The sequence below is a fragment of the Balaenoptera acutorostrata genome, chromosome X, assembly GCF_949987535.1.
Source record: "Balaenoptera acutorostrata chromosome X, mBalAcu1.1, whole genome shotgun sequence".
NCBI classification, from domain to species: domain Eukaryota; kingdom Metazoa; phylum Chordata; class Mammalia; order Artiodactyla; family Balaenopteridae; genus Balaenoptera; species Balaenoptera acutorostrata.
Window position 1 is genome coordinate 49,826,408 of NC_080085.1, and position 72,089 is coordinate 49,898,496.

Sequence of the window (72,089 nt, forward strand, 5' to 3'; positions counted from 1 at the left end):
GAAACAGAAAGTCCACTCTCGGAGGGTGCACACAATGTCTCATGTGTACAAGGACCCAAGGAAAAAAGCAGTGCCCTCATAAGAGTCTGGGCCAGGCCTACATGCTAGTATTGGAGGGTCTTCTGCAGAGACGGGGGGAGCTGTGGCTTCATTGTGGGGACAAAGACACTGGCAGTGGCAGGTCTGGAAATTACTCATTGACATGAGCCCTCCTGGAGGCTGGCATCCACTTACAAAGACCTAGAACCACACAACAGCCTGCAGACTCCAGTACTGGGATGCCTCAGGCCAAACAACCAACAGGGCAGGAACACAGCACAACCCATCAGTGGACAGGCTGCTTAAAGACTTCCTGAACACACAGCCCTCTTGTCATGTCTCTGGGAATGGCCCTGCCCACCAGAGGGACTAGAAGCAGCTCCACCCACCAGTGGGCAGGAACCAGTCCCTCATACCAGGAAGCCTGCAAAAGCTGCTTAGACAGTCTCATCCACCAGGGGACAGACAGCACAAAGAAGAAAATTACAGCCCTGCAGCTTGCACTATGGAAAATGCAATCACAGAAAGTAAGACAAAATGAGATGACAGGAATATGTCCCAGATGAAGGAACAAGATAAAAACCCAGAAGAACAGCTAAGTGAAGTGGAAAAAGGCAACCTTCCCAAAATGGAATTCAGAGTAATGATAATAAAGATGATCCTTGATATCAGAAAAAGTATGGAAGCACAGATTGAGAAGATACAAGAAATGTTTAACAAAGACCTAGAAAATCAAAAGTACAAACAAAGCGAGGTGAACAATATAATAACTGAAATGAAAAATACACTAGAAGGAATCAATGGCAGAATAACAGAGGCAGAAGAACGTATTAGTGACCTGGAAGACAGAATGGTGGAAATCATTGCTTTGGAACAGAATAAAGAAAAAAGATTGAAAAGAAATGAGGACAGTCTAAGAGACCTCTGGGACAACATTAAATGCATGAACATTTTCATTATAGGGGTCCCAGAGGGAGACGAGAGAGAGAAAATACCTGAGAAAATATTTGAAGATATAATACCTGAAAACTTCCTTAACATGGGAAAGGAAACAGTTACTCAAGACCAGGAAGTACAGAGTCCCAGACAGGATAAATCCAAGGTGGAACATGCTGAGATGCATAGTAATCAAACTGACAAAAATTAAAGACGAAGAAAAAATATTAAAAGCAACAAGGGAAAGGCGACAAAAAACGTACAATGAAACTCCCATAAAGTAATCAGCTGATTTTTCAGCAGAAATTCTGCAGGCAAGAAGGGAGTGGCATGATATATTTAAAGTGATGAAAGGGAAGAATCTACAGCCAAGAATACTCTACCCAGCAAGGGTATCCATTCAGATTTGATGGAGAAATCAAAAGATTTACAGACAAGCAAAAGCTAAGAGAACTCACCACCCCCAGACCAGCTTTGCAACAAATGCTAAAGGAACTTCTCTAGGCTGAAAAGAAAAGGCCACAACTAGAAATGAAGATTACAAATGGGAAAGTTCTCAGGTAAAGGCAAAGATAAAGTAAATGTAGGAAATCATTCACACACAAATATGATATCAAAACCAGCAACTGTGAGAAGAGGAGAGCACAAGTGCAGGATATTGGAAAGGCATTTGAAATTAAAAGACCAGCAACTGAAAACAATCTTGTTTATACATAAACTACTATATCAAAACCTCATGGTAAATGTCAACCAAAAATCTACAATAGATACACACACACACACACACACACACACACACACACACACACACACACACAAAACGATTCCAAAGACAACACTAAGGTCAGCCATCAAATAAGAAGAGAACAAAAGAGGAATGGAAGAAAAAAGACCTACCAAAACAAATCCAAAACAATTAACAAAATGTCATTAAGAAAATGCATATAGATAATTACCTTAAATATAAACGGATTAAATGCTCCAGCCAAAAGACATAGACTGGTTGAATGGATACAGGAACAAGACCCATATATATGCTGTCTACAAGAGACTGACTTCAGACCTATGGACACACAGAGACTGAAATTGAGGGAATGGAAAAAGGTATTCTATGCAAATGGAAACCAAAAAAGTGGGAGTAGCAATACTCATATCAGACAAAATAGACTTTAAAATAAAGGCTGTTACAATAGGCGAAGAAGGATGCTACATAATGATCAAGGTATCAATCCAAGAAGAAGATATAACAATTGTAAATATATATGCACCCAACATAGGAGCACCTCAATGTATAAGGCAAAGGCTAAGAGCCATAAAAGGAGAAATTGACAGTAACAGAATAACAGTGGGGGACTTCAACACTCCACTTTTATCAATGGACAGACCATCCAGACAGAAAATCAATAAGGAAACACAGGCCTTAAATGACAAATTAGACCAGATGGACTTAATTGATATCTATAGAGCATTCCATCCAAAAGCAGCAGAATACACATTCTTTTCAAGTGCATATGGAACATTCTCCAGGATTAATCACATGCTGAGCCACAAAGTGAGTGTTGGTCAATTTCAGAAAATTGAAATCATATCAAGTATCATTTCTGACCAAAACACTGTGAGATTAGAAATCAACAACAAGGAAAAAAACTTAAAAACAGAAGCATGTGGAGGCTAAACAATATACTACGAAACAACCAATGGATCACTGAAGAAATCAAAGAGGAAATCAAAAATACTTACTGAGAACTAAAAACGAAAGCACAAAGATCCAAAACTTATGGCACATAGCAAAAGCAGTTCTAAGATGGAAGATGATAGCAATACAATCTTACCCTAGCAAACAAAAAAATCTCAAATAAACAACCTACCCTTATATACAAAGCAACCATAAAGAAGAACAAACAAAACCCAAAGTTAGTAGAACAAATCATACACATGAGAGCAAAGTAAATGAAATAGAGATGAAAAAAACAATATAAAAGATCGATGAAACTAAAAGCTGTTTTTTTGAAAAGATAAACAAAATTGATAAACCTTAGCCAGACACATCAAGAAAAAAAGGGAAAGGGCTCAAATCAATAAAATTAGAAATGAAAAGGAGAAGTTACAATGGACAGCACAGAAATACAAAGGATCATAAGAGATTACTGCAATCAACTATATGCCAACAAAATGGACAACCTAGAAGAAATGGACAAATTCTTAGAAAGGTACAACCTTCCAAGGCTGAACCAGGAAGAAAGAGATAATAGGGACAAACCAATCACAAGTACTAAAATTGAAACTGGGACTAAAAATCACCCAAGAAGCAAAAGTCTAGGATCAGATGGCTTGACAGGAGAATTCTATCAAATATTTAAAGAACAGTTAACACCCATCCTTCTGAAACTATTCCAAAAAATTTTAGAGGAAGGAACACTCCCCATTTCATTCTATGAGGCCACCATCATCCTGATACCAAAACCAGACAAAGATATCAAAAAAAAAAAAGAAAACTCCAGTCCAATATAACTGATGAACCTACCCGCAAAAATCCTCAACAAAATATTAACAATCCGAATCCAACAATACATTAAAAGGATCATACACCATGATCAAGTAGGATTTATCCCAGAGATGCAAGCATTTTTCAATATCCACAATTCAATCAGTGTGATACAGCACATCAACAAATTGAATAATAAAAACCATATGATCATCTCAATAGATGCAGAAAAAGCTTTCGACAAAATTCAACACCCATTTATGATAAAAACTCTCCAGAAAGTGTGTATGGAGAGAACAAACCTCAACATAATAAAGGACATATATGACAAACCCACAGCCAACATCGTTCTCAATGGTGAAAAACTGAAACCTTTTCCACTAAGATCAGGAAGAAGAGCAGGATGTCCACTCTTGACAATTTTATTCCACATAGTTTTGGAAGTCCTAGTCGTGGCAATCAGAGAAGAAAAAGAAATAAAAGGAATCCAAATTGGAAAAGAAGAAGTAAAACTGTCACTGTTTGCAGATGACTTTATACTATACATAGAAAATTCTATAAATGTTACCTGAAAACTACTGAGCTCATCAATGATTTTGGTAAAGTTGCAGGATACAAAATTAATACACAGAAACCTGTTGCATTCCTATACTATAAGAAGGAAAGATCAGAAAGAGAAATTAAACAATCCCATTTACCTTTGCATGGAAATGAATACATTACCTACAAATTATCCTACCTAAGAAGGCAAAACTCTTGTACACCAAAAACTATAAGACATTGATGAAAGAAATCGAAAATGCCACAAGGAGATGGAAAGATATACCATGTTCTTGGATTGGAAGACTCAATATTGTGAAAATGACTATACCCAAGGCAATCTACAGATTCAATGTAATCCCTATCAAATTACAAATAGCATTTTCCACAGAACTAGAACAAAAAACCTTAAAATTTGTATGGAGACACCAACGCCCCCGAATATCCAAAGCATACATGAGAAAGAAAAACGGATCTGGAGGAATCAGTCTCCCTGAATTCAGACTATACTACAAAGCTACAGTCATCAAAAGAGTATGGTACTGGCACAAAAACAGTAATATAGGTCAATGGAACAGGATAGAAAGCCCAGAAATAAACCCACACACCAATGGTCAAGTAATCTATGACAAAGGAGCTAAGACTATACAATTGAGAAAAGACAGCTTCTTCAATAAATGGTACTTGGAAAACTGGACTGCTAGAGGAAAAAAAATGAAATTAGAACATTCTTTAGTACTGCACACAAAAATAAACTCAAAATGGATTAATGACCTAAATGTATGAACTGTTACTATAAAACATTAAGAGGAAAACATAGGCAGAACACCCTTTGACATAAATCACAGCAAGTTCTTTTTCAGTCTACCTCCTAGAGTACTGGAAACAAAAACAAAAATAAACAAATGCTATCTATTTAAACTCAAAAGCTTTTGCACAGTGAAGGTAACCATAAACAAAACAAAAAGACAACCCACAGAATGGGAGAAAATATTTGCAAACAATGCGACTGACAGGGTATTAATCTCCAAAATTTACAAACAGCTCATGTGGCTTAATATTCAAAAAACAAATAACTCAATCAAAAAATAGGCAGAAAAGCTAAAGGGACATTTCTCCAAAGAAGACATACAGATGGCCAGGAGGCACATGAAAAGATGCTCAAAGTTGCTAATTATTAGATAAATGCAAATGAAAACTACAATGAAATATCACCTCACATCAGTCAGGATGGCCATCATCAGAAACTCTACAAACAATAAATGCTGGAGAGGGTGTGGAGAAAAGGGAACCCTCCTACACTGCTGTGGGATTGTAAATTGGTACAGTCACTATGGAGAACAATATGGAAGTTCCTTAAGAAACTAAAAATAGAGCTACCATATGATCCAGCATTCCCACTCCTGGGCATATCTCTGGAGAAATACATGGTTCAGAAGGATTCATGCACCCCCAATGTTCATTGCAGCACTGTTACAATAGCCAAAACATGGAAGCAACCTAAATGTCCATCAACATATGAATGGGTAAAGGAGATGTGGTACATATATACAGTGGAATACTATTTCAGCCATTAAAAAGAATGAAATAATGCCATTTGCAGCAACATGGATGGACCTCAAGATTATCATACCAAGTGAAATGTCAGACAGAGAAAGACAAATACTGTATGATATCAGTTATATGAGGAATCTAAAAAAATGACAGAAACAAACTTATTTACAAAACAGAAAGAGACCCACAGATTTAGAGAATAAACTTATGGTTACCAGGTCGGAAGGTTGGAGAGGAGGGATAGATTGGGGGTTTGGGATTGAGATGTACACGCTGCTATATTTAAAATTGATAACCAACAATACCCTCTGTATAGCACAGGGAAGTCTGCTCAATATTGTTTTATAACCTAAATGTGAAAAGAATTGAAAAAGAACAGATACTTGTATATGTATAATTGTATCACTTTGCTGTGCACCTGAAGCTAACACAACATTGTTAATCAAGTATACTCCAATATAAAATAAAAATTAAAAAAAGAAACAGAAATCCAAACATAACAACAAGATAGTCATCAAATCACAAGAGAAGAGAACAAAAGAAGAAGAAAGGAATAAAATACTCCTGAGGAAATCAAGCTGGAAACTATAAGAAAATGGTAATGAGAACTTACATATCAGTAATTACTTTCAATGAAATGGACTAAATGCTCCAATCCAAAAAGATAGAGTCACTGAATGTATACAAAAACAAGACCAGTATATACACTGCCTACAAGAGTATCACTTTAGATCCAAAGACACACACTGACTGACATTGAGGGGATGGAAAATGGTATTCCATAAAACTGAAATCAAAAGAAAGCTGGGGCAGCAATACTTATATAAGACAAAATAGACTTTAAGACAAAGACTGTTACAAGAGACAAAGAAGGACATTACATAAGGATCAAGGGATCAATCCAAGAAGAAGATATAACAATTGTAAATACATATGCTCTCAATATAGGAGCACCTAAATATATAAAGCAAATATTAACAGATATAAAGGGACAAATTGACCTTAACACAAAAATAATAGGGGACTTTAACACCTCACTTACCTCAATGGATAGATCATCCAGATAGAAAATCAATAAGGAAACATTGGCCTTAAATGACACATTAGGCCAGATGGATATAATAGATATATATTGAACATTCTGTGCAGAAGCAGCAGGATACACATTCTTTACAATTGCACATGGAATGTTTTCCAAGTTAGATCACATGCTAGGCCACAAAACAAGCATTGATAAATTTAAGAAATCACACCAAGCATCTTTTCCGACCACAACGCTATGAGATTAGAAATCAAATATAAGAAGGAAACTGAAAAAAACACAAACACATGGAGGCTAAGCAATATGCTACTACAAAAAGCAATGAATCACTGAAGATGACCAAGTTCACACAGCTTATAGGTCACCCTATTATCTCAATAAAAAATGAGCTTCTCCAAGACATATAATGATCCTTTCAAAAATAAAGGATAAAGGCAGATTTCTAAAAGCAGTTGGGGAAAAAAGATGGTAACTGACAAAGAAATTCCCATTAGGCTATTAATAAATTTCTCAGCAGAAACTCTGAAGTCAGGACAGAGTAGAATGACATATTCAAAGTTTGAAAAGAAAAACTTTGCCATCCAAAAAAACTCTATTTGGAAAAGTTTTCCTTCATATATGGAGGAGAAAGATAGACTTCCACAGACAAACAAAAGTTTGTTGTCCATTACCAGTAAACCTGCCTTGTAAGAAAGGCTGAAAGTAATTCTTCAAGCTGAAATGAAAAGGTGGTGATCAGCACAATGAAAACAGGTGAAAGTATAAAACAAGGTTAGAAAACTCTAAATCTGTAATAGGATGATGTGCTAACTATAGTATAAAGGTCAAAGGAAAAGTGTATTCAAATTATTATAGTTACTATAATAGGGGAAACTGTTGGGGTTTGGGTTGTATGAGCAATCTCTGTAACCATCTGCTCAGTTTTTCTGCAAGTCTACAACTGTTCTAAAAAATAAAGTTTATTAATTTAAAGAAAAAATTAATTATAGGTATTAACACAAATACACAATATAAAAAGAGTTGAAAATGACATCAAAAATATAAAATGGGGGGAATAATAGGGTGAAATATTTTAAATTGAGATACAGTTGATGTACAATATTACCTGTTACAGGTGTACAACATAATGATCCACAATTTTTAAAGGTTTTACTCCATTTATAGAAATTATAAAATATTAGCTATATTCCCTATGTTGCACAATATATCCTTGTAGCCTATTTATTTTATACATAATAGTTTGTACTTCTTAATCTGCTAGCCCTATCTTGCCCCTCTTCCTTCCCTCTCTCAACTGGTAACCACGGGCTTGTTCTCTATATCTGTGACTCTGTTTTCATTTTTGTTATTTTCACTAGTTTGTTATATTTTTTAGATTCCACATATAAATGATATCATATAATAATTGTTTTTCTCTGTCTAACTTATTTCACTTAGCGTAATACCCTCAAAATCGATCACTGTTGTTGCAAATAGCAAAGTTTCATTCTTTTTCATTCTGGGTGTATGTGTGTGTGTGTGTATATATATATATATATATATATATATATATATATATATATATCCATATCTTGGCTCTTGTAAGTAATGCTGCTATGAAAATTGTGATGCATGTATCTTTTTGAATTAGTGTTTTATTTTGTTTTCAGATATATACTAAAATGGTGAAACTTTTAATAGTAATTGACATTAAGTTACTATCAGCTTAAAATGGACTGTTTTATCTATGAGATATCTTATGCAAGTCTTATGGCAATGACAATAAAAACCTAGAACATTTTCACAATAGATAAAGAAAGGGAAAGCAGAGCCTACTACCACAGAAAATCACCAATTTACAAAGAAAAATGAAACAATAGAAATAGAAAAAAATTAATAATATAGCATTAGTATCACATTTCAATAATAACTCTAAATGTAAATGGCTTGAATTCATCAATTAAAAGTCTTTATGGTTTATAAAACAAGACTCAACTACATGCTGCCCATCATTGACTTCATCCAACTTTAAAGACATAAATAGGCTTAAACGGAGGGATGTAAGAAGACATTCCCCAGGAGAGACCTTAAACATGGCAGAGGAGTAAGAAGTGGAGATCACCTTCCTCCCCACAAATACATCAAAAATACATCTACATGTGGAACAACTCCTACAGAACACCTACTGAAAGCTGGCAGAAGATTGCAGACTTCCCAAAAGGCAAGAAAATCCCCACGTACCTGGGTAGGGCAAAAGAAAAAAGAAAAAACAGAGACAAAAGAATAGGGATGGGACCCATAACTCTGGGAGGGAGCTGTGAAGGAGGAAAAGTTTCCACGTACCAGGGAGCCCCCTCACTGGAGTGGACAGGGAGTGGACAAGGGGGAAGCTTCAGAACCACAAAGGAGAACACAGCAACAGGGGTGCAGAGGGCAAAGCAGAGAGATTCTTGCACAAAGGATTGGTGCTGATCAGCACTCACCAGCCTGAGAGGCTTGTCTGCTCACCCACTGAGGCGGGTGGGGGCTGGGAGGTGAGGCTTAGGCTTTGGAGGTCAGATACCAGGGAGAGGACTGGGATTGGCTGCCTGAACAAAGCCTGAAAGGAGCTAGTATTCCACAGCTAGCTGGGAGGGAGTCCGGGAAAAAGTCTGGACCTGCCAGAGAGGAAAGATACCTTTGTTTCAGGGTGCATGAGGAGAGAGATTACTTCCCAGTGTGCCCACAGAAGGCAGACCACTGTCTGAGCGAGCTCCAGAGATGGGCGAGAGCCAAGGCTATTAACTTGGACCCCAGAGACAGGCATGAAATGCTAAGGCTGCTGCCGCTGCCACCAAAAATCCTATGTGCAAGTGCAGGTCACTACCTACACCACCCTGGGAGCTGTGCAACACGCCACTTCCAGGGTCCTGAGATCCAGGGGCAATTTCCCTGGAAGAACACATGGTGTGCCTTAGGCTGTTCCAACATCATGCCAGCCTCTGCCACCTCAGGCTTGCACCGCATTCCAATTATGACTACTGTACCTCTCCCTATCCCTGGCCTGAGTGAGCAAGAGAGACTTAATCAGCCACTGTTTAACCCCCTCCTGTCTGGGTGGGGAAGAGACTCCTGAGGGCAGCCTACATGCAGAAGCGGGACCAAAACCAAAGCTGAACACCAGGAGCTGTGTGAAAAAATAAGAGAAAGGAAAATTTCTTTGTGCAGCCTCAGGAGCACCAGATTAAATCCACACAATCATCTTGATAAACTCTGCATCTGAAGAATACCAGAATGGACAATGAATATTCCCAAAATTGAGGCAGTGGACTTTGGGAGCATCTGTAGACTTGGGGTTTGCCTTCTGTGTCTAATTTGTTTCTGGTTTTATGATTATCTTAGTATAGTATTTAGTGCTTATTATCACTGGTATATTTGTTTATTGGTTTGGTTGCTCTCTTCTTTTAAAAAAAATATATACACACATTTATCTTTTTTCTCTTTTTGTGAGTGTGTACATGTACGCTCTTTGTGTGATTTTGTATAGGTTTATTTTACCATTTGTCATACAGTTCTGTCTGTCCGTTATTTTGTTCTTGTTTTTGTTTCTCTCTTTCTTTTCTTCTGAGTGTTGTAGCAGACAAGGTCTTGGTGTTCCAGCCAGGTGTTGGGCCTAAGCCCCCAAGGTGGGAGGGCCAACTCCAGGATATTAGACCACCAGAACCATCCCAGTCCCATGTAATATCCATCAGCAAGAGCTCTCCCAGAGATCTATGTCTCAACACTAAACCCAGATCCACCCAACAGCCGGCAATTACCAGTGCTGCATGCCCCATGCCAAGCAACTAGCAAAACAGGAACATAACTCCACACATTAGCAGAGAGGGAGCCTAAAGTCATACTAAATTCACAGACACTCGAAAACTAACCACCGGATGTAGCCCTGCCCACCAGAAGGACAAGATACAGCCACACCCACCAGAACACAAGCACCAGTCCCCTGCACCAGGAAGCCTACAGAAGCCACTGAACCAACCACACCCACTGGGGGCAGACACCAAAAATAAGAGGAACTGTGAACCTGCAGCCTGCAAAAGGGAGAACCCAAACACAGTAAGTTAAGCAAAATGAGAAAAGAGAGAAATATGCAGCCCATGAAGGAGCAAGGTAAAAACCCACCAGACCAAACAAAGAAAGAGGAAATCGGCAATCTACCAAAAAAGAATTCAGAGTAATGATAGTAAAGATGCTCTAAAATCTCAGAAATAGAATGGAGAAAATACAAGAAACGTATAAAAAGGACCTAGAATAACTAAAAAGCAAACAAACAATGATGAACAACACAATAAATGAAATTAAAAAAAACTCTAGAAGGCATCAATAGCAGAATAACTGGGGCAGAAGAACGGATGAGTGACCTGGAAGATACAGTATTGGAAATAACTATCACAGAGCTGAATAAAGAAAAAAGAATGAAAAGAATTGTGGTCAGTCTCAGAGACTTCTGGGACAACATTAAATGCACCATCATTCAAATTATAGGGGTCCCAGAAGAAGAAGACAAAATGAAACAGAGAAAATATTTGAAGAGATTATAGTTGAAAATTTCCCTAACATGGGAAAGGATATAGTCAATCAAGTCCAGGAAGCAAAGAGAGTCCCACGCAGGATAAATACAAGGAGAAACATGCCAAGACACATATTAATCAAACTATCAAAAATTAAAATCAAAGAAAAAATATTAAAGCACCAAGGGAAGCACAACAAATAACACACAAGGGAAACCCCATAAAGTTAACAACTGATCTTTCAGCAGAAACTCTGCAAGCCAGAAGGGAGTAGCAGGACATATTTAAACTGATGAAAGGGAAAAGAATACAACAAAGATTATTCTATCCAAGAAGGATCTCATTCAGATTTGATGGAGAAATTAAAATGTTTACAGAGAAGCAAAAGTTAAGAGAATTCAGCACCACCAAACCAGTTTTACAAGAAATGCTAAAGGGAATTCTCTAGGCAGGAAACACAACAGAAGGAAAAGACCTACAGTAACAAACCCAAAACAATTTAAAAAATGGTAATAGGAACATAAATATTGATAACTACCTTAAATGTAAATGGATTAAATGTTCCACCCAAAAGATACAGACTGATTGAATGGATACATAAACAAGACACATATATATGCTATCTACAAGACACCCACTTCAAACTAAGGGACACATGAGGACTGAAAGTGAGGGGATGTAAAAATATATTCTATGCAAATGGAAATCAAAGGAAAGCTGGAGCAGCTATTCTCATATCAGACACAATAGACTTTAGAACAAAGACTATTACAAAAGACAAAGAAGGACACTACATAATGATCAAGGGATCTGACCACAAAGAACATATAACAATTGTAAATCTTTATGCACCCAACATAGGAGCGCTGCAATACATAAGGCAAACACTAACAGCCACAAAAGGGGAAATCAAAAGTAACACAATCATAGTAGGGGACTTTAACACCCCACTTTCAACAATGGACAGACCAACCGAAATGAAAATAAATAAGGAAACACAAGCTTTAAATGACACATTAAACAAGATGGACTTAATTGATATTTATAGGATATTCCATGCAAAATAACAGAATACACTTCCTTCTCAAATGCTCATGGAACATACCCAATGATAGATTATATTTTGGGTCACAAATCAACCTTTGGTAAATTTAAGAAAATTGAAATCATATAAAGTATCTTTCCGACCACAACGCTATGAGACAAGATATCAGTTAAAGGAAAAAAATCTGTAAAAAATACAGACACATGGAGGCTAAACAATACTCTACTAAGTAACCAAGACATCATTGAAGAAATCAAAGAGGAAATCAAAAAATACCTAGAGAAAAATGACAATGAAAACACGATGATCCAAAACCTATGCAATGCAGCAAAAGCAGTTCTAAGAGGGAAGTTTATAGCAATACAATCCTAACTCAAGGAACAAGAAAAATCTGAAATAAACAACCTAATGTTACACCAATAGCAATTAGAAGAAGAAGAACAAAAAAACCCCCAAAATTAGCATAAGGAAAGAAATCATAAAGATCAGATCAGAAATAAATGTAAAAGAAATGAAGGAAAGGATAGGAAAGATCAATAAAACTAAAAGCTGGTTTTTTGAGAAGATAAAAAAATCATAAAACATTAGACAGACTCATAAAGAAAAAAGGGAGAAGACGCAAATCCGCAGAATTAACAATGAAAAAGGAGAAATAACAACTTACACTACGGAAATACAAAGGATCATGAGTGGTTACTACAAGCAACTATATCCCAGTAAAATGGACAACCTTGAAGAAATGGACAGATTCTTAGAAATGCACAACCTTACGAGACTGACCAGGAAGAAATAGAAAATATGAACAGACCAATCACAAGCACTGAAATTGAAACTGTGATTAAAAATCTTCCAACAAACGAAAACCCAGGACCAGATGGCTTCACCGGCGAATTCTGTCAAACATTTAGAGAAGAGCTAACACCTATCCTTCTCAAACTCTTCCAAAATATAGCAGAGGGAGGAACACTCCAAAACTCATTCTACGAGGCCACCATCACCCTGATACCAAAACCAGACAGAGATGTCACAAAGAAAGAAAACTACAGGCCAATATCACTAATGAACATAGATGCAAAAATCTTCAACAAAATACTAGCAAACAGAATCCAACAGCACATTAAAAGGATCATACACCATGATCAAGTGTGGTCTATCCCAGGAATGCAAGGATCCTTCAATATACGTAAATCAATCAATGTGATACACCATATTAACAAATTGAAGGAGAAAAACCATATGATCATCTCAATCGATGCAGAGAAAGCTTTCGACAAAATTCAACACCCATTTATGATAAAAACCCTGCAGAAAGTAGTCATAGAGGGAACTTTCCTGAACATACTAAAGGCCATAAATGACAAACTCACAGCCAACATCGTCCTCAATGGTGAAAAACTGAAACCGTTTCCACTAAGATCAGGAACAAGATAAGGTTGCACACTCTCACCACTATTACTCAACATAGTTTTGGAAGTTTCAGCCACAGAAATCAGAGAAGAAAAAGAAATAAAAGGAATCCAAATCGGGAAAGAAGTAAAGCTGTCACTGTTTGCAGATGACATGATACTATACATAGAGAAGCCTAAAGATGCTACCAGAAAACTACTAGAGCTAATCAATGAATTTGGTAAAGTAGCAGGATACAAAATTAATGGACAGAAATCTCTGGCATTCCTGTACACTAATGGTGAAAAATCTGAAAGTGAAATTAAGAAAACACTCCCATTTACCATTGCAACAAAAATAATAAAATACCTAGGAATAAACCTACCTAAGGAGACCAAAGACAACTATGCAGATAACTATAAGACACTGATGAAATAAATTAATAATGATACAAACAGATGGAAAGATATACCATGTTTTTTTAGGACTGGAAGAATCAACATTCTGAAAATGACTATACTACCCAAAGCAATCTACAAATTGAATGCAATCTCTATGAAACTACCAATTGCATTTTTCACAGAACTAGAAAAAAACATTTCACAATTTGTATGGAAACACAAAAGATCCCGAATAGACAAAGCAATCTTGAGAAAGAAAAACAGAGCTAGGAGGAATCAGGTTCCTGGACTTCAGACTGTACTACCAAGCTACAGTAATCAACACAGTATGGTACTGGCACAGAAATAAAAATATAGAACAATGGAACAGGATAGAAAGCCCAGATATAAACCCAAGCACATTTGGTCATCTTATCTTTGATAAAGGAGCCAAGAATTTACAATGCAGAAAAGACAGCCTCTTCAATAAATGGTGGTGGGAAAACTGGACAGCTATATGTGAAAGAATGAAATTAGAACACTTCCTAACACCATACAGAAAAATAAACTCAAAATTGATTAAAGACTTAATGTAAGTCCAGACCCTATCAAACTTTTAGAGGAAAACATAGGAAGAACACTCTATGACATAAATCACAGCAAGATCCTTTTTGATCCACCTCCTATAGAAATGGAAATAAAAACAAAAATTACCAAATGGGACCTAATGAAACTTAAAAGCTTTTGCACAGGAAAAGAAACCATAAGCAAGAGGAAAAGACAACTCTCAGAATGGGAGAAAATATTTGCAAACAAAGCAACTGATAAAGGATTAATCTCCAAAATATACAAGTAGCTCATGCAGCTCAATATCAACAAAACCCAAACAACCCAATCTAATAATGGGCAGAAGACCTAAATAGACATTTCTGTAAAGAAGATATACAGATTGCCAACAAACACATGTAAGGGTGCTCAACATCACTAATTAGAGAAATGCAAATCAAAACTCCAATTAGGTATCACCTCACAGCAGGCAGAATGGCCATCATCAAAAAGCCTACAAACAATAAATGCTCGAGAGGGTGTGGAGAAAATGGATCCCTCTTGCACTGTTGGTGGGAATGTAAATTGATACAGCCACTATAGAGAACAGTATGGAGGTTCCTTAAAAAGCTAAAAATAAAACTACCATACGACCCAGTAATCCCACTAGTGGGCATATTCCCCGAAAAACCCATAATTCAAAAAGAGTCATGTACCACAATGTTCATTGCAGCTCTATTTCCAATAGCCAGGACATTGAAGCAACGTAAGTGCCCACTGACAGATCAATGGATAAAGAAGATGTGGAACATATATACAATGGAATATTACTCCACCATAAAAATAAATGAAATTGAGTTATTTGTAGTGAGGTGGCTGGACTTAGAGTCTGTCATACAGAGTGAAGTAAGTCAGAAAGGGAAAAACAAATACCGTATGCTAACACATATATATGGAATCTAAAAAAAAAAATGGTTCTGAATAACCTAGGGGCAGGACAGGAATAAAGATTTTGACGTAGAGAATGGACTTGAGGACACCGGAAGGGGGAAGTGTAAGCTGGGACGAAGTGTGAGAGTGGCATGTACTCATATATACTGCCAAATGTAAAATAGATAGCTAGTTAGAAGCAGCCGCATAGCACAGAGAGATCAGCTCGGTGCTTTGTGACCACCTAGAGAGGTGGGATAGGGCGGGTGGGAGGGAGGCACAAGAGAGAGGGTATATGGGGATATATGTATATATATAGCTGATTCACTTTCTTATACAGCAGAAACTAACACAACATTGTAAAACAATTATCCTCCAATAAAGATGTTAAAAAAAAGAAGAAACAAATATTGTACGTTAACAAAATCATACGGAATCTTAAAAAAAAATGGTTCTGATGAAGCTTGGTGCAGGATAGGAATAAAGATGCAGAGGTAGAAAATGACTGGAGGACACAGGGAGGGGGAAGGGAAAGCTGGGACGAAGTGAAAGAGTAGAATTGACATATCTACACTACCAAATGTAAAATAGAAAGCTAGTGGGAATCAGCTTCAAAGCACAGGGAGATCAGCCGGTGCTTTGTGACCACCTCGAGGGGTGGGATAGGGAGGGTGGGAGGGAGGCGCAAGAGAGAAGGTATATGGGGATATATGTATACATATAGCTGATTCACTTTGTTATACAACAGAAACTAACACAACATTGTTTTGCAATTATAGTCCAATAAAGATGTTAAAAAAAGTTATTACCATGTAAATGGAAACCAAAAGAAAGCAGAAATAGCTATACTTATATCAGACAAAATAGTGTTTAAGCCAAAAATGGTAACAAGAAACAAAGCATGTTATTATATAATGAAAAAGGGTTCATTTATTAAGAAGATATAAAAATCATCAATATATATACACACAACTTTAGAGCACTTGAATATATTAAGCAGATACTAATTTAATGTGAAGGGAGAAATAGACATCAACATAATAATAGTAAGGGACTTCAATACCCTACTTTCATCAATGGCTAGATGATCCAGATTGAAAACCAACAAGGAAACAATTTACTTGAATCATACATTAGACCAAATGGACCTGAAAGACATTTATAGAACATTCTATCCAAGAATACACATTCTCTAGTGCACATGGAACATTTTCCAGGATAGGCTATTTGATTGGATACAAAACAAGTCTTAGCAAATTTAATAAGATGAAGTCATACCAACTATCTTTTCTGACCACAATGATGTGAAACTAGAAACCAACACGAGAAAAGCTGGAAAATATACGAATATGTGGAAATTAGGCAACTCGTTGAGCAACCAATGGGTCAATGAGAAAATCAACAGTTAAATTTTAAAAGAATCTTGATACAAATAAAATGAAAACACAAAACACCAGTTGTAAGAAATGCTGAAAAAGCAGGTTTTAGAGGAAGGTTTATAGTGATAAATTCATATATTAAGGAAATAAATCTCGAATAAACAACTTTAAATAATAAGGAACTAGGAAAAGAAGAACAAGCTATGACCAAAGTTAGCAGAAGGAAGGAAATTAATGAAGATCAGGGAAGATATAAATGAAATAGAGACCAGAAAAACAAGGTAAAAGATCAAGGAAACTAAGCTGGTTTTTCAAAAAGATAAGCAAAACTGATAAACCTTTAGGGAGACTGGAGCAAGAGGTTTAGGGGGACGTCAAGAGCCCAGAGTCTGAGTTCCAACTCCACAGCTGATAGGCTATGGGATCTAGGAGCCTTGCCACTTCCCTTCTAATTTTATTCTCGTAGAAAAAGGGAGGCAAACTTCTGGTTTCACAGAGGTGCTGGCAGTATCATCTGAAACAATGGTCATAAGATTATTATTGTCCCCTCAGCTCTCTCCCTCTCCAGTGCTTCTGTAGACCATCAGGGCAATTTTCTTTCTTCTTGTTTTCAGAGGAAAAGACTCAGAGCCAGTACCACCTCCCTTAGCTAACCAGTTAGTCCAAAAACATGTCCTGATGTTCCAGAAGGAACTTTGGCTGTGCTGGTCAATATCTACAATATGAAGAGGAATCAGACCACAAAGCTATTGCTCCTGAAAAGCTCACAGAGAAGATATCATTCTGGGGTGACAAGAGGTTGTGGTAAATACTGTAACAGAAGGATGGAGGTTATTTGAGTATAAAGGAGGGAGTAACGTACTATGCTGGGGCATTAAGGAAAGACTTTAGGTGTTTAAGTAAGTCCTGAATAATTGAGCATATTTTCACCCAGCAGAGGAGGTGCATTCCAGGCAGGAGGAACAGCAAGTCAAGTCAAGAGACTTGAAACAACTTGGAACGTTGAGGGAAATGGTCTGCAGCATAAGGAGCAGGAAATAGTATTCAATAATGCAGGAGTAGTAAATAGTCAAGTTGGAAAGGGATAAAGGAGTCAGGTCATGAAGGGACTTGGATGCAAAGCTGAAATTCTTCATTCCAGGTGAATTATGTAATATTGTCATGCAATTCAGTGGCCCCATTTGTCATGAAAATTATAAATTGCATTTCTTTCATTCTGTGAAGCCATTTACATGGAGGCATTATCAATTTCAGATGAAATACTGATCCAGTAAAATTCATTCCAATACCTGCCTTTCCTTGTCCAGGGTGATAATTTTCAAAATAGTCAACCTTGGGATACCTGTTCTTTTCCCACCCCACAGCTGATGGTACTCATGTGTGCAGCACATTCACATTTTAGTGAATAAAGAGAAGAAGGAGGGCAAGAGAAAAGAGATATGAGGATTGGAAGATTGTGAGGCTCTCAATTCTTCCTTCAGCTATCCTGCAATCCTTCAATTCCTCCTTCTCTTCATATGTAGAATGAAATCTCATCAAAAGTAGTCACAATCTCACTCAGGGGAACTGATGCAATCCCAAGTATATGAGGTTTTAGAAAGGAGTGGGCCAAGAATAATATGAATTATTATATGAATGATTGAGTCTGACAGTGTGTGCACAATGATTTGTCTTCTTCAGTGTTTAAGCAAGGGAGATCTTATAGCCAAGGAATATATCCAAGAGAATCAACAAATATCCATGGAAATCAGTAGCTTGAGTAGACCTGGGTGGGTGGGATGGGTGAGGGCTCTGCAAGGGCATTACTATGCCAGTGAGGGGCGTGACTACTGAGAACCCTGCTGAGGCCATGTCCATCAGAAATATTCTGTGTCCCATACTAAATACTGGTAGAAACACCCAAATCGCTGAATTATAGCGTCTGGGTTTGGCTGTGTGTATGTAGCATAATATAGTCTCAGATGAACAAGGACTCTCTTTCAGTGGCCCTAACTTCCTTCTTTGTGCTTAGTTAACTGAGCTTTGAGCTAGGCTTTGGCTGCCTACCTCCTTTATCTCCCTTTGACTAAAGCACTCTCTTCTGTGACACTTACCCCATCTACTCCATTTGTTTTCTGCTGTACTGTAGGATAAAAAGAGATTTTAAAAATAAACCTTTCTCCTTCTAGTTGTTTGTTGTTAGTCTGCTGGTCTCATTCATAACATTGGTGTGGGTGTCAGGAAACCACATTGTCCCTCAAAACCTTTCTAGCTTTGGAGGTATCTTAGAAAGGAAGGAGTTGAGGATGCTCAAACTGGTAGACACATTACTTTGATACAATGAAAAGAATGTCATGGTGGTGTACAGTTTTATTCAAAGGAGCTGAGAAGCAAAAAAAAAAAAAACAAATCATCTTGGAGATGACATTTGAGATGGAATGTGAATAATTTTTCAGAAAGAGATTTAGTGTGTAGGTAGGTGGCTAAGAAGGAAGGACTTCCATGATACCACACTTTTCATTTAACTCCTACCTCGTAGTCCCTTTTTTTTTTTTAAATTTATTTATTTATTTTATTTATTTATTTATTTTTGGCTGTGCTGGGTCTTCGGTTCGTGCGAGGGCTTTCTCTAGTTGCGGCAAGTGGGGGCCACTCTTCATCGCGGTGCGGGGACCGCTCTTCATCGCGGAGCGCGGGCCTTTCACTATCGCGGCCCCTCCCGTTGCGGGGCACAGGCTCCAGACGCGCAGGCTCAGCAGCTGTGGCTCACGGGCCCAGCCGCTCCGTGGCATGTGGGATCTTCCCAGACCAGGGCTCGAACCCGTGTCTCCTGCATTAGCAGGCAGATTCTCAACCACTGCGCCACCAGGGAAGCCCCTCGTAGTCCCTTTAACTTGTGTCTCCTCATCTCCCAAACCTCTTTGTGGCCCAGGGTTCTGCCCATGATCATATACTCTTCTCTATGTACACTCATTCCCTACGATGATCTTGTATACTCCCATGTCTTTAAATACCATTTATACCCAGAACCTCCCAAATTTATGTATTCAGCTCAGTGAGACCTCTTCTCTGAACTGCAGACTCATATATTCAATAACTGCTCAACATCTCCATTTAGATGTCTTAAAAACACCTCAAACTCAATTTTTCCAAAACTGAATTTCTAATCTTCCCTCTACAGCCATCCAAACCATAGCCTTCTTCATCTCTGTTGATGGCTACTCCATTCTTCCAGTTGCTTAGTCCAAGAATATTGGAGCCATCCATGACTCCTCTATTTCTCTTACATTCCACTTCCAATTGGTGAGAAAATCCTGGGGCTTTTCCTTCAAAATATATCCAAGATTCAAATTCTTACCACCTCCATTACCTTTCAGATATTGTCAGCTCACATCTGGGTTCCCACAATACCCTAACTAGTTTCGCTGATTCCACACTTTTCCCTCTATAGTCTGCGCTCAAAAAATCAGAGAGATACTTAAAAAATGCATGCCAGGTCAACTATCTGCTCAAAATCTGCAATGGCTCTGTGGACATGAACATGCAACACCCAGGTTCCTTTTCATTGACACACTTATTACCCCAGCTTCAGCTGTGATCCCTGTTTAAGGATTGCATTAGCTGCAGAGAGCAGCCTTGTCCAAGGTCATGTCCTTTCCCAGGGTAGCCTATATTCAGTGATTGATCAGCGTATGTGTTTGTGGCTGACACTGTCATTGAGTATCAGAGCTTGACTTCTCCCTTGTTGCTTCTGCTTCTTCCTCATTTCCTCCATAGATATTGATCCCAAAGGCATTGCTTAATAAATTTTCTGAAGTATTAACTTTGTTTTACATCTGCTTCCTGGGGAACTCAACCTGTGACAGGCTCCTCACTTCATACAGAGTTCCTACAATGCATTACAGGGCCTTATATGATTTAGTCCCTTATTACCTGTCTGACTTCACCTATGTCGCTCACCCTCACTTTTGTAGCTATAGACAAAGTAGCCTCCTTGGTCTCTGAACATACCAATAACACACCTACCTTAGGGCCTTTCCTCTAACAGTTCCTTTTACCATGAATACTCTCTTTAGCTACATGCTTGGCTAACTCCTTCACATCATTACTTTGCTCAAATATCACCTTCCCCATGAAATCTATCCTAATCTCCCTATTTAATATTGCATCCCACCACTCCTCTCACCTCTTACCCTTTTCTAATTTTCTTTTTGTTCAAACAGAACAAATTGTTCACAATGTCACTTTCTGACATCCCATATAATTTATTTACTTATTATTTTTATTGTTTATTGCCAGCTTCCTCTTGTTTGCATGTAAGCTCCATGAGAACAGAGATCATTGACTGTTTTATTTACTGAAATATTCCAACTTCCTAGTTACAGTGCCTAGAAAAAAATAGATACTAAATAATTTTGTTGAATGAATGAAGTAGATTTAAGAGTAGGAACAAAGTATGTGTTGAGAGAAGGTGATAGAGATGAAAGAATAGGAAGACCACAGTTGTAAATAAGTTTGATTTCTCCCTTGGTGCTCTTGCTTTTTTCCCATTTCTTTAGGCAAATGTTAGCAAAATTAATAATTATTGATAGAACAGCACTTGGAATCAGGAGACCTAGGTTCATGTCCAGTATTGTTACTAGCTGTGTGACCCTTGCATCTGTATTTATTTATTTACTTACTTATTATTTATTTATTTATTTATTTTTAACATCTTTATTGTAGTATAATTGCTTTACAATATTGTGTTAGTTTTTGCTGTATAACAAAGTGAATCAGCTATATGTATACATATATCCCCATAACACCTCCCTCTCGTGCCTCCCTCTCACCCTCCCTATCCCAACCCTCTAGGTGGTCACAAAGCAGCAACCTGATCTCCCTGTGCTATGCAGCTGCTTCCCACTAGCTATCTAGTTTACATCTATGACCCTTGTATCTTTTTTCTCTCTAAGCTTGATTTCCTAATCTGTAAAATGGAAATAGTAGCACTTAGTTCCCAGTATGCTGTGAAGATTAAGATATGCCTGGCACATACTAGGTGTTCAATAAATGTTTTTTGCCATTCCACCACCCTCCAAAGATGAATGATATAAACTAAATGGCTGAAATGTAGTGTGTATTTGAAACTGTAACCACAAAAATAGGTGTACACATTCACTACATTATGTATGGGCTTCAACTTTAACTCTGTGCTGTGGATCTGCATCATAAATTTGGGGTTGGGGAAGAAATCCGCCCCGTTTCCATTTATTCATTGACTTTTTTGCCCCTTTACTTCATCTCCAGGATCAGGGTAACAATTGAAATAATACACAGACATGCTGTCTGTAATGTTCTTTGACCTCCACAGAGAGACAAAAATACCAGAAAACAACAGTAACATAGTTAGTCAGCTGTATAGAACAGTAGAGAAAAATCATGAACCATAGGTCTCAGTATTAAACACATGACTGCATTAATAACCATGAATAAATGATTTCAGCTATCCTAGCCTTTCAACTTGTTTCTCTCTCTAGATCACTCCTCCTTCAAACTGTTGCATGAGCTAGCTTCTCATCATTCAGTTATCTGTTCAAATATCCACTCAGGCCTTTTTCTGACAAGCCCTAGCTGAAATAACTCCCTTATTTCAGTTACTTTCTATCCCATTGTTTTGCTTTATTATCGTCATACAACTTATCACTCCCAGAAATTATATAGGTTATCTGTCTACATCTTTGTTGTCTTTCTCCCACTATGAGAATCTAAGTTCCCTAAAAGTATGGACCTTATCTATCTCCTTCTTCACTATTAGCCAAATCCAACAAAAAGCATTTGAATAAATGAGTGATTGAATCTAAAAAATAGAATAACTCCCTGCCCTCCTAACCATCCAGGAATGCTATGAAGATTTATCAGCTCTATGGGAAAGTTCTTAGTAGGAAAGGAAGGAGCTATACACATCTAAAGAATTATTTAAAGTCACATTTAAGTAATAGAATCTCTGGACTATATTCACTAGTTAAATGTCACTGGACATTGCTAAATATAAATGTTTACTAAAAGAATGTGGGCTGTAGCCTCTTGGAAACTAGATGGAATTCATTTTTATTAAGTACCTGCACTGCACTATTATATGCTAAGGATATAGCTTCTCATTTAGTTCTCAATAGAACCGAGTAAGGTAAGGATTATTACCTGCAATAGTAGGCTTAAAAAGATTAAGTCACTAGAGCCGAATCACAGAGCTAGTGGAGCCTGGAATTATGCCCATTCTATTGATCTCATTGTTTCTCCTACTCTATACTCTTTTGGATCCCTCAGGTCTAGGCTTCTTAGGCAAAGTTCAAGCGTACTACATCCATAGTGGAAACTGGCCTATCTGAAAACAGCGAGGAAAGAAAATGGAGCTTTCTTAGCTTAGTTATTGGTTGTCTGAAATCCTAGTTGAAAGAGATCTGAGAATTTGGAAGCTTGTAGGATTAGAAAAGCCAAATACCTTACCTCAAACTAAGCTTTGTGAGAGCAAGGGCAAGGAGATAGACTTACCAGGAAATAAGATTGGGGTCAAGAAAAGCCTAATTTCCTAGACCAGTGTTTCCCAATCAGTATTGATGATGATGATAAGAATCACTTGGAATGTCTGGTCGAGGTTTTCCAGGTCCCCCTACTCCCCTGCCAAGAGATTTTGATTTATTAAAACTAAGGTGAGGTTCAGGAACTTATATTTTAGCAAGCAGCTTATGTAAATTTATTATCAGGTAATTTAAGGAAGTAACAATTCTGGCCTCACTCGTTTGACACCTACAAGTCAGTGATTCTCAATATGGGATCCCAGGACCAGAAGTATCAGTCTCCTGTGTGAACTTGTTAGAATACATAAATCCTTGGACCCCACACTAGACTTACTGAATCAGAATTTCTGTTGGTGGGCCCCAGCAATCTGTAGTTTAACAATCTCTTCAGGTGATTCTAACATGTGCTAAAGTTTGAGAACTACTATATTAAAGGGACTCCAATCCTGGCCAGCAATGGCAAAAACTCATTATTTAAACCCAGAACAACTCCTAGACACAAGAAATGGCATAAGATGAAGCAGACAGTTAAAGCTGTTCATCCCCAGGAAAGTGCATCCACCCAAGATATGTCTCCAAGGGAGACCCTCTTAGAGAACAAAAAAGAGGCTGGCTGACCAGAGGACTCATTCTACTGCCAGGGCAGAGACCTTGTCTAACAGATTATGAAATATGCTTTGAACCAGAAACTACTGTGTATTGCTTCCTGTTTCCTCCCTTCTTTCAAATGGTAGTTTTTATTATACTTCTCTGGTTATTTCTTCACAATTGTATATGGGGTATGTTGGAGTGTAGGTTAGTTTGTAATTTAACTACAGGTGACAAGACTGCTAGGATGATGGATCTGAAGATGTCTGCATATCAACTAGAGATCCTAATGTTAAATGTAGTAACTGGATAAGACTTTAGGTTTTTCCCCTTTGAAGACATAAATTTACTACATGTAGGTGTGAACATTTTTGAAAGTGGATATGTGGGAAGAAAGGTGTTCATGGATGCTCACTACCCAAAGGAAGAAGCTATACTAGACATTTGTGATTGGTTCATGGCATTCACTCCTCATGCCCTTGATTTCACTAGGAATCCATTTGGTTCTAGGGAGATATATTTTAGGGTTTAGGGATGGAACACATGCCCTGGCTAAGCCAATCAGTGCATTTCATCCATGGGACTTCAGTGCTCTAGTTATGTGACCTAAGCCAGTTCAAAATGCAGCACAGGACATAGGTTATTTAACTTTCTCTAGACTGGAACTGCTGTGGCCTGGAACTGCTGGTCTAATTTTGCTACCATGAGGAAAGGCAGCCTGAGAATGGAACTGACATACTGAAGAGGGAAACTCGTAATGAATCACAGACACTGAGCCTGAGCCCCAATCAAACTGTGCCTGAAGCCCATCTAACTTCTGGATTATTTTAGTTACATGAATCAATAATGCTTGGTAACTGTTTAAACATGTTTAACAGGGGCTTCTTGTTATATGCAGAAAAGCATTCTGTCATAAAAGGCAAACAAATTTGCATATGGCAGTAGATGTCAGTGTAAGTTGGAATAAAAAATGATTGTTCATTTCAATTTTGAATAACTGATTATAGTACCTTAACTTTTTCCACAGCTTCAATTTATAGTTGATTTCCCCTTTAACTTCCCTCAACAAAAATATACTGGCCTCAAGGAGTTCCTTCCACAAAATCGATCATGTTTACATACATTTCACATTCTACTAGTCAGAAAAATTTACCTGGCAGAAATTGTTGGTTTGCAGGGACATGTAAGTTTTCATTAAACTAGGTTGGGGTATGGAAGTCTGAATTAATCATACCTCCTTCCCTTCCAGATTCTGAACCAACTAAAAAATATACACAGGAATCAAAGAGGGATTAAAATACCAGCTTTAATATATTGTTAAATGAAAAAGCAAAATTCATAATAGCATGTATAGTATGCCACAATAGTATAAAAATCTGATATACACATATATAATATACTTGTAAATACATGGATTATCTCTGGAAAAATACATAGTAACTGGTAAGAGTGGTTATCTTTGGAAATTGGGACTGAGGTCAGGGGTGGGAGAAAAGGAAGGAGACTTACTTTATACTGTATATCCTTTTGTACTGTTTGATTTTTACCAGAGGTGTGTGTTTTTGTCCAAAAATGATTTATATGTTGAAAATTTTTAAAGAATAAAAATAGATACCAGCTTTATTGCTGACAGGTCTGGACTGGAGAACATGTTTTGGACCTAAGCCTGAAATGAACTTTTACCCCAAGTGTAAAGACAATGGATCCCCCACCCCAGAGGATGAGAGAGGCCTACAGATTAGATGTTTACCCAGCCATGTAGTGAAGGACTGTAGTCTTTTCCATATCTTTCTGTGAGAAATGAGCTCAAGAGCCAAGAGGGCCCTAAGTTGCATATCCATAATAACCCTTTTCTCAAGTTCACCAAGTTATTTCTCCTCTCATTTGGGAGACGGGTAGAAATTTTCTTCCAAATATTTTTGAGAGGCACAAGTCCTTTAGTTTCTTGGCCAGGAACATGGAGAGAGGCAGAGGATAGATCCTATCATACCTTTGGACATTTCTGTCCAGATTGCCAACACCCAAGACAAACAAGGTTTGGCTGTCCCCTTTGGGGAAGACCAGCAGTATCTTAGGAATGTCCTGCTGCCACTTGTGTAAGACTGGTGAGCAGTTCTGCTTTTGCCCCAGAAGGCTCTGAAATAAGTCAAACTAAAACAGTAATTAAATTAACTCTAAGGCTACGTTACACCCCAGGTTGAAAATTCACTCACTATTTTATCCCCAATTTATAATTATGTCCAGCCACATTATCTGACATAGCTTACAAAGATTATACAATAAGCCCTAAAGATAGCATTAAAATACTACAAATAATACAATATCAACAACATAATGAAAATGCCTTAATTTGAACTGTATGAAAATCACACCAACTATTAAACTCCAAGGGAAAAATGAATGCCCTCAATTAAATTTCTATTTTAAAGTCCAAAGGAATTAAAGTCCAAAATTCTGCCTTCCCCAAATTCTTGGTTTTTCTGATGTCAGCCATACAGATCTCACAAAGATGTCTGGACAGATATGGGGTTCCTTCAGCAGCTGTAGCCTGGGCTGTCTTCCTCTTGACTTGGTGTAGTTCCTTCAGAACTTCAGGAGTTGAATTAATCTAACCCCACAATTGCATGTCATACATATATGTCATACATTAAGAGTCCACAGGGTCAACAGGACATAAGATTATCACAGTGCCAGCCTCACATCCAAAAAATTAGCAAGCACACTAATCATCAGCCTCTAAAACAGATATCTCAAGCAAATTTATGTCCCCAGGACTTAGTAAATAGGGTAATACAGACCCACATTGCTGTCATCAGTCAAATATCTGAGCAGAGACTTAGTGGCATCAAAAGGAAGAAACACAGACAGAGAAAACATGGAAGAAGAGAATACTTTCTTGCTTTCATCCTCAGCAGGATGCCAGTCTGTCTGTGCCAGTAGTCTGGACTCCATGACCTGTGAACTTAAACTAATTTGGAAGATATTTCCCAAGTGGTTGATTGTACTGTCATGAGTCCCAGCCTCAAATTTGCAGAAGTCCATGGCCTGTGGGTTAGTGCTAATGGAGCTTCTATCAGAAACCCAATGAGAATGCATTGGCTTTGGCCGGGTGTTTCTCTCCAAAACCCTGCTTATTTTTCAACCTTTTCTTTCCTAGTTAACTTTCCAAAGTTAACCTTCACTAATGCCTTCAATAATGGAAGGTACAAGGCCCACTCCATTACTTATTTTTCTGCTGAAGTAGGGCTCACCCTTATCTGCACATGAGTTTCTTAGGTCCAGCCAAGAAACAGGATAAAGTTGAAAAACAAAACACTAACAAATATCTATTAGATTTCTATCTACCAATGCCAGCATTTAAAACATCATTAAGCACTTAGAACATCATTAAGTGTATTGATCATCTAGCACTGATTCTAATCTCTGTGTTCCTCAGTCCTGTTAGGACACCAGAATAAATGAACTCACCAGTTCCTACAAGGAAGCAAAGCCTATTTTCAGCTTTTCTTAGTTCTAGCAAGTGCATTGCCCACTTCATATGCTGGGACTCAGAAGTCTTCTAAGAATCAAATGAAAACCTAATTTAAAATTTTTCAAAGCGTCCTTCTTGGTATAAGAAAGAAATCTGTATCTCAGCCTGATTCCAGATTTTTGCTCCTTTATATTGAGGTCCTAGACAGATCTGCCCACCCTTGCCAAACCTAGCCTTTACCCTGTGACTGAGGACTAGGGCTAGAGCCCGGCCTAATGCTCTATTGGGCTGGCAAAGCCCAATTGTGCTAAAGTCTGCCTGCACAGCCTGTGTCTGTAAAAACCCACTCCTTGTCTGCAGGTACCAGCCAGAGCAATTGTAGACAACAGAGATCCTAATGCCATTTATGACCAACCATGATTTCTCCACTTGCGGTTTGGTTCCCAAATGCTTGCCCTCTTAACAATTTTGTAAGGTTTCTCAGCCTATGCTTATGTACTAAAATGCAAAATAATTACCCTCTTGATTTCCGAACCAAGTTTAGTAATAGGTACAAGAATCAGAGAGGGAACAAAATATTAACCTTACTTTCAGTACAGTTAGAATTTAAAATGCAACTTAGACAGAAGACCAAAATAAGCTTCCCATTCCTCCCCATATTAGACTTTTGAAGAGGAGGGGTTGAATTGCAAAGACACTTACCCAGCCAGCCCTAAGGGGAGGGTTGAATTGCAAAGAAATTTACCCAGCCAGCCATATTTAATATCTCAGGAAGCTTCACACTTCAGTGAGTGCAGATTGTCCAAATGCCCAAAAGAATGAAGCAAGAGGTGTTCAGCTACCTTTAGCCTATTAACACCACCCAAGATAAAAATATGGGGCAATGGATGTCAGACTTTACCCTTCTCACTAATTAGATAAGTCAATCATTCTTCTGTGGGGAGGAACCAGTAAAAAGGTTGGAGATAAAGGCAAAAGGTTTCTTCAAAAAATGTCTGAGAGGGTGGAAGTTCCAATTTTTTGCCAGGCAAAAGTGTGAAAAATTGGGAGAAGATGGTTCTTACAAACTGTAAAGCAATCAAGACTTTTTGTGTGTTCAGATTTTACAAACAGTCTCACATATTTGGCAAATTTCAAAATGACCTCTAAGATGTTTTTACCAAATCATAGACATAGATATGGAAATCATCATCAAATTTGATGAAGTACACAGAGGGTTTTGCTTCCACCTGATGAATGACCATGCCAGTTCTCTTGGAGCCATCCTCCTTGGCATATTCCACCTGTTTGCCTACTAGGCTGTCTATGACTTCTCCTGGCTCCCTCTCTGCGAGAGGAGAATCATTGGAATCTGGAAGGATGTGTAGGTCACCGTCTTTATAATCATCTAAGAGCTGGTACATATATAATACAGGATCTTTCTCATAGGTAATGTAAAACCATGTGTTCATGACAGGTGCCTGAGCTAAGACCATCCCCCTCCATTCATTTTTGGAACCTTCCTCTGTCTCAAAAATATGTTCCACTGCTTTGCCAATCATAATTTCTGTTAAGTGTGTATCACTGATTCTAGATGATGCAACTCTATTAGGAAGGATTTCAAGTGATGACACTCTTTCATCTCTGTGAAGTTCCAATCCATAAACACAGTCAAATCCATCATATTTGATAAGATACAGAGAGGGATTTACAGGTACCTGATCCAGAACGGTTCCCTTCCACTGTGTTAGAGGTTCATCTCCGTCTTTCCATCCGTGCCGAATTCTGCAGCCTACGATGTTCCTCCGATGCTGGGAGGTGGGTCTGCTCCTATGCTTCTTGTGTGCAGCCTTTCTCTTCATCACGGTCACAGACACACTGGCATGTCCTGCGCCTGTCCTGGACCGCTGCCCTGCAGCTGCTTTTCCGAGCGGGGTCTTCATGCCTGCGCGGAGCACAGTAGCAAGGAGGACCAAGAAATGAAATCAAGAAAAAATAAATTCAATGCATGACACGGTGAACTTTTTCTCCTAATTAGTGCATTCTATGCACCCACGCCTAAGTTTTTCCCGAAAGCTATGCAGAAAGGCTGGAAATCAAGGCATTCTGGCTGCGTGCCTGCAGTAACCTTTCTCCCCAGCTAGTTCAGGCTATGCTAGCGCGAAGGAGTTGCGGTTGCAGTCAAAGAAATAGGGTGCACCCTCCTATTCCTCCCGCCCTGCGTCCAACACTGTCCAGGCCAGGGGGCACAGACTCCCCCAGGCCGGGGATAGCGGGCCTCGCGTGCCCAAATCGGGCACCTCGCTGCTGCCTCCGCGGTGAGCCTGTGTCAAAGGAGGACCAGCAGACGACGAGCCAGGTGCTTGCTAGAGCTGGGAGGGAGGATCCTTAGGAGAGGAGCGTGTCAAGTGGGCTGCTGGACAGGCAAACAGGATGGCGGCAGTGTCTCCAGCACTCGGCTCGAGGGCCCTCCGCTCCCTGTTGGCAGCAGCGGCCCCTCTGCCACATCAGGTTCCCACCAGCCGCTGCAGTCGCCGCAGTCTCCTCCCTCTTTTCCGTAGAGCACAGCTTCCGGCCAGGAGAGAGGCCTCCCCTTCCTGCCCAGAAAAGCACCCCCCGCACCTCGCCCGCCAACTCTCTTGTCCGCCCCTGCCCTGGGCCTGGGAGACGCTCTTTGGTTCCTTGCCCCGCCCCTTTCCCAAAATCTGGAGCCGCCTGGCCAACAAATCCCCTCCCCAACCGCCTTGCGCCCCCTCTTCAGTTCTGGGCCCTCAGTCTCCCCACCCCCACCCTTATCCTTACCTCAGTACCCCTGACCCATCTGCTTTTCATCCTCCAGGAATTTGCCCTTTCCTTTCCCCCTGTCATTCTGGAGTTATTCTTTATATACAGAAACCTGCCTTTTCTGTCATTTAAGAGAATTTGAGGTAGGAGAGAAATGCACTAGTGCTCAGTCTGCCATCTTGACCCAATCTCTCGGTAATTTTTACTGACTTGTACTCCCGGACTTGTTGAGGATAATTTTTTTTTCTTTTTCACTGATTGCAGAGGAATTGTATGGGCAATGTGTGCACGGTGTAAAGTTTAGCAAATTGACATGAAGAAGAAAATAATCAACTATAAACCCACCTCCCATTCTGCAGGGCTCATAGCCAAATATTAACACTTTCCATTGCCTTTTTAATACGCTCTTACAAAGCTGGGATAATTTTGCATATGCATTTTCATGGCATGCCCTTTTCCATATAGAATAAGTGTTTAATCAGGTTATTAGATATTGTCTGAAACATGTTTTGTAGTGGCTTCACTAAAATCAGCATAAGGATATTTTCACAGTTTAACCATTCCCTCCCACCTTCACATGTTTAGTTTAAAAAAAATACTTATAAAATGATGCTTGCATACGAATGATTAATCTGTTCTTTTGAACAGAATAATTTAGATGTAAACTTATAATCAAAACAATTATTACAATTATAACAAGAATTTAGTATTTCAACACTGCGAGATCATAAACCTATGGAGAAAGACTTATTTTAGAAGAGATTCAAACAGTTTTGTTTTCATTACAGCCATTGTAGTGGGTGTGAAGTAGTATCTCATTGCGGTTTTAATTTCCACATCTTTTTTTATGGTTAGATGTGGTTACTTTTAATTTTTATTTTTAACAATTTTTTATTGAAATACAGTTAATTCACAATACTGTGCTAGTTTCAAGTTCACAGCAAGGTGACCCAGTCACACACACACATGAATAAATATGTATACTCTTTTTTCACATTCTCCTCCATTACAGGTTACCATAAGACATTGAGTATAGTTCCCTGTGCTATACAGTAGGTCCTTGTTGTTTATCTGTTTTATATACAGTATTGCATATATTTTAATCCCAGACTCCTAATTTATCCCTTCCCCCTCCCCTTTGGTAACCATAAGTTCGTTTTCCATGTCTGTGGGTCTATTTCTGTTTTGCAAATAAGTTCATTTGCATAATTATTTTAGATTCCACATATAAGTGATATCATATGCTATCTTTGTCTGGTTTACTTCACTTAGTGTGATAATCTCTAGGTCCATGCATGTTGCTGCAAATGGCATTATTTCATTTTTTTAATGGCTGAGTAATATTCTATTGTATATATGTACCACATCTTCTTTACTCATTCATCTGTCGGTGGACATTAGGTTGCTTCCATGTCTTGACTATTGGAAACAGTGCTGCAATGAATATTGGGGTGCATGTGTCTTTTCGAACCATGTTTTTCTCTGTATATATGTCCAGGAGTAGGATTGCTGGATCATATGTTAGCTCTATTTTTAGTTTCTTAAGGAAACTCCTACTGTTCTCCATAGAGGCTGTACCAATTTACAGTCCAACCAATGGTGCAGAAGGGTTCCCTTTTCTCCACACCCTCTCCAACATTTATCATTTGTAGACTTTTTCATGATGGCCATTCTGATTGGTGTAAGGTGATATATCATTGTAGTTTTAATTTGCATTTGTCTAATAATTAGCGACGTAGAGCATCTTTTCATGTGCCTCTTGGCCATCTGTATGTCTTCTTTGGAGAAATGCCCATTTAGGTCTTCTGCTCATTTTTTGATTGGGGTATTTGGTTTTTGGATATTAAGCTGCATGAGCTGTTTGTAAATTTTGGAGATTAATCTCTTGTGGGCCGCATCATTTTCAAATATTTTCTCCCATTCTGTGGATTGTCTTTTCATTTTGTTTATGGTTTTCTTTACTGTGCAAAAGCTTTTAAGGTTAATTAGGTCCCATTTGTTTATTTTGGTTTTATTTCCATTACTCTAGGAGATGGATCAAAAAAGATATTGCTGTGGTTTATGTCAAAGAGTGTTCTGCCTATATTTTCCTCTAAGAGTTTTATAGTATCTGGCCTTACATTTAGGTCTTTAATCCATTTGAGTTAGTTTTGTGTATGGTGTTAAATAATGTTTTAATTTCACTTTTTTTACATGTAGCTGTAAAGTTTTTCCAGCACCACTTATTGAAGAGACTGTCTTTTCTGCATTGCATATACTTGCCTCCTTTGTCAAAGATAAGGTGACCATAGGTGTGACCATAGGTGTGTGCCTTTATCTCTGGGCTTTCTATTCTGTTCCATTGATCTATATTTCTGTTTTTGTGCCAGTACCATATTGTCTTGATTACTGTAGCTTTGTAGAATAGTCTGATTCCTCCAGCTCCATTTTTCTTTCTTAAGATTGCTTTGGCTATTTGGGGTGTCTTGTATCTCCATACAAATTTTAAGATTTTTTTTAGTTCTGTGAAAACTGCCATTGATAATTTGATAGGATTTGCATTGAATCTGTAGATTGCCTTGGGTAGTATTGTCATTTTGACAATATTGATTCTTCCAATCCAAGAACATGGTATATCTTTCCATCTGTTTGTGTCGTCTTCAATTTCTTTCATCAGTATCTTATAGTTTTTGGAGAACAGGTCTTTTGCCTCCTTAGGTAGGTTTATTTCTAGGTATTTTATTCTTTTTGATCCAGTGGTAAACGGGAGGGTTTCTTTAATTTCTCTTTCTGATCTTTTGTTGTTAGTGTATAGAAATGCATAGGTTTCTGTATATTAATTTTGTATCCTGCAACTTTAACAAATTCATTGATGAGCTCTAGTATTTTTCTGGTAGCATCTTTAGAATTTTCTATGTATAGTATCATGTCATCTGCAAACAGTGAGAGCTTTACTTCTTTTCCAATTTGGATTGCCTTTATTCCTTTTACTTCTCTGATTCCTGTGGCTAGGGTTTCCAAAACTATTTTGAATAAAACTGGCGAGAGTGGACATCCTTGTCTTTTTCCTGATCTTAGAGGAAATGCTTCCTGCTTTTCACTATTGAGTATGATGCTAGCTGTTGGCTTGTCATATATGACCTTTATTCTGTTGAGTTATGTTCCCTCTATGCCCACTTTCTGGAGAGTTGTTATCATAAATGGGTTGTTGAAATCTGTCAAAAGCTTTTTTCTGCATCTATTGAGATGATCATATGGTTTTTATTCTTCAATTTGTTGATGCAGTGTATCACACGGATTGAGTTGCAGATATTGAAAAATCCTTGTATCAGTGGGATAAATCCCACTTGATCATGGTGTATGATCCTTTGATTGTAATGATAGATTCGATTTGCTAGTATTCTGTTGAAGATCCTGCATGTATCGTCACCTGTTATATTGGCATGTAATTTTCTTTTTTGTGGTATCTTTTTCTGGTTTTGGTATCAGGGTAACTGTGGCCCCATAGAATAAGATTGGGAGTGTTCCTTCCTCTGCAATATATTTGGACTAGTTTCAGAAGGATAGTTGTTAACTCATCTCTCAATGTTTGATAGAATTCACCTGTGAAGCCATCAGGTCCTGGGCTTTTGTTTTTTGGAAGTTTTAATTTTTTTTAAATTTTTATTTATTTATTTATTTATGTATTTATTGCACTCATAGTCCTTTATTTGTTTGTTTATTCATTTATTGTTCCCCACCCCCACTAGAAGGTAACGTCAGTGAAGGCAGGACCTTGTCTGTCTTGCTGACTGTATTTTCAAAGCCTATGACAGTGCCTATAGTAGGGGTGTATAGACGTTTAATGAGTGAACAATAAGTGACGTCTCTCCATCAGTCTGAGTAATTTAGATGACTATGTTGGTATCATTAGTCATGATTATGTATACACCCACGATGCATTTTTACTATTTACTTTGCAACTTCTGGTAACTGTTTCCATCAATCTAATTTATATTCCTCCCAGTCATCTCCCTCCCTTGCACAAATTTACTGACTCTCCAGTGTGTGCTTTAGAAAACAATATTGTTTTATTACTACCAGCAGGAGTGGCCTGCATGGGGTGGTGGGTGCACTGGGCTCAGGGTATGTGTGGGCTGTGAGGGGTAGATGATAATTGGGAAGCTGAAGGAAAGGGAGTGGGGCTGGAGGCCAGGCCCAAAGGCTCCTCTGATTTACTTCTGGGAAGAGGTAGACTTAATAAAGGAGTCATGGCAAGCTAGGGCCAGGCCACCAATAGGATTAAGAAATTCTTGGAAATCTAGCTGTCCATAAGAGTCGAGGTCCAGCTTCTTCATCATGCGGTCAAGGACACCAGGGTCCTTCTGGTTCTTTGTGAAGGCACCCAGCTCTGTATTCATGAAGATAAGGAACTCGGTCTTGGAGAGTTTGCTGTTGTTACCGTCCCTTCCAGCATGCTTTTGGAAAACAGCAATCAGAGACTCGATGCACCGTTCAGTCTCTGTAGGGCTGGATATTTTTGCCATGTTCGGAGAGGAGCGAAGCACGGGGCTGCGAGTGAGGAGCGGCGAGGCAATCACTCTTTTGGAAGCTTGAAATCCCAGTTTCAATTTTAGTGCTTGTGATTGGTCTGTTTTTATTTTTTTCCTGGTTTAGTCTTGGGAGATTGTACCTTTCTAAGAATTTGTCTGTTTATCTAGGTTGTCCATTTTATTGGCCTATATTTGCTTGTAGCAGTCTCTTACAATCCTTTGTATTTTTGTGGTGTCCCTTGTAAGTTCTCCTTTTTCATTTCTAATTGTATTGATTTGAGCCCTCTCCCTTTTTTTCTTGATGAATCTGACCAAAGCTTTGTCAGTTTTATTCATCTTTTCAAAGAACCATCTTTTGGTTTCATTGATCTTTGCTATTGTTTTCTTCATCTCTATTTTGTTTATTTCTGCTGTGATCTTTATGATTTCTTTCCTTCTACTAACTTTGTGGGGTTTTTTTTGTTGTTCTTTCTCTAGTTGCTTTAGGTGTAAGGTTAGGTTGTTCATTTGAGATTTTGGATGTAGGGTATCTTTTTTGGTAGGGTCTAGCATTTTTCTGTAGGTGGTAGTTAAGTAGTTAGTTGTGATTGTGGTGTTTCTTTAAGAAGGGTTGAGCCCATGTCCTTCTACTCTGCCATCCTGTCTTTACCAGTGATCTCATGTTATTTTGATTATTGTAGCTTTGTAGTATAGTCTGAAGTCAGCAAGGGTGAATATTTCTAGCTTTGTTCTTTTTTCTCAAGATTGCTTTGATAAATCAGGGTCTATTGTGATTCCATATAAATTTTAGGATTATTTGTTCTACTTCTCTAAAAAGTGACATAAGTATTTTCAAAGGGATTGCATTAAATCTGCAGATTACCCTATGTATTACGGATATCTTAACAATATCATTTCCTCATATCCATCACTAAGGGATATCTCTCCATTTCTTTGTGTCAGCTTCAATTTCCTTCATCAATGTTTTAAAGTTTTCACAGTATAAGCCTTTCAACCTCTTGGGTGTGCTTAATCCTAATTTTATCAACGTTATTTTATTTTATTTATTTATTTTTAATTTTTAATTTTTTAATTTTTTATTTTTTTTATTTTTTATTTTTTAAACGTCTTTATTGAAGTATAATTGCCTTACAATGGTGTGTTAGCTTCTGCTTTATAACAAAGTGAATCAGTTATACATATACAATATGTTCCCATTTCTCTTCCCTCTTGCATCTCCCTCCCTCCCACCCTCCCCATCCCACCCCTCTAGGTGGTCACAAAGCACCAAGCTGATATCCCTGTGCTATGCGGCTGCTTCCCACTAGTTATCTATTTTACATTTGGTAGTGTATATATGTCCATGACACTCTCTTACCCTGTCGCATCTCACCCCACCCCCTCCCCATATCCTCAAGTCCATTCTCTAGTAGGTCTGTGTCTTTATGCCCGTCTTGCCACTAGGTTCTTCATGGCCTTTTTTTTTCTTTTTTTTTTCCCCTTACATTCCGTATATATGTGTTAGCATACTGTATTTGTTTTTCTCTTTCTGACTTACTTCACTCTGTATGACAGACTCTAACTCCATCCACCTCATTACAAATACCTCCATTTCATTTCTTTTTATGGCTGAGTAATATTCCATTGTATATATGTGCCACATCTTCTTTATCCATTCATCTGTCGATGGACATTTAGGTTGCTTCCATGTCCTGGCTATTGTAAATAGAGCTGCAATGAACATTTTGGTACAAGGCTCTTTTTGAACTATGGTTTTCTCAGGGTATATGCCCAGTAGTGGGATTGCTGGGTCGTATGGTAGTTCTATTTGTAGTTTTTTAAGGAACCTCCATACTGTTCTCCATAGTGGCTGTATCAATTTACATTCCCACCAACAGTGCAAAAGTGTTCCCTTTCCTCCACACCCTCTCCAGCATTTATTGTTTCTAGATTTTTTGATGATGGCCATTCTGACCGGTGTGAGATGATATCTCATTGTAGTTTTGATTGGCATTTCTCTAATGATTAATGATGTTGAGCATTCTTTCATGTGTCTGTAGGCCATCTGTATATCTTCTTTGGAGAAATGTCTATTTAGATCTTCTGCCCATTTTTGGATTGAGTTGTTCGTTTTTTTGTTATTGAGCTGCATGAGCTGCTTGTAAATCTTGGAGATTAATCCTTTGTCAGTTGCTTCATTTGCAAATATTTTCTCCCATTCTGAGGTTTGTCTTTTGGTCTTGTTTATGGTTTCCTTTGCTGTGCAAAAGCTTTTAAGTTTCATTAGGTCCCATTTGTTTGTTTGTGTTCTTATTTCCATTTCTCTGGGAGCTGGGTCAAAAAGAATCTTGCTGTGATGTATGTCATAGAGTGTTCTGCCTATGTTTTCCTCTAAGAGTTTGATAGTGTCTGCCCTTACACTTAGGTCTTTAATCCATTTTGAGTTTATTTTTGTGCATGGTGTCAGGGAGTGTTCTAATTTCATACTTTTACATGTTCCTGTCCAATTTTCCCAGCACCACTTATTGAAGAGGCTGTCTTTTCTCCACTGTATATTCTTGCCTCCTTTATCAAAGATAAGTTGACCATATGTGTGTGGGTTTATCTCTGGGCTTTCTATCCTGTTCCATTGATCTATATTTCTGTTTTTGTGCCAGTACCAAACAGTCTTGATTACTGAAGCTTTGTAATATAGTCTGAAGTCAGGGAGCCTGATTCCCCCAGCTCCATTTTTCGTTCTCAAGATTGCTTTGGCTATTCGGGGTCTTTTGTGTTTCCATACAAATTGTGAAATTTTTTGTTCTAGTTCTGTGAAAAATGCCAGTGGTAGTTTGATAGGGATTGCATTGAATCTGTACATTGCTTTGGGTAGTAGAGTCATTTTCACAATGTTGATTCTTCCAATCCAGGAACATGGTATATCTCTCCATCTATTTGTATCATCTTTAATTTCTGTCATCAGTGTCTTATAATTTTCTGCATACAGGTCTTTTGTCTCCTTAGGTAGGTTTATTCCTAGATATTTTATTCTTTTTGTTGCAATGGTAAACGGGAGTGTTTTCTTAATTTCACTTTCAGATTTTTCGTCATTAGTGTATAGAAATGCAAGAGATTTCTGTGCCTTAATTTTGTATCCTGCTACTTTACCAAATTCATTGATTAGCTCTAGGAGTTTTCTGGTAACATCTTTGGGATTCTCTATGTATAGTATCATGTCATCTGCAAATAGTGACAGCTTTACTTCTTCTTTTCCGATTTGGATTCCTCTTATTTCTTTGTCTTCTCTGATTGCTGTGGCTAACACTTCCAAAACTATGTTGAATAATAGTGGTGAGAGTGGGCAACCTTCTCTTGTTCCTGATCTTAGTGGAAATGGTTTCAGTTTTTCACCATTGAGGACAATGTTGGCTGTGGGTTTGTCATATATGGCCTTTATTATGTTGAGGAAAGTTCCCTCTATGCCTACTTTCTACAGGGCTTTTATCATAAATGGGTGTTGAATTTTGTCGAAAGCTTTCTCTGCATCTATTGAGATGATCATATGGTTTTTCTCCTTCAATTTGTTAATATGGTGTATCACATTGATTTGCGTATATTGAGGAATCCTTGCATTCCTGGGATAAACCCCACTTGATCATGGTGTATGATCCTTTTAATGTGCTGTTGGATTCTGTTTGCTAGTATTTTGTTGAGGATTTTTGCATCTATGTTCATCAGTGATATTGGCCTCTAGTTTTCTTTCTTTGTGACATCTTTGTCTGGTTTTGGTATCAGGGTGATGGTGGCCTCGTAGAATGCGTTTGGGAGTGTTCCTCCCTCTGCAATATTTTGGAAGAGTTTGAGAAGGATAGGTGTTAGCTCTTCTCTAAATGTTTGATAGAATTTGCCTGTTAAGCCATCTTTTCCTGGTCTTTTGTTTTTTGGAAGATTTTAAATCACAGTTTCAATTTCAGTGCTTGTGATTGGTCTGTTCATATTTTCTATTTCTTCCTGGTTCAGTCTCGGCAGGTTGTGCATTTCTAAGAATCTGTCCATTTCTTCCAGGTTGTCCATTTTATTGGCATAGAGTTGCTTGTAGTAATCTCTCATGATCTTTTGTATTTCTGCAGTGTCAGTGGTTACTTCTCTTTTTTCATTTCTAATTCTATTGATCTGAGTCTTCTCCCTTTTTCTCTTGATGAGTCTGGCTAATGGTTTATCAATTTTGTTTATCTTCTCAAAGAACCAGCTTTTAGTTTCATTGATTTTTGCTATTGTTTCCTTCATTTCTTTTTCATTTATTTCTGACCTGATTTTTATAATTTCTTTCCGTCTGCTGGCTTTGGGGTTTTTTTGTTCTTCTTTCTCTAATTGCTTTACGTGCAAGGTTAGGTTGTTTATTCGAGATGTTTCCTGTTTCTTGAGGGAGGCTTGTATTGCTATAAATTTCCCTCTTAGCTCTGCTTTTGCTGCGTCCCATAGGTTTTGGGTCGTCGTATCTCCATTGTCATTTATTTCTAAGTATTTTTTGATTTCCCCTTTGATTTCTTCAGTAATCACTTCGTTATTAAGTAATGTATTGTGTAGCCTCCATGTGTTTGTATTTTTTACAGATCTTTTCCTGTAATTGATATCTAGTCTCATAGCGTTGTGGTCGGAAAAGATACTTGATACGATTTCAATTTTCTTAAATTTACCAAGGCTTGATTTGTGACCCAAGATATGATCTATCCTGGAGAATGTTCCATGAGCACTTGAGAAAAATGTGTATTCTGTTGTTTTTGGGTGGAATGTCCTATAAATATCAATTAAGTCCATCTTTTTTAATGTATCATTTAAAGCTTGTGTTTCCTTATTTATTTTCATTTTGGATGATCTGTCCATTGGTGAAAGTGGGGTGTTAAAGTCCCCTACTATGATTGTGTTGCTGTCGATTTCCCCTTTTATGGCTGTTAGTATTTGCCTTATGTATTGAGGTGCTCCTATGTTGGGTGCATAAATATTTACAATTGTTATACCTTCCTCTTGGATCGATCCCTTGATCATTATATAGTGTCCTTCTTTGTCTCTTGTAATAGTCTTTATTTTAAAGTGTATTTTGTCTGATATGAGAATTGCTACTCCAGCTTTCTTTTGATTTCCATTTGCATGGAATATCTTTTTCCATCCCCTCACTTTCAGTCTGTATGTGTCTCTAGGTCTGAAGTGGGTCTCTTGTAGACAGGATATATATGGGTCTTGTTTTTGTATCCATTCAGCCAGCCTGTGTCTTTTGGTGGGAGCATTTAATCCATTTACATTCAAGGTAATTATCGATATGTATGTTCCTATTCCCATTTTCTTAAATGTTTTGGGTATGTCATTGTAGGTGTTTTCCTTCTCTTGTGTTTCTTGCCTAGAGAAGTTCCTTTAGCATTTGTTGTAAAGCTGGTTTGGTGGTGCTGAACTCTCTCAGCTTTTGCTTGTCTGTAAAGGTTTTAATTTCTCCATCGAATCTGAATGAGATCCTTTCTGGGTAGAGTAATCTTGGTTGTAGATTTTTCTCCTTCATCACTTTAAGTATATCCTGCCACTCCCTTCTGGCTTGCAGAGTTTCTGCTGAAAGATCAGATGTTAACCTTATGGGGATTCCCTTGTGTGTTATTTGTTGTTTTTCCCTTGCTGCCTTTAATATGTTTTCCTTATATTTAATTTTTGACAGTTTGATTAATATGTGTCTTGCCGTGTTTCTCCTTGGGATTATCCTGTATGGGACTCTCTGTGCTTCCAGGACTTGATTAACTATTTCCTTTCCCATATTAGGGAAGTTTTCAACTATAATCTCTTCAAATATTTTCTCAGTCCCTTTCTTTTTCTCTTCTTCTTCTGGGACCCCTATAATTCGAATGTTGGTGCGTTTAATGTTGTCCCAGAGGTCTCTGAGACTGTCCTCAGTTCTTTTCATTCTTTTTTCTTTATCCTGCTCTGTAGTAGTTATTTCCACCATTTTATCTTCCAGGCCACTTATCCTTTCTTCTGCCTCAGTTATTCTGCTATTGATCCCATCTAGAGTATTTTTAATTTCATTTATTGTGTTTTTCATCATTGCTTGGTTCCTCTTTAGTTCTTCTACGTCCTTGTTAAATGTTTCTTGCATTTTGTCTATTCTATTTCCAAGATTTTGGATCATCCTTACTATCATTATTCTGAATTCTTTTTCAGGTAGACTACTTATTTCCTCTTCATTTGTTAAGTCTGGTGTGTTTTGACCCTGCTCCTTCATCTGCTGTGTGTTTTCCTGTCGTCTCATTTTGCTTATCTTACTGTGTTTGGGGTCTCCTTTTCACAGGCTGCAGGTTCATAGTTCCCGTTGTTTTTGGTATCTGTCCCCAGTGGCTAAGGTTGGTTCAGTGGGTTGTGTAGGCTTCCTGGTGGAGGGAACTAGTGCCTGAGCTCTGGTGGATGAGGCTGGATCTTGTCTTTCTGGTGTGCACGTCCACGTCTGGTGGTGTATTTTGCGGTGTCTGTGGCCTTATTATGATTTTAGGCAGCCTCTCTGCTAATGGATGGGGCTGTGTTCCTGTCTTGCTAGTTGTTTGGCATAGGGTGTCCAGCACTGTAGCTTGCTGGTCGTTGAGTGAAGCTGGGTCTTGATGTTGAGATGGAGATCTCTGAGAGATTTTTGCCATTTGGTATTATGTGGAGCTGGGAGGTCTCTTGTGGAGCAGTGTCCTGAAGTTGGCTCTCCCACCTCAGAGGCACAGCCCTGATGCCTGGCTGGAGCACCAAGACCCCTTCGTCCACACGGCTCTGAGTAAAAGGGAGAAAAAATAGAAAGAAAGAAAGAAAGAGTCTATAATATAGTGAAGTAAAATAAAGCTAATGTAAAGCAAAGCTATACAGACAAAATCTCACCCAGAAGCATATACATATACACTCACAAAAAAAAGGAAAAGGGGAAAAATTAATATATTCTGCTCCCAAAGTCCACCTCCTGAATTTGGGATGATTCGTTGTCTATTCAGGTATTCAACAGATGCAGGCACATAAAGTTTTTTGTGGAGTTTTAATCCGCTGCTTCTGAGGCTGCTGGGAGAGATTTCCCCTTCTCTTCCCTGTTCACACAGCTCCTGGGGTTCAGTTTTGGATTTGGTCCCGCCTCTGCATGTAGGTCACATGAGGGCGTCTTTTCCCCGTCCAGACAGGACGGGGTTAAAGGAGCAGCTGCTTCGGGGGCTCTGGCTCACCCAGGCCTCGGGGAGGGAGGGGTACGGAGGAGGCGGGGCAAGCCTGTGGCGGCAGTGACCGGCGTGACTTTGCACCAGCCTGAGGCCTGCAGTGCGTTCTCCCGGGGATGTTGTCCCCGGATCACGGGACCCTGGCAGTGGCGGGCTGCACAGGCTCCCGGGAGGGGCGGTGTGGAGAGTGACCTGTGCTCGCACACAGGCTTTTTGGAGGCGGTAGCAGCAGCCCCAGCGTCTCATGCCCGTCTCTGTGGTCCGTGCTGATCGCCACGGCTCACGCCCTTCTCTGGAGTTTGTTTAGGCGGCGCTCTGAATCCCCTCTCCTTGCGCACCGCGAAACAAAGAGGCAAGAAAACGTCTCTTGCCTCTTGGCAGCTGCAGACCTTTTCCCAGTCTCCCTCCCAGCCAGCTGTGGTGCGCTAACCCCTTCAGGCTGTGTTCATGCCGCCAGCCCCAGTCCTCTCCCTGCGATCCGACCGAAGCCCGAGCCTCAGCTCCCAGCCCCTGCCCGCCCCGGCGGCTGAGCAGACAAGCCTCTCGGGCTGGTGAGTGCTGGTCGGCACCACTCCTCCATGCGGGAACCTCTCCACTTTGCCCTCCGCACCCCTGTGGCTGCGCTCTCCTCCGTGGCTCCGAAGCTTCCCCCCTCTGCCACCCGCAGTCTCTGCCCGCTAAGGGGCTTCCTAGTGTGTGGAAATCTTTCCTCCTTCACAGCTCCCTCCCACTGGTGCAGGTGCCGTCCCTATTCTTTTGTCTCTGTTATTTCTTTTTTCTTTTGCCCTACCCAAGTACGGGGGGGAGTTTCTTTCCTTTTTAGAGGTCGGACGTTTTCTGCCAGCGTTCAGTGGGTGTTCTGTAGAAGCAGTTCCTCGTGTAGATGTATTTCTACTGTATCTGTGGGAAGGAAGGTGATCTCCGCGTCTTACTCTTCCGCCATCTTCTCTCCTCCCCCTATCAATGTTATTTTAAAAGGGACTTTTTTCTTGCTTTCTTTCTCTTTGTGATAGTTCATTATTAGTGTATAGAAAAGCAACAGATATATGTATATTAATCCTGTATCTTGCAACTTTAGGAATTCATTTATTAGTTCTGTTTGTATGTGGAGACTTTTTCCATATATAGTATCATGTGATATGCAAATAGTGAGTTTTACTTTTTCCCTTACAATTTGGATGCTTTTCTTCCTTTTACTTCTTTGATTGCTGTGGCTAGGCCTTCCACTGTAATGTTAAATGTAAATGGTGAGAGAGGGCATCCTTCTCTTATTGCTGATTTTATAGGAAAGTCTTCCATCTCTTCACTCTTGAGTATGATGTTAGCTGTGGGTTAGTCATAAATGGTCTTTATTATGTTGAGGTATGTTCCCTGTACACCAAACTTCATGAGCATTTTTATGATGAATAGATGTTCAATTTTGTCAAATGCCTTTTTTGCATTGATTGAGTTGATCATGTTATTTTTGTCCTTCTTTTTTTAATGTGTTGTTTCTCACTGATTGATTTGTGGCTATTGAACCATCTTTACATTCCTGGACTAAATCCCACTTGATCATGGTGTATGACCCGTTTTCTATATTGTTGAATTCGGTTTGCTAATATTTCGTCAAGGAGTTTTGCATCTATATCCATCAGAGATATTGCACTGTAAGTTTATTTTTTGTAGTACCTTTTTTTCCGGTTTTGGTATGAGGGTAATGTTGGCCTCATAGAATGAAGTTGGGAGTCTTCAATCCTCTTCAACTTTTTGGAATATTTTGAGAAGGATGCATATTAGGTTTTCTGTATATATTTGCTAGACCTTCCCTGTGAAATGGACTGGTCCTGGGTTTTGTTTGTTGGGAGTTTTTAAAAATTACAAATTCAATTTCACTACTAGTTATTTGTCTCTTTAGATTATCTATTTCTTCCTGATTCAGTCTTAGAGGGTTGTATCTTTCTAGGCATTTATCCATTTCTTCTAGATGGTCCTGTCTGCTGGTACATAACTGTACTATTCTCCTATGATTTTTTATATCTCTGTGATATCAGTTCTTACTTCTCTTCTTTTATTTCTATTCTGTTTATTTAGGCTCTCTCTTTTTTTTCTTAAAGAGCTTGGCTAATAACTAAAAAAGATACAGGCATCCCAATATTCATTGCAACACTATTTACAATAGCCAAGGCATGGAAACAACATAAATGTCCATCAACAGATGAATGGATAAAGAAGGTGTGGTATATATAAATATACTATGGATATTACTCAGCCACAAAAAATTGAAATAATGCCATTTTCAGTAACATGGATGGGCCTAGAGATTACCATACTTAAGTGAAGTAAGCCAGACAGAGAAAGACAAATATCATAATCATATCACTTATATGTGGAATCTAAAAAAATTGATACAAACATATAAAGCAGAAATAGACACAGAGACATACAAAACAAACTTATGGTTACCAAAGGGAAAGGGGGGAGGGATAAATTAGGAGTTTGTGATTACACACTACTATATATAAAATATATAACCAACAAGGACCTACTCTACAGCACAGGTAACTATTTCATGTTTTGTAACAACCTTTAAGGGAAAAGACTCTCAAAAGAATATATATACATAACAGAATCATTTTGCTTTACACCATTAAACAATATTGTAAATCAACTATACTCCAATTAAAAAAAACTCTTCGTTTCACTGATTTTTCTATTGTTTTTTGATATCTATATTGTTTATTTCCTCTCTGTTTTTTATACCTATTTATAATTTTATTTACATAGGAATCTGTTCATCATGAGAATTGATGTAAAAATATGCAATATTTTAAATCAAATGGGCCATAACCGTACTACCTACATATAACTACTTTTATTTTTTAAATTTTTTTACTATTATTTTTTAACATTTTAAAAAACATCTTTATTGGAGTATAATTGCTTTACAACGGTGTGTTAGTTTCTGCTTTATAACAGACTGAATCAGTTATACATATACATATGTTCCCATATCTCTTCCTTCTTGCATCTCCCTCCCTCTCACTCTCCCTATCCCACCCCTCTAGGCGATCAAAAACCACGGAACTGATCTCCATGTGCTATGCGGTTGCATCCCACTAGCTATCTATTTTACGTTTGGTAGTGTATATATGTCCATGCCACTCTCTAACTTTGCCCCAGTTTACTCTTTCCCCTCTCCATATCCTCAAGTCCATTCTCTAGTAGGTCTGTGTCTTTATTCCTGTCTTGCCACTAGGGCCTACATGACATTTTTTTCCCCTTAGATTCCATATATATGTGTTAGCGTACTGTATTTGTTTTTCTCTTCCTGACTTACTTCACTCTGTATGGTAGACTCTAACTACATCCATCTCACGACAAATAATTCAATTTCGATTCTTTTTATGGCTGAGTAATATTCCACTGTATATATGTGCCACATCTTCTTTATCCATTCCTCCGATGATGGACACTTAGGTTGCTTCCATATCCTGGCTATTGTAAATAGAGCTGCAATGAACAATTTGGTACATGACTCTTTTTGAATTATGGTTTTCTCAGGTTATATGCCCAGTAGTGGAATTACTGGGTCGTATGCTAGTTCTGTTTTTAGTTTTTAAAGGAAACTCCGTACTGTTCTCCATAGTGGCTGTATCAATTTACATTCCCACCAACAGTGCAAGAGTGTTCCCTTTCCTCCACACCCTCTCCAGCATTTATTGTTTCTAGATTTTTTGATGATGGCCATTCTGACCGGTGTGAGATGATATCTGATTGTAGTTTTGATTTGCATTTCTCTAATGATTAATGATGTTGAGCATTCTTTCATGTGTCTGTTGGCAATCTATATCTTCTTTGGAGAAATGTCTATTTAGGTCTTCTGCCCATTTTTGGATAGGGTTGTTTGTTTTTTTTTTATTGAGCTGCGTGAGCTGCTTGTAAATTTTGGAGATTAATCCTTTCTCAGTTGCTTCATATGCAAATATTTTCTCCCATTCTGAGGGTTGTCTTTTGGTCTTGTTTATGGTTTCGTTTGCTGTGCAAGAGCTTTTAAGTTTCATTCAGTCCCATTTGTTTATTATTGTTTTTACTTCCATTTCTCTAGGAGGTGGGTCAAAAAGTATCTTGCTGTGATTTATGTCATATAGTGTTCTGCCTATGTTTTACTCTAAGAGTTTTATAGTGTCTGGTCTTACATTGAGGTTTTTAATCGATTTTGAGTTTGTTTTTGTGTACGGTGTTAGGGTGTGTTCTAACTTCATACTTTTACATGTACCTGTCCAGTTTTACCAGCACCACTTATTGAAGAAGCTGTCTTTTCTGCACTGTATATTCTTGCTTCCTTTATCAAAGATAAGGTGACCATATGTGTGTGGGTTTATCTCTGGGCTTTCTATCCTGTTCCATTGTCCTATATTTCTGTTTTTGTGCCAGTACCATACTGTCTTGATTACTGTAGCTTTGTAGTATATTCTGCAGTCAGAGACCCTGATTCATCCAGCTCCGTTTTTTTTTTCACAAAATTGCATTTGCTATTCGGAGTCTTTTGTGTTTCCATACAAACTGTGAAATTTATTGTTCTACTTCTGTGAAAAATGCCAGTGGTAGTTTCATAGGGATTGTGTTGAACCTGTAGATTGCTTTGGGTAGTAGAGTCATTTTCACAATGTTGATTCTTCCAATCCAAGGACACGGTATATCTGTCCATCTATTTGTATCATCTTCAGTTTCTTTCATCAGTGTCTTATAATTTTCTGCATACAGGTTTTTGTCTCCTCAGGTAGGTTAATTACTAGATATTTTATTCTTTTTGTTGCAATGGTAAACGGGAGTGTTTTCTCAATTTCACTTTCAGATTTTTCATCATTAGTGTATAGGAAAGCAAGAGATTTCTGTGCATTAATTTTGTATCCTGCTACTTTACCAAATTCATTGATAAGCTCTAGTAGTTTTCTGGTAGCATCTTTAAGATTCTCTATGTAGAGTGTCATGTCACGACAAACAGTGACAGCTTTATTTCTTCTTTTCTGATAGGATTCTTTTTATTTCTTTTTCTTCTCTGATAGCTGTGGCTAAAACTAACAAAACTATGTTGAATAATAGTGATGAGAGAGGGCAACCTTGTTTTGTTCCTGATCTTAGTGGAAATGGTTTCAGTTTTTCACCATTGAGGACGATATTGGCTGTGGGTTTGTCATATATGGCCATTATTACGTTGAGGAAACTTCCCTCTATGCCTACTTTCTACAGGGCTTTTATCATAAATGGGTGTTGAATTTTGTTGAAGGCTTTCTCTGCATCTACTGAGATGATCATGTGGATTTTCTCCTTCAATTGGTTAATATGGAGTATCACGTTGATTGATTTGTGTATATTGAAGAATCCTTGCATTCCTGAGATAAACCCCACTTGATCATAGTGTATAATCCTTTTAATGTGGTGGTGGATTCCATTTCCTAGTATTTTGTTGAGGATTTTTGCATTTATGTTCATCAGTGATATTGCCCTGTAGTTTTCTTTCTTTGTGACATCTTTGTCTGGTTTTGGTATCAGGGTGATGGTGGCATCGTAGAATGAGTTTGGGAGTGTTCCTCCCTCTGCTATAGTTTGGAAGAGTCTGAGAAGGGTAGGTGTTAGCTCTTCTTTTAATGTTTCATAGAAGTCGGCTGTGAAGCCATCTGGTCCTGGGCTTTTGTTTGTTGGAAGATTTTTAATCACAGTTTCAATTTCAGTGCTTGTGATTAGCCTGTTCATATTTTCTATTTCTTCCTGTATCAGTCTCCGAAGGTTGTGCATTTTTAAGAATTTGTCCATTTCTTCCAAGTTGTCCATTTTATTGGCATATAGTTGCTTGTAGTAATCTCTCATGACCGTTTGTATTTCTGCAGTGTCAATTTTTACTTTTCCTTTTTCATTTCTAATTTTATAGATTTGAGTCTTATCCCTTTCTTTCTTGATAAGTCTGGCTAATGGTTTATCAATTTGTTCATCTTCTCAAAGAACCAGCTTTTAGTTTTATTGATGTTTGGTATCATTTCCTTCATTTCTTTTTCATTTATTTCTCATCTGATATTTATGATTTCTTTCCTTCTACTAACTTTGGGGCTCTTTTGTTCTTCTTTCTCTAATTGCTTTAGGTGTAACGTTAGGTTTTTATTTTTTTAACCCACTTTTGATTTTTTAAAAAAAATTATTTATTTATTTACTTATATATTGTGTTGGGTCTTCATTTCTTTGCGAGGGCTGTGTTGGGTCTTCATTTCTTTGTGAGGGCTTTCTCTAGTTGCGGTAAGTGGGGGCCACTCTTCATCGTGGTGCACGGGCCTCTCACTATCATGGCCTTTCTTGTTGTGGAGCACAAGCTCCAGACGCGCAGGCTCAGCAATTGTGGCCCACGTGCCTTGTCGCTCCAAGGCATTTGGGATCATCCCAGACCACGGCTCGAACCCGTGTCCCCTGCATTGGCAGGCAGTTTCTCAACCACTGCACCACCAGGGAAGCCCCAAGGTTAGGTTTTTTATTTGAGATGTTTCTTGTTTCTTAAGGTAGGCTTGTATAGTTTTAATCTTCCCTCTTAGAACTGCTTCTGCTGCATCCCATAGGTTTTGGGTCGCTGTGTTTTCATTGTCATTTGTGTCTAGGTATTCTTTGATTTCCTCTTTGATTTCTTCAGTGGTCTCTTGGTTATTAAGTAGTGTGTTGTTTAGCCTACATGTTTTTGTGTTTCTTACAGACATTTTCCCTATAATTAAAATCTTATCTCATAGTGTTGTGCTCAGAAAAGTTACTTGATACAATTTCAATTTTTTTTAACATTTAATTGGAGTATAGTTGCTTCACAATGGTGTGTTAGTTTCTGCTTTATAAAACAAGTAAATCAGTTATACGTGTACATATGTTCCTATATGTCTACCCTCTTGCATCTCCCTCCCTCCCACCCTCCCTATCCCACCCCTCTAGGCGGTCACAAAGCACTGAGCTGATCTCCCTGTGCTATGTGGTTGCTTCCCGCCAGCTATCTATTTTATGTTTGGTAGTGTATATATGCCCATGCCACTCTCTCACTTTGTCACAGCTTACCCTTTCCCCTCCCCATATCCTCAAGTCCATTCTCTAGTAGGTCTGTGTCTTTATTCCCTTCTTACCACTAGTTTCTTCATGACCTTTTTTTCCCCTTAGATTCCATATATATGTGTTAGCATACTCTATTTGTTTTTCTCTTTCTGACTTACTTCACTCTGTATGACAGACTCTAACTCCATCCACCCTCACTGCAAATACCTCCATTTTGTTTCCTTTTATGGCTGAGTAATATTCCATTGTATATATGTGCCACATCTTCTTTATCCATTCATCCAATGATGGACACTTAGGTTGCTTCCATGTCCTGGCTACTGTAAATAGAGCTGCAATGAACATTTTGGTACATGACTCTTTTTGAATTATGGTTTTCTCAGGGTATATGCCCAGTAGTCAGATTGCTGGGTCGTATGGTGGTTCTACTTTTAGTGTTTAAAGGAACCTCCGTACTTTTCTCCATAGTGGCTGTATCAATTTATATTCTGACCAAAAGTGCAAGAGGGTTCCCGTTACTCCACACCCTCTCCAGCATTTATTGTTCGTAGATTTTTTTTAACATCCTTATTGGGGTATAATTCCTTTACAATGGTGTGTTAGTTTCTGCTTTATAACAAAGTGAATCAGTTATACATATACATATGTTCCCATATCTCTTCGCTCTTGTGTCTCCCTCCCTCCCACCCTCCCTATCCCACCCCTGTAGGTGTTCACAAAGCACCGAGCTGATCTCCCTGTGCTATGCGGCTGCTTCCCACTAGCTATCTATTTTACATTTGGTAGTGTATATGTATATATGTCCATGCCACTCTCACCCTGTCACATCTTACCCCTCCCCCTCCACATATTCTCAAGTCCATTCTCTAGTAGGTCTGGTCTTTATTCCCATCTTGCCACTAAGTTCTTCATGACCTTTTTTTTCCTTTAGATTCCATATATATGTGTTAGCATACTGTATTTGTTTTTCTCTTTCTGACTTACTTCACTCTGTATGACAGACTCTAACTCCATCCACCTCACTACAAATAACTCCATTTTGTTTCCCTTTATGGCTGAGTAATATTCCATTGTATATATGTGCCACATCTTCTTTATCCATTCATCCAATGATGGACACTTAGGTTGCTTCAATGTCCTGGCTATTGTAAATAGAGCTGCAATGCACATTTTGGCACATGACTCTTTTTGAATTATGGTTTTCTCAGGTTATATGCCCAGTAATTGGATGCCTGGGTCGTATGGTAGTTCTATTTTTAGATTTTAAGAAACCTCCATACTGTTCTCCAACGTGGCTGTATCAATTTACATTCCCACCAACAGTGCAAGAGGGTTCCCTTTTCTCCACACCCTCTCCAGCATTTATTGTTTCTAGATTTTTTGATGATGGCCATTCTGACCAGTGTGTGATGATACCTCAGTGTAGTTTTGATTTGCATTTCTCTAATGATTAATGATGTTGAGCATACTTTCATGTGTTTCTTGGCAATCTGTATATCTTCTTTGGAGAAATGTCTATTTAGGTCTTCTGCCCATTTTTGGATTGGGTTGTTTGTTTTTTTGTTTTTGAGCTGCATGTGCTGCTTGTAAATTTTGGAGATTAATCCTTTGTCAGTTGTTTTATTTGTAAATATTTTCTCCCATTCTGCAGGTTGTCTTTTGTCCTTGTTTATGGTTTCGTTTGCTGTGCAAGAGCTTTTAAGTTTCATTAGGTCCCATTTCTATATTATTGTTTTTATTTCCATTTTTCTAGGAGGTGGGTCAAAAAGGATCTTGCTGTGATTTATGTCATACAGTGTTCTGCCTATGTTTTCCTCTAAGAGTTTGAGAGTATCTTGCCTTACATTTAGGTTTTTAATCTATTTTGTGTTTAATTTTGTGTATGGTATTAAGGAGTGTTCTAATTTCATACTTTTACATCTACCTGTCCAGTTTTCCCAGCACCACTTATTGAAGAAGCTGTCTTTTCTCCTCTGTATATTCTTGCCTCCTTTATTAAAGAGAAGGTGACCATATGTGCATGGGTTTATCTCTGGGCTTTCTATCCTGTTCCATTGATCTATATTTCTGTTTTTGTGCCAGTACCATACTGTCTTGATTACTGTAGCTTTGTAGTATAGTCTGAAGTCACAGAGCCTGATTCATCCAGCTCCATTTTTCTTTCTCAAGATTGCTTTAGCTATTCGGGGTCTTTTGTGTTTTCATACAAATTGTGAAATATTTTGTTCTAGTTCTGTGAAAAATGCCAGTGGTAGTTTGATAGGGATTGCATTGAATCTGTAGATTGCTTTGGGTAGTAGAGTCATTTTCACAATGTTGATTCTTTCATTCCAAGAATATGGTATATATGTCCGTCTATTTGTATCAGCTTTAATTTCTTTCATCAGTGTCTTATAATTTTCTACATGCAGGTCTTTTGTCTCCTTAGGTAGGTTTATTCCTAGATATTTTATTCTTTTTGTTGCAATGGTAAATGGGAGCTTTTTCTTAAATTCATTTTCAGATTTTTCATCCTCAGTGTATAGGAATGCAAGAGATTTCTGTGCATTAATTTTGTGTCCTGCTACTTTACCAAATTCATTGATTAGCTCTGGTAGTTTTCTGGTAGCATCTTTAGGATTCTCTATGTATAGTATCATGACATCTGCAAATAGTGACAACTTTATTTCTTCTTTTCCGATATGGATTATTTTATTTCTTTTTCTTCTCTGATTGCTGTGGCTAACACTTCCAAAACTATGTTGAATAATAGTGGTGAGAGTGGGCTACCTTGTCTTGTTCCTGATCTTAGTGGAAATGGTTTCATTTTTACACCATTGAGGACGATATTGGCTGAGGGTTTGTCATATATGGCCTTTAGTATGTTGAGGAAAGTTCCCTCTATGCCTACTTTCTGGAGGGTTTTATCATAAATGGGTGTTGAATGTTGTTGCAAGCTTTCTCTGCATCTACTGAGATGATCATGTGGTTTTTCTCCTTCAATTGGTTAAAATGGTGTATCACGTTGATTGATTTGCATTTATTGAAGAATCCTTGCATTCCTGGGATAAACCCCACTTGTTCATGGTGTATGATCCTTGTAATATGCTGTTGGATTCTGTTTGCTAGTATTTTTTGAGGAGTTTTGCATGTATGTTCATCGGTGATATTGGCCTGTAGTTTTCTTTCTTTGTGACATCTTTGTCTGGTTTTGGTATCAGGGTGATGATGGCCTCATAGAATTAGTTGAGGAGTGTTCCTCCCTCTGCAGTATTTTGGAAGAGTTTGAGAAGGATAGGTGCTAGCTCTTCTCTAGATGTTGGAGAAAATTCGCCTGTGAAGCCATCTGGTCCTGGGCTTCTGTTTGTTGGAAGATTTTTAATCACAGTTTCAATTTCAATGCTTTTGATTGGCCTGTTCATATTTTCTATTTCTTCCTGTATCAGTCTCAGAAGGTTGTGCATTTTTAATAATTTGTCCATTTCTTCCAGGTTGTCCATTTTATTGGCATATAGTTGCTTGTAGTAATCTCTCATGATCGTTTGTATTTATGCAGTGTCACTTGTTACTTCTCCTTTTTCATTTCTAATTTTATAGATTTGAGTCTTCTCTCTTTCTTTCTTGCTAAGTGTGGCTAATGGTTTATCAATTTTGTCTATGTTCTGAAAAACCAGCTTTTAGCTTTATTGATGTTTGGTATCACTTCCTTCATTTCTTTTTCATTTATTTCTCATCTGATATTTATGATTTCTTCATTCTATTAACTAGGGGGTACTTTTGTTCTTCTTCCTCTAATAGTTGTAGGTGTAAGGTTAGTTTTTTTTTTCTTTAAAACTCTCTTTTGATTTTTAAAAAATTTTTATTTATTTACTTATTTATTTTTGGCTGTGTGGGGTCTTCATTTCTTTGTGAGGGCTTTCTCTAGTTGTGGCAAGTGGGGGCCACTCTTCATCGCGGTGCACGGGCCTCTCACTATCATGGCCTCTCTTGTTGTGGAGCACAAGCTCCAGACGCGCAGGCTCAGCAATTGTGGCTCATGGGCCTAGTCGCTCCATGGCATTTGGGATCTTCCCAGACCACGGCTCGAACCCGTGCCCCCTGCATTGGCAGGCAGTTTCTCAACCACTGCGCCACAAGGGAAGCCCCAAGGTTAGGTTTTTTATTTGAGATGTTTCTTGTTTCTTAAGATAGGCTTGTATAGTTTTAATCTTCCCTCTTAGAACTGCTTCTGCTGCATCCCATAGGTTTTGGGTCGCTGTGTTTTCATTGTCATTTGTGTCTAGGTATTCTTTGATTTCCTCTTTGATTTCTTTAGTGATCTCTTGGTTATTAAGTAGTGTGTTGTTTAGCCTCCATGTTTTTGTGTTTCTTACAGACTTTTTCCTGTAATTAATATCTTGTCTCATAGCGTTGTGCTAGGAACAGTTACTTGATACGATTTCAATTTTCTTTTTTTTTAACGTCTTAATTGGAGTATAATTGCTTTACAATGGTGTGTTAGTTTCTGCTTTATAAAAAAAGTAAATCAGTTGTAGGTGTACATGTGTTCCTATATGTCTACACTCTTGCATCTCCGTCCTTCCCACCCTCAATATCCCACCCCTCTAGGCGGTCACAAAGCACCAAGCTTATCTCCCTGTGCTATGTGGTTGCTTCCCACTAGCTATCTATTTTACGTTTGGTAGTGTATATATGTCCATGCCACTCTCTCCCTTTGTCAGAGTTTAACCTTTCCCCTCCCCATATCCTGATGTCCATTCTCTAGTAGGTCTGTTTCTTTATTCCCTACTTTCCACTAGTTTCTTTATGACCTTTTTTCCCCTTAGATTCCATATATATGTGTTAGCATACTCTATTTGTTTTTCTCTTTCTGACTTACTTCACTCTGTATGACAGACTCTAACTCCACCCACCTCACTGCAAATACCTCCATTTCGTTTCCTTTTATGGCTGAGTAATATTCCATTGTATATATGTGCCACATCTTCTTTATCCATTCATCCAATGATGGACACTTAGGTTGCTTCCATGTCCTGGCTATTGTAAATAGAGCTGCAATGAACATTTTGGTACATGACTCTTTTTGAATTATAGTTTTCTCAGGTTATTTGCACAGTAGTGGGATTGCTGTGTCGTATGGTAATTCTATTTTTAGATTTTAAGGAACCTCCATACTGTTCTCCATAGTGGCTGTATCAATTTATATTCTGACCAACAGTGCAAGAGGGTTCCCTGTTCTCCACACCCTCTCCAGCATTTATTGTTTCTAGATTTTTTGATGATGGCCATTATGAACAGTGTGAGATGATACCTCGTTGTAGTTTTGATTTGCATTTCTCTAATGATTAATTATGTTGGGCATACTTTTATGTGTTTGTTGGCAATCTGTATATCTTCTTTGGAGAAATGTCTATTAGGTCTTCTGCCCATTTTTGGATTGGGTTGTTTGTTTTTTTTGTTATTCAGCTGCATGTGCTGCTTGTAAATCTTGGAGATTAATCCTTCGTCAGTTCCTGTCTTTGCAAATATTATCTCCCATTCTGCAGGTTGTCTTTTGGTCTTGTTTATGGTTTCGTTTGCTGTGCAAGAGCTTTTAAGTTTCATTAGGTCCCATTTGTTTATTATTGTTTTTATTTCCATTTCTCTAGGAGGAGGGTCAAAAAGGATCTTCCTGTGATTTATGTCATACAGTGTTCTGTCTATATTTTCCTCTAAGAATTTGAGAGTATCTGGCCTTACATTTAGGTTTTTAATCCATTTTGTGTTTATTTTTGTGTATGGTGTTAAAGAGTGTTCTAATTTCATACTTTTGCATGTAGCTGTCCAGTTTTCCCAGCAGCACTTATTGAAGAAGCTGTCTTTTCTCCACTGTATATTCTTGCCTCCTTTATCAAAGATAAGGTGACCATATGTGCATGGGTTTATCTCTGGGCCTTCTATCTTGTTCCATTGATCTATATTTCTGTTTTTGTGCCAGTACCATACTATCTTGATTACTGTAGCTTTGTAGTATAGTCTGAAGTCACAGAGCCTGATTCATCCAGCTCTGTTTTTCTTTCTCAAGATTGCTTAGGCTATTCGGGGTCTTTTTTGTTTCCATAGAAATTGTGAAATTTTTTGTTCTAGTTCTGTGAAACATGCCAGTGTTAGTTTGATAGGGATTGCATTGAATCTGTAGATTGCTTTGTGTAGTAAAGTCATTTTCACAATGTTGATTCTTCCAATCCAAGAATATGGTACATCTGTCCGTCTATTTGTATCAGCTTTAATTTCTTTCATCAGTGTCTTATAATTTTCTGCATACAGGTCTTTTTTCTCCTTAGGTAGGTTTATTCTTACATGTTTTATTCTTTTTGTTGCAATGGTAAATGGGAGTGTTTTTTTAATTTCACTTTCAGATTTTTCATCATTAGTGTATAGGAATGCAAGAGATTTCTGTGCATTAATTTTGTATCCTGCTACTTTACCAAATTCATTGATTAGCTCTAGTAGTTTTCTGGTAGCATCTTTAGGATTCTCTATGTATAGCATCATGTCACTCCAAACAGTGAGAGCTTAATTTCTTTCTTTTCCGATATGGATTCCTTTTATTTCTTTTTCTTCTGTAATTGCTGTGCGTAAAACTAACAAATCTATGCTGAATAATAGTGATGAGAGTGGGCAACCTTGTCTTGTTCTTGATCTTAGTGGAAATGGTTTCAGTTTTTCACCATTGAGGATGATGTTGGCTTAGGGTTTGCCATATATGGCCTTTATTATGTTGAGGAAACTTTCCTCTATGCCTACATTCTGCAGGGTTTTTATCACAAATGGGTGTTGAATTTTGTTGAAAACTTTGTCTGCATCTACTGAGATTATCATGTGATTTTTCTCCTTCAATTTGTTAAAATGGTGTATCATGTTGATTGATTTGCATATATTGAAGAATCCTTGCATTCTTGCAATAATCCCCACTTGATCATGGTGTATGATCCTTGTAATGTGCTGTTGGATTCTGTTTGCTAGTATTTTGTTGAGGAGTTTTGCATGTATGTTCATCATTGATATTGGCCTGTAGTTTTCTTTCTTTGTGACATCTTCGTCTGGTTTTGTTATCAGGGTGATGGTGGTGTCGTAGAATGAGTTGGGGAGTGTTCCTACCTCTCTAATATTTTGGAAGAGTTTGAGAAGTATAGGTGCTAGCTCTTCTCTAAGTGTTGGAGAGGATTCGCCTGTGAAGCCATCTGGTCCTAGGCTTTTGTTTTTTGGAAGATTTTAAATCACAGTTTCAATTTCAATGCTTGTGATTGGTGTATTCATATTTTCTATTTCTTCTTGGTTCATTCTTGGTAGGTTGTGCATTTTTAAGAATCTGTCCATTTCTTCCAGGTTGTCCATTTTATTGGCATAGAGTTGCTTGTAGTAATCTCTCATGGTCGTTTGTATTTCTGCAGTGTCAGTTGTTACTTCTCCTTTTTCATTTCTATTTCTATTGATTTGAGTCTTCTCCCTTTTTTTCTTGATAAGTTTGGCTAATGATTTATCAATTTTGTTTACCTTCTCAAAGAACCAGCTTTTAGTTTTTTTGATCTTTGGTATCGTTTCATTCATTTCATTTTCATTTATTTCTGATCTGATCTTTATGATTTCTTTCCTTCTGCTAACTTTGGGGGTTTTTTGTTCTTATTTCTCTAATTGCTTTAGGTGTTAGGTTTGGTTGTTTATTTGAGATGTTTCCTGTTTCTTAAGGTAGGATTCTATTGCTTTAAACTGCCCTCTTAGAACTGCTTTTGCTGCATCCCATAGGTTTTGGGTCATTGTGTCTCCATTGTCATTTGTTTCTAGGTATTTTTTGATTTCCCCTTTGATTTCTTCTGTGATCACTTGGTTATTAAGTAGTGTATTCTTTAGCCTCCATGTGTTTGTATTTTTTACCGGTGTTTTCCTGTAATTGATATCTAGTCTCATAGCGTTGTGGTTGGAAAAGATACTTGATACGATTTCAATGTTCTGAAATTTACCAAGGCTTCTTTTGTGACCCAAAATGTGATCTATCCTGGAGAATGTTCCATGAGCACTTGAGAAAAATATCTATTCTGTAATTTTTGAGTGGAATGTTCTATAAATATCAATTAAGTCGATCTTGTTTAATGTATTATTTAAAGCTTGTGTTTCCTTATTTATTTTCATTTTGGATGATCTGTCCATTGGTGAAAGTGGGGTGTTAAAGTCCCCTACTATGATTGAGTTACTCTCCATTTCCCCTATTATGGCTGATAGTATTTGCCTTATGTATTGAGGTGCTCCTATGTTGGGTGCATAAATATTTACAATTGTTGTGTCTTCTTCTTGGATTGATGCCTTGATCATTAGGTAGTGTCCTTCTTTGTCTCTTGTAATAGTCTTTGTTTTACAGTCTGTTTTGTCTGATATGAGAATTGCTACTCCAGCTTTGTTTTGATTTCCACTTGCATTCAATATCTTTTTCCAACCCTTCACTTTCAGTCTGTATGTGTCCCTATGTCTGAAGTGGGTCTCTTGTAGGCAGCATATATACCAGTCTTGTTTTTGTATCCATTCAGCCAATCTATGTCTTTTGGTTGGAGCATTTAATCCATTTACATTTTAGGTAATTATCGATATGTATGTTTATATTACCAGTTTCTTAATTATTTTGGGTTTATTATTGTAGGCCTTTCTCTTCTCTTGTGTTTCCTGCCTAGAGAAGTTCCTTTAGCATTTGCTGTAAAGCTGGTTTGGTGGTGCTGAATTCTCTTATCTTTTGCTTTCCTGTAAAGCTTTTAGTTTCTCCGTCAAATCTGAATGAAATCCTTGCTGGGTAGAGTAATGTTGGTTGTAGATTTTTATCTTTCTTCACTGTAAATATGTCTCGCCACTCCCTTCTGTCTTGCATAGTTTCTGCTGAAAGATTAGCCGTTAACCTTATGAGGATTCATTGTGTGTTATTTGTTGTTTTTCCCTTGCTGCTTTTAATATATTTTCTTTGTATTTAATTTTTGATAGTTTGATTAATATGTGTCTTGGTGTGTTTCTCCTTGGATTTATCCTGTATGGGACTGTCTGTGCTTCTTGGACTTGATTAACTGTTTCCTTTCACATATTAGGGAAATTTTCAACTACAATCTCTTCAAACATTTTCTCAATGCCTTTCTTTTTCTCTTCTTCTTCTGGGACCCCTATACTTCGATTGTTGGTGCGTTTAATGTTGTCCCAGAAGTCTCTGAGCCTGTCCTCAATTCTTTTCATTTGTTTTCTTTATTCTGCTCTGCAGTAGTTATTTCCACTATTTTATCTTCCAGGTCACTTATCAGTTCTTCTGCCTCAGTTAACTGCTACTGATCCCTTCTAAAGATTTTTTTTTTGAAATCCCAATGTTCTTGTTTTATTAACATTTTTTTCTTTTTTTTACACACACACTGTATTTTATTTTTATAAGAGATAAATAAACTGACACCAAGCATTGTAAATGGTTGACCACAACAAAAGCAACAATGATTGCCATTACCAAACACGAAACACACACATACTATATCATAATATTGACATTCAGTCCAGTAATCCTCCACTGTTAAGCTGTTAAGCTCCTTTACATTGCAGTGAAAATTGATTTGTACACTTTTTGCCTCTGAGTCCTTGTGGGATTTCTTTTTTTTATTTAAACAGAAAGTCACAAAAATTATAATTATCCTCATCAGTTCACTCAGTCCCATGTAATTAATTTTTTTATCTTGATCTTTGTTAGCACTTTTATGAATTCATCAGTTTTCCATTAGAGTGCTACAAATGCTTATTCATGCAGTTCAGCAGTATAGTCAGGTACCAGAAGCCTGTACTTGTCAGAGTCTTTTCCATGAATTCCATGAAGATGAAACCCTTTTAGAGGAACATTTTTGCAAAAGTATCAGAGTACACCCAGAACTGTCTGTAAATGACAAAAGGCTTAAAAATGACGATGGTTAAAGATTTGATGAAAGTTCATAAAAATGCAATTGACAAGGAAATTTAGTTATTTCTGGGATATAAATTTTAAAGTAATAATTAGAATTATGACTTATAACATTATAGCAGAACATATAAGATTTTTAGAAATTTCATGTAATGTCTGAGATATTTATATTAACATATTTCCCTACAAATAACCCAAAAAGTTTAGTATTAGTTGTTTTTTTTGTGTGTTTTTGTTTGTTTGTTTATACTGCAGGTTCTTATTTGTCATCAATTTCATACACATCAGTGTATACATGTCAATCCCAGTCGCCCAATTCAGCACACCACCATCCCCACCCCACCGCGGTTTCCCCCCTTGGTGTCCACTCGTTTGTTCTCTACATCTGTATCTCAATTTATGCCCTGCAAAACGGTTCATCTGTACCATTTTTATAGGTTCCACATACACACATTAATATACGATATTTGTTTTTCTCTTTCTGACTTACTTCACTCTGTATGACAGTCTTTAGATCCACCCACATCTCAACAAATGACTCAATTTCGTTCCTTTTTATGGCTGAGTAATATTCTATTGTATATATGTACCAAAACTTCTTTATCAATTCGTCTGTTGATGGGCATTTAGGTTGCTTCCATAACCTGCCTATTGTGAAGACTGCTGCAGTGAACATTGGGGTGCATGTGTCTTTTTGAATTATGGTTTTCTCTGGGTATATGCCCAGTAGTGGGATTGCCAGGTCGTATTGTAGTTCTATTTTTAGCTTTTTAAGGAACCTCCATACTGTTCTCCATAGTGGATGCATCAATTTACATTCCCACCAACAGTGCAAGAGGGTTCCCTCTTCTCCACACCCTCTCCAGCATCTGTTGTTTGTAGATTTTCTGATGATGTCCATTCTAACTGGTGTGAGGTGATACCTCATTGTAGCTTTGATTTGCATTTCTCTAATAATTAGTGATGTTCAGCAGCTTTTCATGTGCTTCTTGGCGATCTGTGTGTCTTCTTGGGAGAAATGTCTATTTAGGTCTTCTGCCCAGTTTTGGATTGGGTTGTTTGTTTCTTTAATATTGAGCTGCATGAGCTGTTTATATATTTTGGCGATTAATCCTTTGTCCGTTGATTCGTTTGCAAATACTTTCTCCCATTCTGTAGGTTGTCTTTTCGTCTTGTTTATGGTTTCCTTTGTGGTACAAAAGCTTTGAAGTTTCATTAGGTCCCATTTGTTTATTTTTGTTTTTATTTCCATTACTCTAGGAGGTGGATCAAAAAAGGTCTTGCTGTGATTTATGTCAAAGAGTGCTTTTCCTATGTTTTCCTCAAAGAGTTTTATAGTGTCCTGTCTTACATTTAGGTCTCGAATCCATTTTGAGTTTATTTTTGTGTATGGTGTTAGGGAGTGTTCTAATTTCATTCTTTAACATGTAGCTCTCCAGTTTTCTCAGCACCACTTATTGAACAGATTGTCTTTTCTCCATTGAATATCTTTGCCTCCTTTGTCATAGATTAGTTGACCATACGTGCGTCAGTTTATCTCTGGGCTTTCTATCTTGTTCCATTGATCTATGTTTCTGTTTTTGTGCCAGTACCATATTTTCTTGATTATTGTAGCTTTGTAGTTTAGTTTGAAATCAGGGAGTCTGATTCCTCCATCTCCGTTTTTTTCCTTCAAGACTGCTTTGGCTATTCGGGGTCTTTTTTGTCTCCATACAAATTTTAAGATGATTTCTTCTAGTTCTGTAGAAAATGCCATTGGTAATTTGATAGGGATTGCATTGAATATGTAGATTGCTTTGGGTAGTATAATCATTTTCACAATATTGATTCTTCCAATCCAAGAACATGGTATATCTCTCTATCTGTTGGTATTATCTTTAATTTCTTTCATCAGTGTCATATAGTTTTCTGCATACAGGTCTTTTGTCTCCTTAGGTAGGTTTATTCCGAGGTATTTTATTCTTTTTGTTGCAATGGTAAATGGGAGTGTTTCCATAATTTCACCTTCAGATTTTTCATCATTAGTGTATAGGAATGCAAGAGAATTCTGTGCATTAATTTTGTATCCTGCAACTCTACCAAAATCATTGATTACCTCTAGTAGTTTTCTGGTGGCATTTTTAGGATTCTCTATGTATAGAATCATGCCATCTGCAAACAGAGACACTTTTACTGCCTCTTTTCTAATTTGTATTCCTTTTATTTTTATTTTTTCTGTTTGTCGTGGCTAGGACTTCCAAAACTATGTTGAATAATAGTGGTGAGAGTGGACATCCTTGTGTCATTCCTGATCTTAGAGGAAATGGTTTCACTTTTCACCATTGAGAATGATGTTTGCTGTGGGTTTGTCGTATATTGTCTTTATTATGTTGAGGTAGGTTCCCTTTATGTCCACTTTCCGGAGAGTTTTTTTTTTTTTTATCATAAATGAGTGTTGAATTTTGTCAAAAGCTTTTTCTGCATCTATTGAGATGATCTTATGCTTTTTCTTCTTCAATTTGTTAATATGGTGAATCACATTGATTGATTTGTGTATATTGAATAATCCTTGCTTCCGTGGGATAAATCCCACTTGATTATGGTGTATGATCCTTTTAATGTGTTGTTGGATTCTGTTTGCTAGTATTTTGTTGAGGATTTTTGCATCTATATTCATCAGTGATATTGGTCTGTAATTTTCTTATCTTGTAGTATCTTTGTCTGGTTTTGGTATCAGGGTGATGGTGGCCTCATAGAATGAGTTTTGGAGTGTTCCTTCCTCTGCAATTTCTTGGAAGAGTTTGAGAAGGATGGGTGTTAGCTCTTCTCTAAATGTTTGATAGAATTCACCTGTGAAGCCATCTGGTCCTGGACTTTTGCTTGTTGGAAGAGTTTTAATCACAGTTTCAATTTCATTACTTGTGATTGGTCTGTTCATATTTTCTGTTTCTTCCTGGTTCAGTCTTGGAAGGTTATACCTTTCTGAGAATTGGTCCATTTCTTCCAGGTTGTCCATTTTACTGGCATAGAGTTGTTTGTTGTAGTATCTTAGGATGCTTTGTATTTCTACAGTGTCTGTTGTAATGTCTCCTTTTTCATTTCTAATTTTATTGATTTGCGTCCTCTCCCTCTTTTTCTTGGTGAGTCTGGCTAATGGTTTATCAATTTTGTTTATCTTCTCAAAGAACCAGCTTTTAGTTTTATTGATCTTTTCTATAGTTTTCTTTGTTTCTATTTCATTTATTTCTGCTCTGATATTTATGATTTCTTTCCTTCTGCTAACTTTGGGTTTTGTTTGCTCTTCTTTCTCTAGTTCCTTTAGGTGTAAGGTTAGATTGTTTATTTGAGATTTTTCTTGTTTCTTGAGGTAGGCTTGTATAGCTATAAACTTCCCTCTTAGCACTGCTTTTGCTGCATTCCATAGGTTTTAGATCCTCGTGTTTTCATTGTCATTTGTTTCTAGGTATTTTTTTAATTTCCTCTTTGATTTCTTCAGTGAACTCTTGGTTGTTTATTAACGTATTGTTTAGCTTCCATGTGTTTACATTTTTTACTTTTTCTTTCCCTATAATTCATTTCTAATCTCATACCATTGTGGTCAGAAAAGATGCTTGATATCATTTCAATTTTCTTATCTTTACTGAGGCTTGATTTGTGACCCAAGATGTGATCTATCCTGAAGAATGTTCTGTGCGCACTTGAGAAGAAAGTGTAATCTGCTGTTTTTGGATGGAATGTCTTATAAATATCAATTAAATCTATCTGGTCTATTGTGTCATTTAAAGCTTCTGTTTCCTTATTTATTTTCATTTTGGATGATCTGTCCATTGGTGTAAGTGAGGTGTTAAAGTCCTCCACTATTGTTGTGTTACTGTCGATTTCCTCTTTTATAGCTGTTAGCAGTTGCCTTATGTATTGTGGTGCTCCTATGTAGGGTGCATATATATTTATAATTGTTATACCTTCTCCTTGGATTGATCCCTTGATTATTATGTAGTGTCCTTCCTTGTCTCTTGTAACATTCTTTATGTTAAATTCTATTTTATCTGAAATGAGTATAGCTACTCCTGCTTTCTTGTGATTTCCGTTTGCATGAAATATCTTTTTCCATCCCCTCACTTTCAGTCTGTATGTTTCTCTATGTCTGAAGTGGATCTCTTGTAGACAGCATATTTATGGGTCTTGTTTTTGGATCCATTCAGCAAGCTGGTGCCTTTTGATTGGAACACTTAATCCATTCACGTTTAAGGTAATTATTGATATGTATGTTCCTGTGACCATTTTCTTAATTGTTTTGGGTTTGTGTTTGTAGGTCCTTTTCTTCTTTTGTGTTTCCCACTTAGAGAAGTTCCTTTATCATTTGTTGTAGAGCTGGTTTGGTGGTGCTGAAGTCTCTTAGCTTTTTCTTGTCTGTAAAGCTTTTGATTTCCCCATCGAATCTGAATGAGATCCTTGCCGGGTAGAGTAATCTTCGTTGTAGGTTCTTCCCTTTCATCACTTTAAGTATATTATGCCACTCCCTTCTGGCTTGTACAGTTTCTGCTGAGAAATCAGCTGTTATCCTTATGGGAGTTCCCTTGTATGTTATTTGTCATTTTTCCCTTGCTGCTTTCAATAATTTTTCTTTGTCTTTAATTTTTGCCTATTTGATTACTTTGTGTCTCGGCGTGTTTCTCCTTGGGTTTATCCTGTATGGGGCTCGCTGCACTTCCTGGACTTGGGTGGGTATTTCCTTTCCCAGGTTAGGGAAGTTTTCAACTATAATCTCTTCAAATATTTTTTCAGGTACTTTTTCTCTCTTTTCTCCTTCTGGGACCCCTATAATGCAAATGTTGTTGCGTTTAATGTTGTCCCAGAGGTCTCTTAGGCTGTCTTCATTTCTTTACATTCTTTTTTCTTTATTCTGTTCTGCAGCAGTGAATTCCTCCATTCTGTCTTCCAGGTCACTTCTCCGTTCTTCTGCTCAGTTATTCTGCTATTGATTCCTTCTAGTGTAGTTTTCATTTCATTTATTGTATTGTTCATCTCTGTTTGCTTGTTCTTTAATTCTTCTAGGTCTTTGTTAAACATTTTTTGCATCTTTTTCATCTTTGCCTCCATTCATTTTCCGAGGTCCTCGATCATCTTCACTATCATTATTCTGAATTCTCTTTCTGGAAGGTTGCCTATCTCCACTTCATTTAGTTGTTTTTCTGGGGTTTTATCTTGTTCCTTCATCTGGTACATAGCCCTCTGCCTTTTCTTCTTGTCTATCTTTCTGTGAATGTGATTTTTGTTCCACAGGCTGCAGGATTGTAGTTCTTCCGTCTGCTGTCTGCCCTCTGGTGGTTGATGCTATCTAAGAGGGTTGATGGGAGGGACTGGTGGTTTGTAGAGCTGACTGTTGCTCTGGTGGGCAGAGCTCAGTAAAACTTTAATCCACTTGACTGTTGATGGGTGGGGTTGGGTTCTGTCCCTGTTGGTTGTTTGGCCTGAGGCAACACAACACTGGAGCCTACCTAGGCTCTTTGTTGGGGCTAATGACAGATTCTGGGAGAGCTCACGCCCAGGAGTACTTCTCAGAACTTCTGCTGCCAGTGTCCTTGTCCCCATGGTGAGCCACAGGCCCTCCCTGCCTCTGCAGGAGACCCTCCAACACTAGCAGGTAGGTCTGGTTCAGCCTCCCCTGGGATCACTGCTCCTTCCCCTGGGTCCCGATGCACACACTACTTTCTGTGTGCCCTCCAAGAGTGGAGTCTCTGTTTCCCCCAGTCCTGTTAAAGTCCTGCAATCAATTCCCACTAGGCTTCAAAGTCTGATTCTCTAGGAATTCCTCCCCCCATTGCCGGACCCCCAGGTTGGGAAACCTGACATGAGGCTCAGAACCTTCACTCCAGTGGGGAGACTTCTGTGGTATAAGTGTTCTCCAGTCTGTGAGTCACCCACTCAGCAGTTATGGGATTTGATTTTACTTTGATTGTACCCCTTGTAACATCTCATTGTAGCTTCTCCTTTGTCTTTGAATGTGGGGCATGTTTTTTGGTAAGTTCCACTGTCTTCCTGTCGATGATTGTCCAGCAGTTAGTTGTGATTCTGGTGTACTTGCAAGACGGAGTGACAGCATGTCCTTCTACTCCACCATCTTGGTTCCTCTCTCTTCACTAGAGAATTTTTAATTTCATTTATTGTGTTGTTCATCTCTGTTTGTTTGCTCTTACGTCTTCTAGGTCCTTGTTAAACGTTTCTTTTATTTTCTCCATTCTATTTCCAAGATTTTGGATCATCTTTACTATCATTATTCTGAATTCTTTTTCAGGTAGACTGCCTATTTCCTCTTCATTTGTTAGGTCTGGTGGGTTTTTGCCTTGCTCCTTCATCTGCTGTGTGTTTCTCTGTCTTCTCATTTTCCTTAACTCTACTGTGTTTGGGGTCTCTTTTTCACAGGCTGCAGGTTCGTAGTTTTGGTTGTTTTTGGTGTCTGTCCCCAGTGGCTATGTTTGGTTCAGTGGGATGTGTAGGCTTCCAGGTGGAGGGGACTAGTGCCTGTGTTCTGGTGGATGAGGCTGGATCTTGTCTTTCTGGTGGGCAGGTACACATCTGGTGGTGTGTTTTGGGGCGTCTCTGGCCTCATTATTATTTTAGGCAGCCTCTGTGCTAATGGATATGGTTGTGTTCCTGTCTTGCTAGTTGTTTGGCATAGGCTGTCCTGCACTGTAGCTTGCTGGTCATTGAGTGGAGCTGGTCTGGACGTTTAGATGGAGATCTCTGGGAGATTTTCAGCGATTGATATTATGTGGAGCTGGGAGGTCTCTTGTGGACAAGTGTCCTGAAGGTGGCTCTCCCACCTCAGTGGCACAGCCCTGATGCCTGGCTGGAGCACTAAGAACCTGTCCTCCACACGGCTTTCGCACCACCTTAGTCTTGATGCTCTCACCACTGCTTCTCAAGCCAGTGCCCATCCTCTCTGATTTTTATTATTTCCTTTCTTCTGCTGACTTTGGGCTTTGTTTTTTCTTCTTTTTTTTAAAACATCTTTATTGGAGTATAATTGCTTTACAATGGTGTGTTAGTTTCAGCTTTATAACAAAGTGAATCAGTTATACATATACATATATCCCCATATCTCTTCCCTCTTGCATCTCCCTCCCTCACATCCTCCCTATCCAACCCCTCTATGTGGTCACATACCACAGAGTTGATCTCCCTGTACTATGCGGCTGCTTCCCACTAGCTATCTATTTTACGTTTGGTAGTGTATATATGTCCATGCCACTCTCTCACTTTGTCCAAGCTTACCCTTCCCCCTTCCCGTATCCTCAACTCAATTCTCCAGTAGGTCTGTATCTGTATTCCCGTCTTGCTCCTAGGATCTTCATGACCTTGTGTTTTGTTTTTTTTTTCAGATTCCATATATATTTATTAGCATACGGAATTTGTTTTCTCTTTCTGACTTACTTCACTCTCTATGACAAACTCTACCTCCATCCACCTCACTACAAATAACTCAATTTCGTTTCTTTTATGGCTGAGTAATATTCCATTATATATACGTACCACATCTTCTTTATCCATTCATCTGTTGATGAACACTTAGGTTGTGTGCTTGTCCTGGCTATTGTAAATTGTGCTACGATGAAAATTTTGATACATGACTCTTTCTGAATTATGGTTTTCTCACGGTATATGCCCAGTAGCGGGATTGCCGGGTCATATTGTAGTTCTGTTTTTAGTTTTTAAAGGAACTTCCATACTATTCTCTATAGTGGCTGTATCAATTTACATTCCGACCAACAGTGCAAGAGGGTTCCCTTTTCTCCACACCCTATCCAGCATTTATTGTTTGTAGATTTTTTGATGATGGCCATTCTGAATGGTGTGAGATGATATCTCATTGTAGTTTTGATTTGCTTTTCTCTAATGATTAATGATGTTGAGCATTGTTTCATGTGTTTGCTGGCAATCTGTATATCTTCATTGGAGAAATGTCTGTTTAGGTCTTCTGCCCATTTTTGGATTGGGTTGTTTGGTTTCTTGATATTGAGCTGCATGAGCTGCTTGTAAGTTTTTGAGATTAATCCTTTGTCAGTTGCTTCATTTGCAAATATTCTCTCCAATTCTGAGGGTTGTCTTTTCGTCTTCCTTATGGTTTCCTTTCCTTTGTGCAAAAGCTTTTAAGTCTCATAAGGTCCCATTTGTAAATTTTTGTTTTATTTCCATTTCTTTAGGAGGTGAGTCAAAAAGGATCTTGCGGTGATTTATGTCATGGTGTGTTCTGCCTATATTTTCTGCTAAGAGTTTAATTGTGTCTGCCCTTATATTTAGGTCTTTAAGCCATTTTGAGTTTATTTTTGTATATGGTGTTAGGGAGTGTTCTAATTTCATACTTTTACATGTACCTGTCCAGTTTTCCCAGCACCACCTATTGAAGAGGCTGTCTTTTCTCCACTGTATATTCTTACCACCTTTATCAAAGATAAGGTGACCATATGTGCATGGGTTTAAATCTGGGCTTCTTTTTAAAATTTTTTAAATTATTTTTTTAAACATCTTTATTGGAGTATAATTTCTTTACAATGGTGTGCTAGTTTCTGCTTTATAACAAAGTGAATCAGTTATATGTATACATATGTTCCCATATTTCTTCCCTCTTGTGTCTATCTCCCTCCTACCCTCCCTATCCCACCCCTCTATGTGGTCAGAAACAACCGAGCTGATCTGCCTGTGCTATGCGGCTGCTTCCCAATAGCTATCTCTTTTATGTTTGGTAGTGTATATATGTCCATGCCACTCTCTCACTTTGTCACAGCTTACCCTTCACCCTCCCCATATCCTCAAGTCCGTGCTCTAGTAGGTCTGTGTCTTTATTCCCTTCTTACCCCTAGGTTCTTCATGACCTTTTTTTTTTTCTTAGATTCCATATATATGTGTTAGCATACTCTATTTGTTTTTCTCTTTCTGACTTACTTCACTCTGCATGACAGACTCTAGGTCTATCCACCTCACTACAAATAACTCAATTTCTTTTCTTTTTATGGCTGAGTAATAATCCATTGTATATATGTGCCACATATTTTTTTTATTTTTAATTTTTTTTATTGGAGTATAGTTGATTTACAATGTTGTGTTCGTTTCTGCTATACAGCAAATGAATCAATATACGTATACATATATCCACTCTTTTTAAGATTCTTTTCCCATATAGGTCATTACAGAGTCTTGAGAAGAGTTCCCTGTGCTATACAGTAGGTCCTTATTAGTTGTCTATTTTATATATAGTAGTTTATATGTCAGTCCCAATCTTCCATTTTATCCCTCCCCTCCCCTCTGCTTTCCACCCGGTAACTATAAGTTTGTTTTCTACATCTGTGACTCCATTTTTGTTTTGTAAATACGTTCATTTGTACCCTTTTTTTAGATTCCACATATAAGCGATATCATATGATATTTGTCTTTCCCTGTCTGACTTATTTCACTCAGTATGACAATCTCTAGGTCTATCCATGTTGCTGCAAATGGCATTATTTCATTCTTTTTCAATGGCTGAGTAATATTCCATTGTATATATGTACCACATCTTCTTTATCCTTTCATCTGTGGATGGGCACTTAGGTTGTTTCCATGTCGTGGCTATTATAAATAGAGCTGCAATGAACATTTTGGTACATAACACTTTTTGAACTATGGTTTTCTCAGGGTATATGCTCAGTAGTGGGTTTGCTGGGTCATATGGTAATTCTATTTTTAGTTTTTTAAGGAACCTCCATACTGTTTTCCCTAGTGGCTGTATCAATTTACATTCCCACCAACAGTGCAAGAGTGTTCCCTTTTCTCCACACCCTCTCCAGCATTTATTGTTTCTAGATTTTTTGATGATGGCCATTCTGACAGGTGTGAGATGATATCTCATTGTAGTTTTGATTTGCATTTCTCTAATGATTAATGATGTTGAGCATACTTTCATGTGTTTGTTGGCAATCTGTATATCTTCTTTTGAGAAATGTCTATTTAGGTGTTCTGCCCATTTTTGGATTGGATTGTTTGTTTTTCTGTTATTGAGCTGCATGTGCTGCTTGTAAGTTTTTGAGATTAATCCTTTGTCAGTTGCTTCATTTGCAAATGTTTTCTCCCATTCTGAGGGTTGTCTTTTGGTCTTGTTTATGGTTTCCTTTGCTTTGCAAAAGCTTTTAAGTTTCATTAGGTCCCATTTCTTTATTTTTGTTTTTGTTTTGTTTTCCTGTATGGTACTCTCTGTGCTTCCTGGACTTGATTACCTATTTCCTTTACCATATTAGGGAAGGTTTCAACTATAATCTCTTCAAATATTTTTTCAGTCGCTTTCCTTTTCTCTTCTTCTGGGACCTATAATGCGAACGTTGGTGTGTTTAATGTAGTCCCAGAGGTCTCTGAGACTGTCCTCAATTGTTTTCTTATTTTTTCTTTATTGTGCTCTGCAGTACTTACTTCCACTATTTTATCTTCCAGGTCACTTATCCGTTCTTCTGCCTCAAAGATTCTGCTATTGGTCCCTTCTAGAGAATTTTTAATTTCATTTATTGTGTTGTTCATCACTGTTTGTTTGCCCTTTAGTTCTTCTGTGTCCTTGTTAAATGTTTCTTGTATTTTCTCCATTCCATTTCCAAGATTTTGGACCATCTTTACTATCATTATTCTGAATTCTTTTTCAGGTACACTTCCTATTTTCTCTTCATTTGTTAGGTCTGCTGGGTTTTTGCCTTGCTCCTTCATCTGCTGTGTGTTTCTCTGTCTTCTCATTTTGTTAACATACTGTGTTTTGTGTCTCCTTTTTGCAGGCTGGTGGTTCGTATTTCCCGTTGTTTTTGTTGTCTGCCTCCAGTGGTTAAGGTTGATTCAGTGAATTGTGTAGGCTTCCTGGTGGAGGGGACTAGTGCCTGTGTTCTGGTGGATGAGGGTGGATCTTTTCTTTCTGTTTCGCAGGTCAACGCCTGGTGGTGTGTTTTTGGGTGTCTGTGGCCTCATTATCATTTTAGGCATCCTCTCTGCTAATGGGTGGGGTTGTGTTCCTGTCTTGCTAGTTGCTTGGCATAGCGTGTCTAGTCATTGAGTGGAGTTGAGTCTTGGCGTTGAGATGGAGATCTCTGGGAGATTTTTGCCGTTTGATATTATGTGGAGCTGGGATGTCTCTTCTGGACCAATGTCCTTAACTTGGCTCTCCCACCTCAGAGGCACAGCCCTGAGCCTGGCTTGAGCACCAATAGCCTGTCATCCACACGGTTCAGAATAAAAGGGAGAAAAAAAGAAAGAAAGCAAGAAGAAAATAAAATAAAATAATGTTATTAAAATAAAACATAATTATTAAAAAAATTTTTAAGTAATAAAAAAGAGAAACAAAAAAGAGAGCAACCAAACCAAAAAAACAAATCCACCAATCATAACAATGCTAAAAGCTATACTTAAAAAACAAACAAACAAACAAAAAAAAAACGGACAGACAGAGCCTTAAGACAAATGGTAAAGCAAAGCTCTGCAGACAAAATGACAGAGAGAAGCATACACATACACACTCACAAAAAGAGAAAAAGGGAAAAAATATAAATATATCATTGTTCCCAAAGTCTACCTCCTCAATTTGGAATGATTCGTTGTCCATTCAGGTATTCCACAGCTGCAGGGTACATCAAGTTGATTGTGGAGATTTAGTCCACTGCTCCTGAGACTGCTGGAAGAGATTTGCCTTTGTCTTCTTTGTTCGCACAGCTCCTGGGGTTTAGCTTTGGATTTGGCCCTGCCTCTGTGTGTAGGTCGCCTGAGGGCCTTTCTTCTATGCTCAGATAGGACGGGGTTAAAGGAGCAGCTGATTCAGGGACTGTGGCTCACTCAGGGTGGGGGGAGGGAGGGTTATGGATTGCGGGGTGAGCCTGCGGCAGCAGAGGCTGGTGTAATGTTGCACCAGTGTGATGTGTGCCATGTGTTCTTCTGGGGAAGTTTTTCCTGGATCATGGGACCCTGGCAGTGGCGGGCTGCACAGGCTCCCTGGTGGGGAGGTGTGGAGAGTGACTTGTTCTTGCACACAGGCTTCTTGGTGGCTGCAGTAGCAGCCTTAGTGTCTCATGCTCGCCTCTGGGGTCCACGCTGATAGCCGCAGTGCACACCTGTCTCTGGAGCTCCTTTAAGCGGTGCTCTTAATCCCCTCTCCTCGTACACCAGGAAACAAAGAGGCAAGAAAAAGTCCCTTGCCTCTTTGGCATCTCCAGATTTTTCCGGGACTCCCTCTGTGCTAGCTGTGGCGCACTAGCTCCCTTCAGGCTGTGTTCACGCAACCATCCCCAGTCCTCTCCCTGGGATCTGACCTCCGAAGCCAGAGCCTATGCTCCCAGCCCCCACCCATCCCGGTAGGGTGAACAGACAAGCCTCTCGGCCTGGTGAGTGCTGGTCAGCACTGATCCTCTGTGCGGGAATCTCTCCACTTTGCCTTCCGCACCCCTGTTGCTGTACTCTCATCAGTGGCTCAGAAGCTTCCCACCTCCACCACCCCCTGTCTCTGCCCTCGAAGGGGCTTCCTAGTGTGTGGAAACCTTTCCTCCTTCACACCTGCTTCCCACTGGTTCAGGTCCCTTCCCTGTTCGTTTGTCTCTGTTTTTTCTTTTTTGTTTTGCCTTACCCAGGTACGTGGGGAGTTTCTTGCCTTTTGGAAGGTCTGAAGTCTTCTGCCAGCGTTCAGTAGGTTTTCTGTAGGAGTTGTTCCACATGTAGATGTATTTCTGATCTATTTCTGGGGAGGAAGGTGATCTCCCCGTCTTACTCTTCCGCCCTCTTGAAGCTCCTCCCTTCTTGTTTTTTTTTAATTCTATTAAGTGGTAGTTTATGTTGTTTATTGGAGATTTTCCATGTTTCCTTTTTAAATTTTTTTATTATTTCTAAAAATTTTTATTGCAGTGTAGTTGATTTACAATGTTGTGTTATTTTCAGGTGTACAGCAAAGTCATGCAGTATTTTTAAGAATCAAAATTAATGTTAAATTTCACCATGAGGAACATATCAACATTTTAAGTAAAGGCAGGATCCAGTGCTGCACTTTCAGGACCCTGCCTTACTCTTCTCATTCCGACCCAGACCTTGAGGTCTAGAGTATGCATCTTAGAGAAACAGCATAACTTCAGTAACTTCAACTTGTTTGACTGTTTTAAATTTACAAGACAACTAATACTAAATAAAGTAAAGAAGTAAAAACACGGTTTATTTAAATTTCAGAATGCATTGACATTAATCAATCCAACTAGAATTAGTTGATATTTTCTCTGATGACCACAGGGACCACACTTGCACTTCTTGGCTATA

General features: G+C 38.2%; 2 protein-coding genes across 2 annotated transcripts; both read right to left on the bottom strand.

Moving 5' to 3' along the window:
* Positions 1 to 28,126: 28,126 nt before the first annotated feature.
* Positions 28,127 to 29,891, bottom strand: SPIN3 (spindlin family member 3). The gene is made up of 2 exons (XM_007188588.3): positions 29,664 to 29,891; positions 28,127 to 29,308 (listed from the first exon to the last, which is right to left on the bottom strand). Exon 2 carries the CDS (start codon positions 29,304 to 29,306, stop codon positions 28,530 to 28,532), a length of 777 nt encoding a protein of 258 aa, XP_007188650.3. The 5' UTR covers positions 29,307 to 29,308; positions 29,664 to 29,891; the 3' UTR covers positions 28,127 to 28,529.
* Positions 29,892 to 33,980: 4,089 nt separating this feature from the next.
* LOC130706485 (protein S100-A11) lies at positions 33,981 to 34,664 on the bottom strand. Its single transcript, XM_057538692.1, has one exon. It carries the CDS (start codon positions 34,650 to 34,652, stop codon positions 34,341 to 34,343), a length of 312 nt encoding a protein of 103 aa, XP_057394675.1. The 5' UTR covers positions 34,653 to 34,664; the 3' UTR covers positions 33,981 to 34,340.
* Between the last annotated feature and the right edge of the window lie 37,425 nt (positions 34,665 to 72,089).

Bases quoted from the DNA above. Each gene is read 5' to 3' on its own strand.
- SPIN3 (XM_007188588.3), bottom strand. From the start codon at position 29,306: ATGAAGACCCCGCTCGGAAAAGCAGCTGCAGGGCAGCGGTCCAGGACA.
- LOC130706485 (XM_057538692.1), bottom strand. From the start codon at position 34,652: ATGGCAAAAATATCCAGCCCTACAGAGACTGAACGGTGCATCGAGTCT.